General features: G+C 48.5%; 1 protein-coding gene across 1 annotated transcript; it reads right to left on the reverse strand.

Annotated features, from left to right (window-relative positions):
* Positions 1–5954: 5954 nt before the first annotated feature.
* RARRES2 (retinoic acid receptor responder 2) lies at positions 5955–43185 on the reverse strand. Its single transcript, XM_069209230.1, has 5 exons — positions 42758–43185; positions 18062–18166; positions 14409–14507; positions 8482–8604; positions 5955–6205 (listed from the first exon to the last, which is right to left on the reverse strand). Exons 1-4 carry the CDS (start codon positions 42947–42949, stop codon positions 8500–8502), a joined length of 501 nt encoding a protein of 166 aa, XP_069065331.1. The 5' UTR covers positions 42950–43185; the 3' UTR covers positions 5955–6205; positions 8482–8499.
* Positions 43186–72089: the final 28904 nt, after the last annotated feature.

The following is a 72089-nucleotide window of genomic DNA, read 5'->3' on the forward strand; positions in this document are numbered from 1 at the left end:
ATAGTTTGTGGCCAATATGTGTTGTCAGTATGCTTGACTGTGTCACTGGAGTTCTGCTAACCTGAACTCTAGTGCTTATGCTCTCTGTTTACCAAATGTGTCACTATAGGTTAGTGACTCCATATTCCATTTCAGATTGGCACACTGGACCCCCTCTTATAAGTCCTTAGTATATGGTAACTAGGTACCCAGGGCATTGGGGTTCCAGGAGATCCTTATGGGCTGCAACATTTCTTTTGACACCCATAAGGAGCTCATATTAACACTCCTTCAGGGGTGCCACCGCAGCCTGAGTGAAATAGTGCACACACTATTTCACAGCCATTTTCACTGCTCCAGGTAACTTATAAGTCACCTATATGTCTAACCTTCAGTTACTGAAGGCTAGGTGCAAAGTTACTGTGTGTGAGGCCACCCTTGCACTAGCAAAGGTGCCCCCACATTTTCCAGGACCAAATTCCCGGGCTTTGTGAGTGCAGGGACACCTTTATAAGTGTGCACTACATACATGTCAATACATATATATAGGTTCACGATGGTAACTCCGAATATGGCCATGTGAGGTGTCTAAAATTGTGAAATTGAACCCCCAATCCAAATCTGGTATTGGGGAGCCAATTCTATGCACCCTGGGGGCTCCACCATGGACCCCCAGTACTGCCAAACCAGCTCTCTGAGGTTTTCACTGCAGCCCCAGCTGCTGCCACTTCGCAGACAGGTTTCTGCTCTCCTGGGGATTGAGCAGCTCAATCCCAGGAAGGCAGAACAATGCATTTCCTTTAGGAGAGGGGTGTTACACCCTCCCCCATTGGAAATAGGTGTTACAGACATGGGGGGGGTATCTTTCCAGAGCCTCTGGAAATGCTTTGAAGGGCACAGACAGTCCCTGCTCTGGTGTGAAAATGGACAAAGGAAAGGAGAGTGACCACTCCCCTGTCCATCACCACCCCAGGGGTGGTGCCCAGAGCTCCTCCAGAGTGTCCCTGGCATTAGCCATCTTGGGTTCCAAGGTGTGGGGACCCTTTGGAAGCATCTGAGTGTCCTGTGCCAGCGGGTGACGTCAGAGACACCTCCTGATAGGTGCATGCCTGGGTAGGTAGCCAATCCCCCTCTCAGGGCTATTTAGGGTCTTCTCCTCTGAGGGCTTCCTCGGATTCGGTTTGCAAGACTCCACTTGGACTCCTCTGCATCCTCCGCTTCAGCTTCTGAGTGTCGGATCAACAGCAGACTGCTCCAGGAAGTACTGTAATTGCAACAAAGTATCCAGGAAGGCTACTGTGACCTGCAACCCCAGCTCCAGCCAGCAACTGCAACAGTTTCCTGGTTGTGCACGCTCGGAGGACTGCCTGTCTTCACCCTGCACCAGAAGAACTGAAGGAATCCCCTGTGGAGTGATGGAGTTACTTTCCTGCTTCAGCAGGCACCTCTTTGCAACGACGACCGGTACTCTGGGATTCCTCTCCTGTCGACGAGTGTGATCCCTAGAAACACAGGTGGTGGACCAAAGTGATCCTGACTGTCCAAAGGTCCAGCTGTCCAAAATTGGTGGAAATAAGGGCTTGCCTCCTGTGCCAGACAGGACCACTGTGCATCGCGTCTTCTGCAGCTCCTTGGGCTTCTGTGCACTTCTTCCAAAAGTTCTTTGTGTACAATGTAGCCCAGGTCCCCAGCACTCTATTCTGCGACGCTCAGTTCACTGAGTTATTCTCCGGCAGTGTGGGATCCCTTTGTGTAGTGGTGCGACAACCGCACTTTGGAACTCCTTTGTCCCCATGTCCTGGGACTCCCGTAGGTGCTGCCTGGTCTTCTGAGGGCTCTCTGAAGTGCTCAGAGCCTCCTCTGGCTCCTCAGTCTGAGTTGAGACTCCCAGGTCCCTCCTGGATCCAGGCAGCTCCTCTTTGGCGCAAAATGCATTCTTGTGTGAACCAAGGATTGTTGGCGGAATCCAGCAGCGCAAATAGTCTGCAGCCAACGACTCGATGTGGGACATCTCTTGCACGAAGCAGTAACCTGCAGCTATCTTCTTTTGTGCATTTCTGTACTTTTCTTCCAACCGGGAAATCCACATTTGCACCTTCTTCCAGGTTGGCAGGGACTCCTGTTTTTCCAGGACTCTTCATCGACATCTAGACTTGGGGGGTTATTACAACTTGGGAGGAGGTGTTAATCCATCCCAAAAGTGACGGTAAAGTGACGGATATACCACCAGCCGTATTACGAGTTCCATAGGATATAATGGACTCGGAATATGGCTGGTGGTATATCCGTCACTTTACTGTCACTTTTGGGACGGATTAACACCTCCTCCAAAGTTGTAATAACCCCCTTAGTCTCCCCTCTTCACAGGTCTTCAAGTCCAGGAATCCATGGTTGGTTTCTTGCAGTCTTACTTGGTTCTTGCATAATCGTTCACCACGGCTTCTAGTGTGTTCTGAGGAAACTTGCTGTACTTTACTCATGTTTTTCTGGCCTCTGGGGTGGAGTACTTTACTTACCTGTGGTGTTTTCTTACACTCCATTTGCCCCTCTACACACTACACTTGCCTAGGGGGGAATCCGATTTTCGCATTCCACTATTTTAGTATATGGTTTGTGTTGCCCCTAGGCCCATTGCAATCTATTGTGTTTTTCACTGTTTGCATTATTCTATGACTGTTTATGTACCTGATTTTGGTTACTAGTGTATATATTGTGCATAATACTTACCTCCAGAAGGAGTATTGCCTCGAAGATATTTTTGGCTTGTGTCACTAAAATAAAGTACCTTTATTTTTGGTAATACTGAGTATTGTCTTTTGTTGTGTATAAGTACTGTGTGACTATAGTGGTATTGAAAGAGCTTTCCATGTCTCCTAGTTCTGCCTTGGCTGCTCTGCTACAGCTACCCCTAGACAGCCTAAGCTGCTAGACACTGCCTACATTTCAGTAAGGTGGATCACTGGACCTGGTATAAGGTGTAAGTACCTCTGGTACCCACCACAAACCAGGCCAGCTTTTCTAAACTACCAGCCACTGAGTGCAGAAGAGAGGGGTCGAGGCAGCACATCAACCAAGGAGGGTAGGTTGGGGGGGGGGCAGCACAACAGACCACGGAGAGCAGGAGGAAAGAGCAGAAGCAGCACATGGATTACAGGGGGCATGGGCTGCACAACAACAGAGTGCCTGTGGGAGGAGCAGGGGCGGGAGAAAGGACCCATGGTGCAGGAGGGAGGGGCAGGAGTGGTGCAACACATCATGATGGCAGAGGAAGGGAGGTGCAGCACACAGGCAACAGAGAGCAGATGAGGTGGGCAGGGGCAGCACACCGGTCCACAGAGAACAAGAGGGAGAGGCAGGGGCAATAAGCTGACCATGGTGTACAGTCTGCAATGGGCTATGGCAGCAAGCTGACCGCAGAGAGCTGCCTAGAATGAGCAGGCAGTAAGCCAAGTGAGGAGGGCAGGAGGGAGGATGCAGGGGCATTCACAAAGATAAAGAGATTTATTTGAAGAGGGGATGGAGCAGTGTTAGAAACATAACCATGAAGGGCAGGCTGAAGTGGGCAGTCTCTGCAAGCGAACCACAGAGGGCAGGCGGGGAGGGGGGGCAGGAGCATTCACAGTAAGAACAGAAGGCAAGCAGGAGGGGGCAGGGGCAGCATGCTGACCACAGAGGGCAGGCCAGATGAGCAGGGGCAGTAAGCTGACCAAGGAGGTCAGGAGGGATGGGGCAGGGACACACATATCGAATAGAGGGCAGGCAGGAAGGGTACAGGTGAAAGGGAAGGAAGCTGACCACAGTTGGTGGCCTGGAATGGGCAAAGGCAGCAAGGTGATCATGGAGGGCAAGAGGGATAGGGCAGGGGCATAGAAACAGTGAATGGAAGGAAGGTAGGAAGGTAACACGGGCATGGGCAGCAAGCTTACTATGAAAGGCAAGTTGCACAGGGAAGGTTTCAGCACCCGTAAGGGTGGGCCTGCCCCAACACCCTGCTACCCATGTTTGATGCTGTGCACAGTGAGGGTGTTGGCAGACTATGATCAAATAACCTTAACAATATTGTTAGGTGTAGAAATATGTTCTAACCTCTCATTAACAAAGAGAAATTCACTGAACAGAGCAAAGTTTAAAGTGACATTATAGTTAGCTATTGTAATTTAGCCTTCCGTTATGTGAAAAAAAACAGGAAACTTACTGAAAATCAAAGGTTAAAGTGACATTACAGCTAGTTATAGTCATACGTTCTTTGGTTATGTTACAAAAACAAGATATTCATTGAAAACAAAACGGTAAAAAGACGTTATAGTTAGATATAGTAATATGATCTTTGGTTATGTTAAAAAAAAAAAAACTTCAATGAAAACCAAAGGTTAAAGTATTGATATGAGTTAAAAGCCAATGTTTGAAAACCAAAAAAACATTGATAAACCAACATTTGAGGAGCAGTAGCATGGATCACGTCATCTGTGATGTCATTAATGATGACATTTGACATATCATCAATGATGTCATAAGAGATGTAATATGTGATGTCATAAGTGAATGGGAACACAGCTCGCTAGTGAATTTCAGTGTTTTTTTATTTTTAATATATTTTTAATTCATTTCAACATGTAACTGTAATGTCACCTTAAACTTTATTTTTTTCAAAACACACACTCAACACATACTCTAAAATGTCTTCTTATTGGCATATGGTCAGGACTTTTGTCTGTCACGCCGTGAATAGGCTAGTACATATTTTGACAGTCCCACTCATTCCTTATGCAATTCAACATAATTATGGAGAAAAGAGGGAGCATTAACGATCCGTGGATTGTGAACAAGTGAATGGATGAAGATGTCAATGTACAATGTGTTAAATTGAAAGGACAAGCACTGAGAAAATGGGGGACTGATAATGGTAAATTGACTTGGCATTTAGGTTCGAAATGCACACTGTCTGCATTCCAATGGCTGTTCCTAAAAAATGAGGATGGAGTGGAGAAACATGGAAAGAGGCAGTTCTCACTCAGGAGAATGTCTAAATGCTACAAAATGCCTTTGCGGGGTTCGATGGACTGTGGTAGACTATCTTCTTTCAACTCATGATCAGTGGCAAACAGTCTTCCAAAAAGTAATTATAAATATATACCTGTAAGAAAAGAGAAAAGGGTTTTGTTAAGGGCAGCGGATATTGAATTTATAAATGAAAAAAGAGGAAGCTAATCAAGGGGTGGGTTTGAGGGTATCTGTGACCCACACAAGTTGACTACATCACTCGCAGTCATTTTTTAACAAATACACATATGTGCAAAATTAGGCTTTCACAAACATACAAACTGCCATAGTGGAACAGCACTTTCATAGTTTTAATCTTTTATTAAAAACTATACCCCTCAAGCTAAAGTAGGAACATTTGCCCTAATCAATGCCATAGATCAGTCCTTAATTCAATTCAATTTTATTTGCTTATTCTAGGCAAAGTCTAATGCACCAAAATCTAACCTACGTCTACAGTTAAGTCCGTAAAACTTATTTCTTTCATGTACAGCCTGGATTAGCGCTGCTTATCCTCGATACCATCACAATTGGCTATCACATTTTCACAGATGGCACCAAGTTTTTTCTCAAGTTAGAAGAAAATATCATAATGGCACACATACTCTTTCATTTTACAGAGGTATGACTTTGTGTGATTTCCGAACATTCCCAGTTGCTACTCCACTGCCCCCCCCTATCAAATCACCCAATACGTCATCCCTATTCCCAAACATAACCACGGGGTTTCCCCTGTCACAAGTGGCATTTATGGATGGACATTTTTCAATCTCAGTTCCTATGAGTGAAGCTTAAGGAATACGACTCATAAACGTCACTTTTTAGGACTGTAGAACTGCTCTTAAAAATGTTTTGTGAATCTGGACCTCAAATGCTCATTGCAGGTCAGTTCTCCCGTTATGGTTCCTTCACACATTGTCACATCTGAATGAACACACACTGACTCACAAATAGGGTGATTCTTAGGGTTTATTCAAGAGAAAAAATTAGGAAAGCTTTGATGAGCACTGGGCAGGAGGCTCATTTCTTAAGTTATACATCTAACAGTAGGAGAGTTATGGAAGCAGGAAGACATGCTTGAGACAAGGACAACATGAGATGTTCCAAGACTTTGCTGCTCTTAGTGGGATATCAGCAGACATGCTTCATGGGGATGGTTCCCACTTTCCTGAGCTGTTGGAATGGCCTAGAGGAAAGAAAATACATAAATAGTATTTATAGAATTGACCATTTATAAAGTACCTATTCCAGTGCCCAGTTTACTAGCAAGAGAAGGTTGAAATCTTTGATCACTCAGGCTTAGATTATAATGTGTACTCTGTGGGGTTCATACTGATAACTGGAGCCAGTGCAAGACTCCACTGAGCTATCTTTTTCCGATTGAAACCTGTAGACTGAATGGTACACATTGATCTGCGCAATCTGAACTATCTCACTGGCTCAATTGACCCACAGGAACAACGAGGCAAAGTCATGTTTAATTTTTACTCCCACACAGGAGATGGCACCAGGTCAAAACAGAGCTATAAGTGTGAATACTTCATACCATTGTGAAATTCGGAACTGGTAAAAGAATATTCATTAACTCAGTCTCACATTGTACATGAGAAGGGCCAGGGAACTGTGGGATCTATTCAGTAGTTTTATTTACAATACATACATTTGTGTTATTTCCTTTCTGATCAGACCAAAATCTGTGACTTATCAAAATGCCATTCTGCAACTCCTTCCTCTTACATTCACCCAGTCCCGTTATCTCTATAATCAAATCTACTAAGTCTCATTCTTTCTCGGGAATCTTGTTCCTTCTTGCTCCTACTCTTCGTTCTGTTCTTGGTATATTCTCCCTCCTTGTTCAACATGCAATCTCTCAATTTCCTCCCTCTCCTGCAACACTCTTCTTCTCCTTAAAATCTCGTATCTATCTCCTCCCATAATTTCTCTTCCTCATCCTTCTTCTATGATCTCCACTCTAGCTGTTCTCTTATAGTGTAGTTTTCCTCATGTAACGTGTTCTCTTCTACCTCTATTATAGCTACTTTTTCTACATTATGCTTTTGAACTCCTCCTGTATATTCACCTCCGTACCAATTCTCTTTGTGCCCAGATGATCTGTCCTCTTTCTTTTTTATATTTTCCTGTACTTTCTTCCATACATTTCACTTTCTCAGCCTTAATCCCCCCCACTTTCTCATTCAATTATCACTTCGCCTTCCCTTGTTATCCACTCTGCCTTCACCTTCACCTTATCCTATATTATCTTCTCTACTTCCTGTTGTACCTTCAATGCGTGCCCATTGCACAATAGGTCATCTGGCTTTCAGACTAGTCCTATGAGATTTTCAGTAATTGCCCTCTTATCTCTGATATCTTCTTTTTTTCTTCCTGTTTTCTTTTTATTTCCCCCTGTACAATGATTGGTCATTTCCTATAACCTCTGATGTTTCTCCTTCAATCACCACTCCCTGTTTTCATTTTGAAAGCTGTCTCTCCTTCAGCTCTGCTTCCCTTTTCTGCAACTGTTCTATTTCCTGCCCAAATAACTCATTCTTTCTTCTGTTACTTGTTTCCTCATTAGAGTAAAATGTCACAAATAAACCTTTTTTTGTAATTTTCCCTTGAAATATTTTTTATATGAATTCTTACCTTCCTTCACACATCCTAGAATAAATATGCCACGGGGATCAGCCCTCTTTTAACCTCAAATTTAGAACCTAGGAGACACCCAGGGCAGAGCCAGTTGACTCCCTCCCATGGTATCTAAATATCCACAACCTCTCAATTTGCAAATACCAGCCAGCATGCTCTGGTTTTAAATTTTTACTTGACATGATTTGTAACGTTCATAATTTTGCTGGACATTTGTTATATATTGCGAATAAAATAATTTTTTGCAAGAAGTGTTTTTTGTTTCCAATTTTGCTCTCTTGTCTTGTAACATCTCACCCCATTTTTGTATTGTCTGCTCCTATGATTTCACTGCAGCCACTTCAATCAATTATTCCCTCATGACTTTCCCGCTGCCTTCTTCCTCACCCTATTTTATATACAAATTCTGGTTCATCTTTTAATTTCTATCCTACTTTCAGTAATCTCTACAAACACTTAGCCCATATTCTCTATTTCTTTTTTCAGTTATATCTGAAGTGATTTAATTTCTCTCTCCACCCATTTCAGTAATGAATACCATTCTTCATATTCCTTTATCTTTGGACTTTCAGGGCAACCTCTCAAAAGTATCTGTTGTGGTGTGGGCTCCAAACATTCCCTATTTCTGCCTTTATTCTCAGGAAAGGTTTCTTCATGGATGCATTTAATCTGCACATGATCATGATCTCCTAGATAGTCTGTCTTTTGCCAGCACATTTTATTTCTGATTTAACTTTCACCTTGCTCTACCCTACAATGCATTCCTTTTTTTCTGTGATCATTCTACTTCTCCACATGCTGTTTGCAGTGTACCTGTGTTGCAGAAGAGGCTCAAACGTTGGATTTTGAGAAGCTGAAGACTCCTGGGAAACCCAGTCCACTCTCGTCTTTCTGCTCTATCTGTTTGCAGGCCTTTGCTCTCATGCCTTTTCTCTCCTGTCAACAAAAACACATAGTCCAATAAATGACAAACCATAGGAAACTTGGACCCGATTTATGGTTTGGCGGACGGGGCACAGTTCCTCAGGGTGGGGACACATTAATTTCACCAACTGGATGGACTACCGTCTACTATATTTAGCGATTTGACTGCCAGCCTAGCTGCCATCTCTGTACATTGAAAGGAACAGCTGTCTAAGCAGTTCCTTTCTACTGTGAAAAATGTTTGATAGACGCCTCCCATCGGTCTTGACTGCTGTCCACCAAACTTTTCAAACGTTTTTGTTTTTCTGAAATGAAGTTCCAAAACTGGAGTTTATTTTTGAGAAACAAAACATTAATGCCCCCGTCTGGGAGTTTTCTCCTAGGATGTAAGGTTAATTATTTTTTTCTCTCCCTCTCCATCATCTTCCTCCTTTCAGTGAGAGATGGGAAAAATATATTACACCATCCACGCAGAATAGGGCAGGGGGTGTAATGTCCCTTTTCTGACTGCACTTACTTCAGAGGAATTTTTCTGTTGATGGAGGCAATGACGTAAGTTTGTCTGTCTCAAAATGAGGATAATGGACTGACGGCTTGGTGGACAGGGTATCCGTCGTCTGTGAGAAAGATTAGCCTGCGGCCGATTTCCACAGTTAGCCCTTTGTCGTTGTGTTTATAAATTGAATCATACTGGCATTGGTAGAGTTTAAGCCATGAAGAATACAGTGAGCAACACGATAATTAAAGACCCCTTATTAATAATGGTCTCAATTCTGAAAATAACAAAATAGAACAGGAACCTCATCCAATTTGTCTAAGATATAATGTTGATGCATTTGATTTTGTTTTCAAATAAATATTACTGTATCCCGGAGAACAGCAATAAGGAGGCTTCCTAAGACCAGAGGTGGGAGAGCAAGTTTGAGTTATGGGCCAACTACAAAATATTTAGGGGGTCATTCTGACCCTGGCGGTCCATGACCGCCATGGCGGAGGGCGGCGGAAGCACCGCCAACAGGCTGGCGGTGCTTCCTGGGCTATTCTGACCGCGGAGGTAAAGCCGCGGTCAGAAAAGGGGAACCGGCGGTTTCCCGCCGGTTTTCCCCTGGCCCAGGGAATCCACCATGGCGGCGCTGCTTGCAGCACCGCCATGGGGATTCCGACCCCCTTCCCGCCAGCCTGTTTCTGGCGGTGTCCACCGCCAGAACCAGGATGGCGGGAACGGGTGTCGTGGGGCCCCTGGGGGCCCCTGCACTGCCCATGCCACTGGCATGGGCAGTGCAGGGGCCCCCTAACAGGGCCCCACAAAGATTTTCACTGTCTGCTTTGCAGACAGTGAAAATTGCGACGGGTGCCACTGCACCCGTCGCACCCCTGCAACTCCGCCGGCTCCATTCGGAGCCGGCTTCCTCGTTGCAGGGGCTTTTGGCGGTCGCCCGCCGGCCCAGTGGGAAAGTTGGAATGACCGCCGCGGTCTTTTGACCGCAGTGCGGTCATTCGGCGGTAACCGCGCCGCCTTAGTTTCTATATATTCAGTGTGTTATTAGAACTCGAACTGCTGCAACTGTTGGTAACAGATGTGCCATACAGTACATCTGTCAGAGAGTGGATAAATGTCAAACTGAGCAAGATTTAGAAAATAATATATTTTACAGAAAATTACAAAGGATGTTTTACAGAACAGTTTTGGGGTACTTTATGCAGTATATATTATTTTTTATTTGAAAATGTTATTTATTAATTTTAGAACATAACAGGAACAAAGCAAATCTTTAAATAAATAGAAAAAAGGAACAATATGATTCGATATGGAACATAGATCACTTGTCACTCAAGGAGGGAAGATGTGTTAATGTAAACAATGTATATATCGTTGCATACAAAGCATGAGAGTGGGTAAGTTGTTGAGTTTAACACATAAAGGAATGCAGCAAAAATAAAAAAGAGAAGATACAAGGAGAAATTGAAAAGTTCAATCACGTTGTTTGAATAATCTATATCGTTCATAATAAACGACCATCAGTTTACGGTGGTTTGTTAAAAGCGAAGTAGTTATCTACGGTTTTCCACATAGAACTATGGCCCTCATTATTTCCCTGGTGGTCTTCTGACTGCCAGGGATAATGTAGCAGTATGACCGCTAACAGGCTGGCGGTACATACAGCCACATTATGAGATTGGCGGTATGAGCCGCTGGGCCGGAGATATCTATCTCTAGCCCGGCGACCGGCATAGTACTGCCCATGGCATTATGAACCAGCCTACTACCATGCTTTTCGTAGCGTTAGTGAAAACCATGGCGGTAGGCCCTACTGGTGACAGGAAATTCTTTCCCTGTCACCATTAGGCGGCTCCCCCACCCTCCTCCAATACTCACTTGATACCCCTACCCGCCTCCATCCAAACCCACCCCCCACGCACCCTATACACATACTAACCTTCACCTTCCTCCGATCCACTCACTCACCCCCATACATTCACACACCACACAAATGACCCCACCTCCCTCAGCCACATGCACACATCACCCCCTCCCCCACTACAGTCATAGCACCCCTAACCCCACACCCCCTCCCTCCATACACGCACACAGACACCCACATGCACCAGGCATACACCCATTCACTTTCACTAAACATACATGTATTAATTCACACACTGACATACACGCATTCATTCATGCATACTTCCAGACATGCTCACACACATTCTTACACACAATCACACTGACATGCAGACACGCACTCACTTCACCATTCTTACAGGCATTCACTCACACGCATACACCCTTGCAAACAACACACACTGACACATTCACACGCACACACTCAGACATTCATGCACACAATCAGACACACACACACACAACACCCCTCACCCTCCCACCCCCTCCCCTGTCGGAAGCCTGACTTACCTTGATCGAGGAGGTCTTCCGGCAGGGAACGGGAAGCGGCGCTGCTACTACCAGCAGTGCCCCACCAGCAGAACACCGCCAGGCCCTATTACTGGTCATAATATGGCTGGCGGTGTTCTACTGGCGTGGCGATGCTGGTGGTAGCAGCGCCAGCTTACCACCGTCCACCACCATGAACACTGCTGGATTTCCACTCTTATTGTGGTGGAAGTCAGGCAGTGCTCATTATATGGCAGACGGATGGTAGCCGCGGTGGCGGTATGTTGGCGGCCGTCACTGCGGCGGTAGGCGGTATATACCACTGATGTTAAAATAAGGGTCTATGTTGTGGTTTCCAGGGGGAACGTTATAGAGCAACATTATCAGCACCTCTAATGTGAGATTCTCAATTTACCCAGGTACGGAATGAAGCCTTATGAGTGGTCTTCCAGTTACAGGTGATTGTCTTAACTGCAGATCGAAAGTGTCTAGTTATAAACTGAACAGGGACAAGTCAGAAGTTAAATCATTCAATTTCTATGGCATGTGGGACATATTACGTGACTCAGGCCTATCTTTGCAACCCCATTATATCATATACTTAGGCATCAAATTTGGATCTGACCTGATAGACACTATAAAACACAATGAAAAACTCACCCTTCAAAAAACATCAAACCTACTAGAAAACTGCTCACAACAAATTCATCACCTGGTGGGGTTGAATTGAAACTATAAAAATTATGATCACTTAACTACTTAATCAGTATGCTACCTCTTTTACTCTCAGACGACTTCCACCGTGAATTAGATAAGTGAATCACAAATTTTATCTGGCAAGGTAAAAAAGCTAGAATAGCACTGAATATCTTTGCCTGCCCAATACACTGGGAGACGATAATCTCACCAATTTTAGAGACTATCACACAGCCTTTTTAGCCAAACAAGGATCATACTGGTTTCATACTACTGACCACTGCATTCCTTCTTGGCTGGAAGTTGAGAGAGCCATTTAAGCAACTTAGACCCTGCAACTCTACTCAGCATCAAAGGCAAACACCTCACCACTTCCATGTACATACTCAATAACACTAGAAACGCCCTATTAGTCATAGACAAAAAATTACCTTCATGAATGAAACTCTCCAACCTAGCCTCTATCTGGCATAACCCGAACATCACATACGGAGGCCGTACTCTGTATTGAGAACCATGTATCACCAAAGACATCTTCTTCCCACAACAACTAGGCTCCAGAAAATCTCTTTTGTCCCTTCTCTAACTTACAAACACAATATCAGTTAGCAGATCAGGAATTATACAACGTCCTTAAAATTAAGGCTACCATTACCAAATCTAAACACCACTACAGAAAACCGGTCCTTCCATCACTCATCTACAAATTTAACATGCTAGGCTACCAGGTTTCTAAATACTATCACTTACTACAACCTAAAACATCGAAAGCAAACAACAAAAAGATAACTGGGACACTCACTCCTCTAACCCCCACACCTGAGGCAGAAGATTGGAAAGCTATTTAGAAATCACTCACTTCATGTAAAATTTCACATGTACTTTTCCAAGCCAAATTTTGGCTAATACACAGAGCCTACTGGACCCCCTCATGTCTACACACCTTGAAAATCCTAGGAAGCCTCTCATGTTAGAATTACAATAAAGAAATCGGAGACCTGCTCATCTAATTTTCCACTGTAAATCAGTTGCAGGTTCTGGGACACTGATTTTGCCTTCGTCTCAAAACTTTTTAACATATACCCCAGGAAAGAATTTTCATTTCTAATCAAAGGCTTTCTTGCCCCTAATATCAAGTGTCCTGCTGATCGTCTACTACTCAATTCTCCTTATATATTCTAATATGCTTCCTAAGTCAAACCAGATGTAACAAATACTTAGGACATGATTCATACTTTTGCTGTATTTAGTCTGTCCGTCATGGTGGTGGAGGACATTACCCTGTTAGATAGAAATATTTACAAATTTCCACTGGTCCATCTGTGATCTCTGTATCTTCAGCGAACTGCCACCATAAACGTTTGATGAATGGTCGCTGTCGATTTTGACAGTCGTCTGCCAAACTTGGGAGCTTGTCTTTGAAAAACGAATAATTAATGACCCCACACCCAGGAGGTTTTGTCCATGGGTGTGGTCATTTTTTGACTATCACGACTACCTAGAAAATAAATATGTGCTTGCTGGGATTCAATACATTTATGTGTTTTACAGATATTGTAATCTCTGGTGTGGAAATCCTAAATAATGCAAAGCCATAATAAAGAGACGACTTCTCAAATTTACTTCAATTGCTGGAGAATAGTGAAACAGCTATTTCACTGTGTGACTTTGCCTTTCAGAGAACAGTTGTCATAACTCCCTCAAAACATTTTGTTGGTAAGGAGACAGAGCAATAGTGGACCGACCTTACACTGCGTACCAGGTGACAGCAAGATGGCAACCATGGCATCAGTCATCAGTATGTTTATGCATGTTGTTGCCGCAGACATCATATGATACTGTGTCTCAGTGCAGTGCCTGACGACCTGATATTGAAAAACCTATCACTCACAGAATTTCAGAAACAAAAATATTGAAAAGACAGAACACTGTCAAAAATATTGACAACCAAAATGTTGAAAAGGTAAGTGCAAGTAGATAAATATAGATTTACTATTCTTAACTCAACATATATATATATCATCAAGGAATATATATCACAATGAACATATATGCAGAGTTATTTATAGTAAAACGTTGCTTACCTATAGAAGCTTACCATCAGGATATCTTTGTCTTCGATATTCTTGACACAATATTTTGCTCCACGATGTTTGTGTTCTCAATATTCTATCTAAATAACTCTTAGTATACATAGTCTATGCCACATCAGCAGTTGCATGCATACCTTCTTTAGATGATGTACCGGCAAACAGTCCACAAATGGGGGTAAGACCATTTCATCATATGTTTCAAACTTAAAGCAGGCGGTGCAGTTTATTTCCCTCTGAGAAAGGAAGACAAACATATTGAGTGAACAATGAAACTAACTTCAAGAACCACAGGGGAAATGGGGATAGCAGCATTTTCGATATGGTTTTGAAAGACTATAAAAGTTGGGGGTACTGGGGTAGAAGAAGAGAGAGAGCCAGATGGAGAATGTGAGAGAAGGAGCAGCTTGCAGGAGGCATTTCTAAAAACAATTTGGAACAAGTTTAGAAGGATTAAAAGAGACAAGTTAGTCACTGCAGCCACATTAACAGACAGATGTTAATTCTGCAATACATGTGTGGCAGGGATGGGGTGAGAAGCACATGGGGAGCGGTAGAAGATAATTTGAAAACAGAGGAAGGAAAATAGCCGGAGAAGCTGGACACAGATTTGAAAGCAGATTTGAAAGCGTGGAAAAGACCCATTTCCAGTGAAGTATAGAAGTGGATCACAGTTGCATATTTTGGGAAAGAGAGAGGCTAGTAGTAAAACCCACAAAGTATCCTGCATGTTTTTTGTAGTATACATCTGTTTGGTTTATTACTTCCAGATGATTACTGAGTCAGGTTGTTTGCGATCTATACCATGGAGTGTTGTTCTGAGTTTGTTTTACAGCTCCTTGCCACACGTGGACACTGCTGGGGTTTTTGACATGTTGGAGTGTTCAAGGGTAATAGGGAGGTTGTATTTTTTCCACTTTAGAGTGCTCATGGCTATTGTTGTTGTGTATTTAAGACCTAGTCATGTTTTTAATATCACAGTTTAAATTTGGCAGGGACATAGTCTTGAACTGGAGGTGAAAAGGCTGGATCCGCGGTTATGACACATTAGAAGTTAACAACCCTGCTGGCTGTTATAGAACTTGCAAGAGAATAGGGACATTTTACACTCTTTGACAACCATTGCGTCAGGTGTGCTTCTTCTAATATGGTGTACCCCCAGCAATACCATGTAGTAAATCAAGCAATCCCATGAGACCTTCAGGCTACCCAAATGGTCTATACAAAAAGGGGCTGCTACCAAGCATCACTGGTGTACAGTTGTTGTTCATCTGGGAAGCATGGACCACTAGGCCACCAGAGAAGATTCAAACAAGAGTAGGTGAAGGACCAGGGAATCAAGGAGCAGGCGCACTATGAGTCAGAGTTGTGGTCCACACTTCAATGAAATAGTCACGTCGGGAAGGCAGAAAGGACAGAACGTAAGAGAGACAACGAAAAGGTAGCAGGGAGGTCAGAGAATGGGCACTCTGCAGGCATAGTGAATCCCGACCCTGAAAAGAAATACAGTATGGTGGGCAAGAGAGCAAAACATAAAACAAAGGACTAGCTATGAAGAGCAAAGGATAGCAAACAAAAAAAAGAAATGTACTGCTGCCGAGATTACAACTGGGGACAAATCTGGTGTAGTATTGCAATTTTCCTTTCAAGCAGTAGCTGAGTCTGTGCTGTTTGGGCTTTGATGACATGATCGGGATACTGTGGAGCATCCAAGCATTTATTTCAGTAGCAGAAGAAGATGCTAAGGTTGTGTCACACTCTGTGATGTGAATTGTGATATGGGCAGCATAGAACTCTTTCCTTTAAGATGCTTACAGTCTCTAGCACAGCATCAGACATGTTGCTGTGTGAAAGTTCATAAAGGTTGAAAGATGGCGTTCCAAGTGCTACGTATTTTAAGTCTGGCCAATTGATAACACTTTTGGAGAAGGAGAGGGCAAACCCCAAGGTAAGTCTAACGCTGGTCCATGATTGGCTATTGCGAATGTTTGGCACCAAATTAAAAGCTCATTGTGGGCACAGAGAGTGAAGGATTGATAAGGCAAGTTTTCGTGGGATGCATGTCAGTGCACAAACACTTTGGTTGCCTGGATTACCGAGATCCAGAATTAATATATTATTTCGATTGTGTGTACCTAATGCAATACTTACGTTTTGAAACTAGCACAGTTAAGACGCCTGCAGCGATCTAGGAAGTCTGAAGCAGGTTAAATTAGCTTACCCAGAAGCAAAGCTGCTTATTTCAGAACGTTGTTTGATTGAACCAGATCAAAGGAAAGTCTGAAGAAGGTTCTACGTCGATAACAAAGCTTCTCTACTAAACATCAGTGTGTAGAAATTATGAAATCTAGATCAACTGGTTGTCTTTAGATGCCCCAAGGGATTATTTTCTAGTTCTTTAACCCATGGAATTTTAGGCGTGGAAGGTTTTGCTGCTTGTGAGTTTCCATGACTGGCACTAGCAAAGGTAGAGTATGTGTATGATTGTGTAGTTTACTGACTCTATAAAAAGTATGGCGTGTTGTAATTATTCCGCCATCCATTTGTCAAGAGAGGAGGAAATAGGGCTTGTCATGTAGTCATGACAATTCCAGGAGTTTAGGTAAGATGTGTGGCATGGGTGTTCATTTGCTAGTAGGATTCTAGAACTAGTTGCTATCCTTAGCATTGAGCCAACCACTATAAAGGATGATGACTGAGCAGTCCAGGTTTTGGTTGATCAGCTTGTCAGCTGGTAACACAATGATTATTTCGGGGGGTACAGGCCGACAGTGGATGAGTGAAGGACACCCACTGCGCACATTTTCCCAGGGCAAGGTATTATCAGTAAAATAAGGCATATAATAGCAATTCCACCGATAATGTGGGATAATAGCAGGGCCCCAAGAATTATGCCGCAATAGAGGAGAAAAACGTGTCAGTTGTATGAATCGTACAATAAGAAAGAGCTAATTATGTGGCATAATGCAGCACTTCTGTGGTAAAAGTATTTTGCTATTTAGTAATTTCAATACATGCTATGTTGTGTTGGGGTTCATCCATGGTTATGTTCTATCTTACATTTTTGTACTTATTAATGTAGGTTGCTTATTTCTGTGGTGGTGATTTCTGCCTTTACGTTCCAGCCCCTTCTGGTGAAATGTAGTGCAGAAGCTCTGCTGCGATGGAATAGGGGGCAGTAGGAGGCGACCCAGTGCTTAACTTGTAAATAAAAAGGTGCCGGTGCCCAAAGCCCTCCTCTTAAACATGTGGCTGCTGCAATTAAATGTGCGAACACGAAATACTGAGGTAGCGGCCACTCCATGCCTCTTCATCTCACTCTTGCAGCTTTCTGCATTCTCCCTTAGTGATGCTTTTCTCTTCCTCCGTCTTTCCCATGTGTGTTTTTTGGTTGCAGCAAATGCTTGAGGCAGAAGAATAAGCCCCGGCTCAGCACCGGAAACAACAAGCACAAATTAAGCACTGAGGCGATCACGGTACTGGACTCAGCCACCTGCACGAGCTCCGGTCACTGGGAAGGCAGAGGCCTGGACAGCAACACTTTCGGGCATCCAGCACACTCGTTATGTGAGAAACCATAAACTTCGGGGACTAAAGGTGTTTCTGGTTGTTGACAAGAGTGGAAAGGTGTTTAGACATGCACAAGAGACAGGTGAGGGAGAGGGCCAAGATTGCGACAGATTCTTGTGATGTGGTAGAAACAGCCAAAGCTAGACCTCGACACACCACAACGACACCAGCCGAAATTCTCAATATAACAGAGCGCAGAACAGAAACAGAAGGTACACACCCCATTTCGGAGCACTTTGCAGTCTGCCCTCGCTCTGTTGCTTTTGCTGCAACCGGTTTGCTTCAGATTTAATTGGAGACTAACAAACGTCCCAGCGGAAAATTCCTGAAAAGTAAAGATTTAGGATGAACTCTCATCAATGTTACATTATCAATTAAATCAAAGAAACAGCCAATCAGGTGAATCCGCTCACGGACTTACCACATCATGGGCTACAGAAGTGAAAACATGCCTCAAAATAATATAGAGAGGTTAAGGACCTAGAAAGTTATCCATTTGTAGTTGACATCAGTGTTATAATGATTGATTGTAAAGCGTTGCAGGATTTGTAGTACAAATACTTGTGTAGTACCAATACAAGTTGAGGCCGTGTCTACGAAATGTTATTGTTTGGAGATTATGGGTCATATCCCTTTTTTATTTAAACAAAATACTGGACGTGTTTCAGCCCTATTAGCTTGGACCTTTTCAAGGCTGTAAAAAGAGTTACATATAGGGAAAATCCAATGTACATGTAAGTTAATCACATTTGTTGGTGGGCATGCAGGAATAGGAGCAGCAAACATGCAACACACTTCAAGCGAAAAAGTGGAGTGTTTGGGGGTCCTGGGCATTGTTGTGTTAGAGGAAAGTGGGAAAATCAGAGACACAGATCAGATCTTGTGGGAGGTATTCAATATATATAATAGGAGGCAATTTCTCCCTCATAGGTAGGCACATGTTCTAATTCTGTACAACTGTCCTAGCGAAATGAAAAAAAAGTGCAACTATAATTTGGCAGCCAATATTAGAATTCCGCTAAAGTTTTGTTAAAAATAAATATGCAGTTTTACCTGTACATGGAAATGGAAACACATTCTCTGAAACAGGGCAAGGAAACACACACTGACTCAAGGACAGTGATGTATATTAAATGACACAAAAGTTGGATCTGGGAAAGAGAGGGACTGACATTAAATGTGGGTGGCACTGAAACTGGGGCAGTGAGGCACTATTCACTAAAACAGAGACATACTAGCAACATTACTGTGGAAATAGGCACCCTCTAGCTCCGGCTTACCATCAGCAAATGAACTCCAGCAGAGCCATTGGTCCAGTCAAAACGCAGCTGTTGTGCTGTTTTAAAACAGCTTAACGTAATTTAGTTACACAAACCACACTTTACGCTGTCATACCACACAGCGCCACCTCTTCATATCATAGCTCTCACTTTCACAACAGAGGGAACCAACGCCACTTCCAAACCCCTCATAGCACCTACCTTCACATAACACACATCGCATCACCCTAGCCCCAAGTTCACCACATCACACAATACAACAGCCCATCATTTCATTGACGACTATGGCATATCACACATTACCCATTTCAGATAAATTGAGCTACCTACACAGCTTACATAATTCCTTCACACACTATACTAATTATATAAAACCACAAAATGTAATCCTAATCAAACCTTACCACATGTTGCCACAGCACACCACATCGATCATCACCGTTATGTCACACCCATGCACAACTATTGTCACCACAGTTCATCGCACCATACTTCACCGCATCACACTTCCACTGATCACTCAACATCATATTCACTGTATTGCACCCAATACCACTCCACAGCATATTCGTGATCATGTCCAGTGGCGTAGTGTGGGTTGTCAGCACCCGGGGCAAGGCAAGTAATTTGCGCCCCCTAACCCGTGGATTTTAGCACTCGCGAGTGCGAGCATGCCCCCCCCCCCCAGATGTTGCGCCCGGTGCGGCCGGCCCCCCCTGCACCCCCCACGCTACGCCACTGATCATGTCACAACACTCTTCATTATACTCCAGCGGCAAAATATTGAACTTAGTACCTGTCAGACCATATCACACATGCCATACTATTTCTCACTTCCCAAGACCTACCTCACCCCATAACACGATGCACTCTTCAACAATGTACAATATCATAGCAAATTACCAAAACTCAAGCCAAAATCACATCACACCCTAATACATACAACCTTTTTCTTCCCCTCCTGCCCCAGCTCATCACTCCTAGTGCATCCACTTAAGACGCATCAGATCACCTTACACCATACTCAGCAGACCATGCACAACATGCATAAAACACCATGCATCTAATTTGAGCCTTTTCAGCTCACTATAAAATGATTTGCAGCACAGAACCTCTGAAGTAATATATAGAGGTGCTGTGTGTCAGGGCACAGTTCTGCACACACAAAACACCAGTAATTTGTATAGAGTGTCATGAAAATGTAACCCATAATCTGGAGTACTAATAAAGGATACAAAGAATCCATTCATTCTTTTCACTACACACCACACCATGCCACTATTTAAAGCACCTTATCACAATACCTAACACAGGGCCACCCAGTTGCAAACTGTATCACACCATATTACACATTTGCAAAATGTACCACCGCCCCACACACACCATCAAATGCATCAACATACCTTTTCTACCAAACAGCACACAACCCTACACATCACAGTAGAACTCCAAATCACACTATCCAACATTGCATCACATCACAACATAACCACAACATAACACACTTTACAAAAGACACCCACCATACTAGTTGAATGGTTCATTCACGTTACATTGTCGTAGTTTGACTCTTGCTCTAGGCAAGACTGCTGCTTTAAGGATGACAGTACTTATGTTTGTAGGCGACTGTGCCAGTCCTACAACAAGTCGTAGCTGTCATCCCAACTCTCCAGGCTCACAAGCAGCACCTCACCAAAAACCCAAACAGTAAAAGGTGATTTGTGGCAGCCCTTACACATGGACTCAAGAGTGTGAAATCTCAGTGAGTGTCGTGGTTGAGCAGAGATTACCCCTTTCTTACACAAACAACGTCTCAATCAAACACAGGAAATGAAGAAGATGCAGGAAGGTTTCAATAGGTTTTATTTAACAAACTTGCAGTCTACGATAAGTTGCATGGACTGCAATGATTAGGATAATGAATAATGCAAGAAACAGAATGGTACAGACAAGAGTGGCTTGTAGTGAGTACCAAGGGGTACTTGCACCTTGCACCAGGCCCAGTTATCCCTTATTAGTGTATAGGGTGTCTAGCAGCTTAGGCTGATAGATAATGGTAGCTTAGCAGAGCAGCTTAGGCTGAACTAGGAGACGTGTGAAGCTACTACAGTACCACTTAGTGTCATATGCACAATATCATAAGAAAACACAATACACAGTTATACTAAAAATAAAGGTACTTTATTTTTATGACAATATGCCAAAGTATCTTAGAGTGTACCCTCAGTGAGAGGATAGGAAATATACACAAGATATATATACACAATAGCAAAAATATGCAGTATAGTCTTAGAAAACAGTGCAAACAATGTATAGTTACAATAGGATGCAATGGGGAAACATAGGGATAGGGGCAACACAAACCATATACTCCAGAAGTGGAATGCGAACCACGAATGGACCCCAAACCTATGTGACCTTGTTGAGGGTCGCTGGGACTATTAGAAAATAGTGAGAGTTAGCAAAATAACCCTCCCCAAGACCCTGAAAAGTGAGTGCAAAGTGCACCAAAGTTCCCCTAAGGACAAAATAGTCGTGTTAGAGGGAAAATGCAAGGAAAACACAAATCAGCAATGCAACAACGATGGATTCCTGACTGAGGGTACCTGTGGAACAAGGGGACCAAGTCCAAAAGTCACAAGCAGCTCGGAGATGGGCAGATGCCCAAGAAATGCCAGCGGTTGGTGCAAAGAAGCTCTTACTAGGCTGAAGAACTGTGAATACTGCAGGAACGACATAGGCTAGAGACTTCCCCTTTGGAGGATGGATCCCCCACGCCTTGGAGAGTCGTGCAGAAGTGTTTTCCCGCCGGATGGACGCCAACAAGCCTTGCTACACGCAAATCGTGCATTTGGCGTTTTTGGACGCTGCTGGGGCCCAGGAGGGACCAGGAGGTCGCAAATTGGACCTGCAGAGAGAGGGGACGTCGAGCAAGACAAAGAGCCCTCACTGAAGCAGGTAGCACCCGGAGAAGTGCCAGAAACAGGCACTACAAGGATGCGTGAAACGGTGCTCGCCGAAGTTGCACAAAGGAGTCCCACGTCGCCGGAGACCAACTTAGAAAGTCGTGCAATGCAGGTTAGAGTGCCGTGGACCCAGGCTTGGCTGTGCACGAAGGATTTCCGCCGGAAGTGCACAGGGGCCGGAGAAGCTTGCAAAGTCGCGGTTCCCAGCAATGCAGCCCAGCGAGGCGAGGCAAGGACTTACCTCCACCAAACTTGGGCTGAAGAGTCACTGGACTGTGGCGGTCACTTGGACGTTGTTGCTGGATTCGAGGGACCTCGCTCGTCGTGCTGAGAGGAGACCCAAGGGACCGGTAATGCAGCTTTTTGGTGCCTGCGGTTGCAGGGGGACGATTCCGTCGACCCACGGGAGATTTCTTCTGAGCATCTGGTGCAGAGAGGAGGCAGACTACCCCCACAGCATGCACAAGCAGGAAAACAGTCGAGAAGGCGGCAGGATCAGCATTACAGAGTTGCAGTAGTCGTCTTTGCTACTATGTTGCAGGTTTGCAGGCTTCCAGCGCGGTCAGCGGTCGTTTCCTTATCAGAAGGTGAAGAGAGAGATGCAGAGGAACTCGGCTGAGCTCATGCATTCGTTATCTAAAGTTTCCCCAGAGACAGAGACCCTAAATAGCCAGAAAAGAGGGTTTGGCTACCTAGGAGAGAGGAAAGGCTACTAACACCTGAAGGAGCCTATCAGCAGGAGTCTCTGACGTCACCTGGTGGCACTGGCCACTCAGAGCAGTCCAGTGTGCCAGCAGCACCTCTGTTTCCAAGATGGCAGAGGTCTGGAGCACACTGGAGGAGCTCTGGACACCTCCCAGGGGAGGTGCAGGTCAGGGGAGTGGTCACTCCCCTTTCCTTTGTCCAGTTTCGCGCCAGAGCAGGGGCTAAGGGGTCCCTGAACCGGTGTAGACTGGCTTATGCAGAATTGGGCACATCTGTGCCCAACAAAGCATTTCCAGAGGCTGGGGGAGGCTACTCCTCCCCTGCCTTCACACCATTTTCCAAAGGGAGAGGGTGTCACACCCTCTCTCAGAGGAAGTTCTTTGTTCTGCCATCCTGGGCCAGGCCTGGCTGGACCCCAGGAGGGCAGCTGCCTGTCTGAGGGGTTGGCAGCAGCAGCAGCTGCAGTGAAACCCCAGGAAGGGCAGTTTGGCAGTACCGGGGTCTGTGCTACAGACCACTGGGATCATGGGATTGTGCCAACTATGCCAGGATGGTATAGAGGGGGCAATTCCATGATCATAGACATGTTACATGGCCATATTCGGAGTTACCATGGTGAAGCTACATATAGGTAGTGACCTATATGTAGTGCACGCGTGTAATGGTGTCCCCGCACTCACAAAGTTCAGTGAATTGGCTCTGAACAATGTGGGGGCACCTTGGGTAGTGCCAGGGTGCCCTCACACTAAGTAACTTTGCACCTAATCTTTACCAGGTAAAGGTTAGACATATAGGTGACTTATAAGTTACTTAAGTGCAGTGTAAAATGGCTGTGAAATAACGTGGACGTTATTTCACTCAGACTGCAGTGGCAGGCCTGTGTAAGAATTGTCAGAGCTCCCTATGGGTGGCAAAAGAAATGCTGCAGCCCATAGGGATCTCCTGGAACCCCAATACCCTGGGTACCTCAGTACCATATACTAGGGAATTATAAGGGTGTTCCAGTAAGCCAATGTAAATTGGTAAAAATGGTCACTAGCCTGTTAGTGACAATTTTGAAGTAATGAGAGAGCATAACCACTGAGGTTCTGGTTAGCAGAGCCTCAGTGAGACAGTTAGGCACCACACAGGGAACATATACATGCACACCTATGAGCACTGGGGCCCTGTATGACAGGGTCCCAGTGACACATACATATAGGCCACAAACCTATGAGCACTGGGGTCCTGACCAGCAGGATCCCAGTGACACATAACAAACATACTGAAAACATAGTGTTTTCACTATGAGCACTGAGGCCTAGCTATCAGGATCCCAGTGAGACAGTGAAAACAGTGACAAACACCCTGACATACACTCACAAACAGGCCAAAAGTGGGGGTAACAAGGCTAGAAAGAGGCTACCTTCTCACACAACCCCCCCCCAAACGAAGGACAACAAGGCTAACCTTGGCCAGTTGAGACTTTATTGTCTAAGTGGTGATAAGTAGAGAGTAGCTCTGCAATAGACTGGTTACTCCCTTTATCATCCACTATATGGTTACTTCCCTGTGGGGATGTAAACCACCCTGTTTGAAGTTTTTTAGCTAACCAACAATGTGAAGATGTATTTTCAGAGTTTCTATCAGTAAGTTTTAGTTTAGAGCAGTGGGAATTGTCCACTGAACCTATTTGTAGTGATGGAAATGCCAGACAGGGATGCTGTCTCAGAAAAGCCATAGCTGGGCAAAAACTTTGTCCATCTGGCTGGAAGAGAGAACAGGGATGCTGTTTCTCTTGAGTTGGAGCAGGGCAGGGATGCTGTCCTATGAGCTCCACACTAGGGCAGGGATGCTGTCCTAAGTGTTGTGAGGTAGTGCAGGGTTTCTGCACTAAAGTTTCTCTGGGAGGGTTGGAGGGATGCTCCATGTTAACTAAAATGGTGCTGTTTTTCTCACCAATGTTAGTTATCCCACAGAGAGGTACTTCCACCTCAGGGAGTCCAGCTTTGCCAGCTGATGATTCCCTTGGAACAGGTGCCACCCCAGGAGAGGTTTCTCCCACCACAGGAATAGTATCCTGAATGGTAGGGTGGTTAGGGGATACTGTGATACCCTTTTTACCTGTTGATGGAGAGGGATCCTGAGTTTTCAGGCCTTCTCTCCTTTGCTTTTTCATTTCACTTGAAATGAGAGGGAAGAATTCCTCAGGGATGCCCAGCATGGTTGCATGGGCATAAAACTCTACATCAGCCCAACCTGAGGCCTCTAGGTCATTACCTAAGAGACAGTCTACAGGTAAGCTAGGTGATACCACCACCTGCTTAGGGCCAGTAACTCCACCCCAACTAAACTGAATTATAGCTAAGGGAAGAAACTTAGTGGAGTTATGGACATCAATAATCTTATACTGTTGTCCAATGATGTGTTGTTCAGGAGGCACTAGGTTTTCAGTCACCAAAGTGAAACTGGCACCTGTGTCCCTGTAGGCCAAGGCCTCAACATCATTTATTGAAACTGTCTGCCTGTACTTATCCATTGTAAGGGGACAAGCAGCCAGTGTGGCAAGGCCAATGCCACTAGGTGTGACAGAAACTGTCTTGGGACTGATTACATCAGTTTCCACTATGGACCCATAAGTGAACCCAACTAAACCCTTTGCTTGACTGTTGCCGGCAGTCCCACCACTAGTACCACTACTGCTAGGGGCACTAGAGCTTGATGTATTAGTGGTGGTAGGCTCAGGGGGTTTACCTGGACAGGACTTATCCCCTGGCCTATGGCCTCTATTTTTACACACAAAGCACCAAGGCTTTTTAATGTGTGCAGGTTGGGAAGAAGAGGAAGAATTTGTTTTATCCCCACCCTCTGAAGAGTGTTTAAGATTTGAAGTGGGATCTTTGGTTTTACCCTTATCCCCATGCTTATCTTGAGATTTTTCACCATCTTTCTTCTTATTGCCATCTTTGTCACCCCCTGTATGAACTTTTCTGTTCACCCTTGTTCTGACCCATTTGTCTGCCTTCTTTCCCAATTCTTGGGGAGAGGTCAGATCAGAGTCTACCAGGTACTGGTGCAACAAATCAGACACACAATTATTAAGTATATGCTCTCTCAGGATTGTGTTATACAGGCTTTCATAATCAGTAACTTTACTGCCATGTAACCACCCCTCCAAGGCCTTCACTGCCTGGTCAATGAAATCAACCCAGTCTTGTGAAGACTCCTTTTTGGTATCTCTGAACTTTATCCTGTACTGTTCAGTGGTTAAGCCATAACCATCCAGGAGTGCATTCTTAAGAACTTGGAAATTGTTAGCATCATTTTCTTTTACAGTAAGGAGCCTATCCCTACCTTTTCCAGTAAATGATAGCCATAGGATAGCAGCCCACTGCTTTTGAGGGACATCCTGTACAGCACAGGCCCTCTCAAGTGCAGCAAACCACTTGTTAATGTCATCCCCCTCCTTATAAGGGGGAACTATCTTGTGCAGATTCCTGGAATCATGCTCTTTTGCAGGATGACTATGGGGAATACTGCTGCTGCCACCATGGGTATCTAAACCCAACTTCTGTCTTTCCCTCTCTATTTCTAAAGACTGTCTATCCAAATCCAGCTGTTGCTTCTTGAGCTTCAGTCTGGTTTGTTCCACTCTCAATCTATTGAGCTCCCTTTCTAACAATCTGTCATCAGGGTGGGTGGGAGGGACATTTCTAGATACAGAGGTATGATGGGAATGAACAGAAGGAGACCTGTCCCTTACAGAGGGCACCCTAACAGCTTGGCTACCAGTATAATGTGAGAGCACACCATTAGTATGGTGTGATTCAACCTCTGTACCAACTATGCTAGACTGTCTAGTAATGGGCAGGCTGAGAAGTTTCTTTCCTGAACCTTTTCCTGGGGGAGTCCCTGGATCAGATTGAGAACCATTAGCTACTTTTTCTACAGATTGGGCACTTATGGCCTTATCCTGTACTCTAAGCATATTAATTAACAGTTCTAAGGAAGGATTCTTCCCTACACTCAAACCTCTCTCTATGCAGAGACTCCTTGCTCCTTTCCAGCTAAGGTGATCATATGCAAGTTTGGACAGTTCAACATTTTTTCCTGTGCCAGACATTTTTTAGAGAGAGTTAAAGTGATAGAAAAAGAGAAAAAAAAGTTTTCAGAACTTTTTGGAAAGACAGAAAAAACTTTTTAAACTTTTAAGAACTTTTTGAAAGTTTAGAAGTACTTTTCAGCACTTAGAAAAGAGTGAAAAGAGGAAATGCAAAACTTTTTGGCTATGTGTATATACACTGACCTTGTTTTGTATATTTTTCTCTTATGAAAAGTACAATGACAAGAGTGGTAAGTAGTCTCAAGCACTTATCCCACCACTGCACAACCAATGTAGGAGGCTGGGCTGGCTTGTAGTGAGTACCAAGGGGTACTTGCACCTTGCACCAGGCCCAGTTATCCCTTATTAGTGTATAGGGTGTCTAGCAGCTTAGGCTGATAGATAATGGTAGCTTAGCAGAGCAGCTTAGGCTGAACTAGGAGACGTGTGAAGCTACTACAGTACCACTTAGTGTCATATGCACAATATCATAAGAAAACACAATACACAGTTATACTAAAAATAAAGGTACTTTATTTTTATGACAATATGCCAAAGTATCTTAGAGTGTACCCTCAGTGAGAGGATAGGAAATATACACAAGATATATATACACAATAGCAAAAATATGCAGTATAGTCTTAGAAAACAGTGCAAACAATGTATAGTTACAATAGGATGCAATGGGGAAACATAGGGATAGGGGCAACACAAACCATATACTCCAGAAGTGGAATGCGAACCACGAATGGACCCCAAACCTATGTGACCTTGTAGAGGGTCGCTGGGACTATTAGAAAATAGTGAGAGTTAGAAAAATAACCCTCCCCAAGACCCTGAAAAGTGAGTGCAAAGTGCACCAAAGTTCCCCTAAGGACAAAATAGTCGTGTTAGAGGGAAAATGCAAGGAAAACACAAATCAGCAATGCAACAACGATGGATTCCTGACTGAGGGTACCTGTGGAACAAGGGGACCAAGTCCAAAAGTCACAAGCAGCTCGGAGATGGGCAGATGCCCAAGAAATGCCAGCGGTTGGTGCAAAGAAGCTCTTACTAGGCTGAAGAACTGTGAATACTGCAGGAACGACATAGGCTAGAGACTTTCCCTTTGGAGGATGGATCCCCCACGCCTTGGAGAGTCGTGCAGAAGTGTTTTCCCGCCGGATGGACGCCAACAAGCCTTGCTACACGCAAATCGTGCGTTTGGCGTTTTTGGACGCTGCTGGGGCCCAGGAGGGACCAGGAGGTCGCAAATTGGACCTGCAGAGAGAGGGGACGTCGAGCAAGACAAAGAGCCCTCACTGAAGCAGGTAGCACCCGGAGAAGTGCCAGAAACAGGCACTACGAGGATGCATGAAACGGTGCTCGCCGAAGTTGCACAAAGGAGTCCCATGTCGCCGGAGACCAACTTAGAAAGTCGTGCAATGCAGGTTAGAGTGCCGTGGACCCAGGCTTGGCTGTGCACGAAGGATTTCCACCGGAAGTGCACAGGAGCCGGAGAAGCTTGCAAAGTCGCGGTTCCCAGCAATGCAGACCAGCGAGGCGAGGCAAGGACTTACCTCCACCAAACTTGGGCTGAAGAGTCACTGGACTGTGGCGGTCACTTGGACGGTGTCGCTGGATTCGAGGGACCTCGCTCGTCGTGCTGAGAGGAGACCCAAGGGACCGGTAATGCAGCTTTTTGGTGCCTGCGGTTGCAGGGGGACGATTCCGTCGACCCACGGGAGATTTCTTCGGAGCTTCTGGTGCAGAGAGGAGGCAGACTACCCCCACAGCATGCACAAGCAGGAAAACAGTCGAGAAGGCGGCAGGATCAGCATTACAGAGTTGCAGTAGTCGTCTTTGCTACTATGTTGCAGGTTTGCAGGCTTCCAGCGCGGTCAGCGGTCGTTTCCTTATCAGAAGGTGAAGAGAGAGATGCAGAGGAACTCGGCTGAGCTCATGCATTCGTTATCTAAAGTTTCCCCAGAGACAGAGACCCTAAATAGCCAGAAAAGAGGGTTTGGCTACCTAGGAGAGAGGAAAGGCTACTAACACCTGAAGGAGCCTATCAGCAGGAGTCTCTGACGTCACCTGGTGGCACTGGCCACTCAGAGCAGTCCAGTGTGCCAGCAGCACCTCTGTTTCCAAGATGGCAGAGGTCTGGAGCACACTGGAGGAGCTCTGGACACCTCCGAGGGGAGGTGCAGGTCAGGGGAGTGGTCACTCCCCTTTCCTTTGTCCAGTTTCGCGCCAGAGCAGGGGCTAAGGGGTCCCTGAACCGGTGTAGACTGGCTTATGCAGAATTGGGCACATCTGTGCCCAACAAAGCATTTCCAGAGGCTGGGGGAGGCTACTCCTCCCCTGCCTTCACACCATTTTCCAAAGGGAGAGGGTGTCACACCCTCTCTCAGAGGAAGTTCTTTGTTCTGCCATCCTGGGCCAGGCCTGGCTGGACCCCAGGAGGGCAGCTGCCTGTCTGAGGGGTTGGCAGCAGCAGCAGCTGCAGTGAAACCCCAGGAAGGGCAGTTTGGCAGTACCGGGGTCTGTGCTACAGACCACTGGGATCATGGGATTGTGCCAACTATGCCAGGATGGTATAGAGGGGGCAATTCCATGATCATAGACATGTTACATGGCCATATTCGGAGTTACCATGGTGAAGCTACATATAGGTAGTGACCTATATGTAGTGCACGCGTGTAATGGTGTCCCGCACTCACAAAGTTCAGTGAATTGGCTCTGAACAATGTGGGGGCACCTTGGCTAGTGCCAGGGTGCCCTCACACTAAGTAACTTTGCACCTAACCTTTACCAGGTAAAGGTTAGACATATAGGTGACTTATAAGTTACTTAAGTGCAGTGTAAAATGGCTGTGAAATAACGTGGACGTTATTTCACTCAGACTGCAGTGGCAGGCCTGTGTAAGAATTGTCAGAGCTCCCTATGGGTGGCAAAAGAAATGCTGCAGCCCATAGGGATCTCCTGGATCCCCAATACCCTGGGTACCTCAGTACCATATACTAGGGAATTATAAGGGTGTTCCAGTAAGCCAATGTAAATTGGTAAAAATGGTCACTAGCCTGTTAGTGACAATTTTGAAGTAATGAGAGAGCATAACCACTGAGGTTCTGGTTAGCAGAGCCTCAGTGAGACAGTTAGGCACCACACAGGGAACATATACATGCACACCTATGAGCACTGGGGCCCTGTATGACAGGGTCCCAGTGACACATACATATAGGCCACAAACCTATGAGCACTGGGGTCCTGACCAGCAGGATCCCAGTGACACATAACAAACATACTGAAAACATAGTGTTTTCACTATGAGCACTGAGGCCTAGCTATCAGGATCCCAGTGAGACAGTGAAAACAGTGACAAACACCCTGACATACACTCACAAACAGGCCAAAAGTGGGGGTAACAAGGCTAGAAAGAGGCTACCTTCTCACACAAGAGTCATTAATAGAAAGACCCCCAACATCTTGCAATGACAAATAATGACGTGAGGTGTGAAATGTGTCCTACTACCCTAGCATGATGAACCTAATCTGTAACCTAAAAGACAGCTAGGTGTGTTAAAACTAATCTGCCAATGCCATGTCCATGAGAAGAGTCCCCCAACCCTCGTCACCTTGGACTGAGGACTCTAGCTCGGACTCCGTAGGGACACGAAGACTGGGTCAGCGTCAAGGTGATGTGCAGCATGGATAGCGGTGATAGCAGCGACGGCATCAGGTCGGAATCCCTCTAACTATCTATATAAGTGTGGTGCATTTATACAGATCTCCTCGGACCCCTGACATAGGTCTGTTCCCAAACAATAGATAACAAGACATGCTTGGGATGGCAATTTATGTAAATAATTCTCTTGAAGGCGTGAAGAGGGAAAGTACCTAATGCGAATACCTACAGTTTATTTTTGTCTCTTGATATTGACGCTTTAACGCTGTGGCACTGGTAACGTGAAACTAAAACATTGGCCTAACTAAAAACAATGCAGCCATCTTGGAAACATAAAATGTAATAATTGCGCTTAAACAGAGTAAGTTAAGTAGGGTAAAAGTCACTAGGTGACGGAGGCACAGGTCCACAAGCCAGAAGGCTAAGATAACTCCTGTTTCCCATTAAAACAAGATAGGATTCCCCACATCACTCCTTACGACAACAGATAGAAATATGTCACTCACCACCAGATCACTGCATCTCACCCTACAACACATCATACCACTGCACATCACAACACAATAAACCATAGCACCATGCAACATGCCAAACTCATACCCCATGGCATCACACCACAATACGTCTTAACAGATCCCACTAAATGACCAACCATGCCAAACACATACCCTGCCACAAAAACCCACATCATACCCCATCACATCATCCTACCTGACATTATGCCATGCCACATAAACAAAACTTCATCATAACACCCAGTTCCATAAACAATCATTACGAACCACTGCACCAAATAACATCAGAAATCCCTTGCTTGACATTTCACATCTCATACCACATCACAGGGCATCAGAGCTCAACCAGACATATACTACTCCTGCTGTGCTGGTACAATTCCACATCATTAAACTACACTACCACAACTCAATCAATTATAACACACATAATACCATACACCACCAATCCACACAACATACAATTTTCCCTATAAACAATTCAACACCAGTGAAACCTCACTGGCTAGAGCCTCACCAACCCAACTTACACACCTGCCCTTTCATAACTGAATCTGATGCATTACACCTGACAACATATTACAGAATGCCACCTCATTCTAAAACGCTACATGTCATCAACACAACTACTTGCTCCACAACAACAGATTTGAAGATACACTTGCCAAACCACACCATAACATAACTCCCTCGTCATATTACACAACAATACACCACACCACATTACAAACACACTGTTCTACTCTGGCCTACCAGACTAGTGTTTGCAGGGGAATATTTTTAACTATTAACTGTTGACAGCATGTGTCCTGAAATATATGTTTCTCTACTTCTTTCACAGCGCTCATGCTAATACCACTCTGCCTCTGTAGCCCTAAGATTTTTTACTACAGTAAGAAGTTGTGGTTGTCTCTCTCATGAATTCACAGAGTTTTAGAGGGCAAGCACCCAGGACAAAATTAAGCAGAAAGACAGCCATTTGAATGTCCTAGAAGTCTAAAACATTGCAGGAGAGGACATAGAGGCGCAGGGACAAGGAACATATGGACTAGAAGGCTGCCATCTATAAACATTAGGGGCCTGATTTAGATATTGCTAGAGGGGTTACTCCACCCCATTTGACATAATTGAATTAAAAATTCGGCAGACTGGATATCCGTCACCGCTGTGACAGAGTAGCCCCTCCACCAATATCTGAAACAGGCCCTAGGTCAGCAGGAAGGTCGGAAAAGGAGATATTGAGAATAGGAACACAGGGGAAAGAGGAAGAATACACAGAATACGCAGAATGGTAGGTGGATGAAACTATCAGGCACACAAACAATGGCATATTGAACTACAGCTTATTAGTACAAGCACAGAAGCATGAGTTAAACCTTTTGGGTTTCTCATTCCTTTTTTATGGTAGATGGCTGCCATGGATGTGAGAACATCGGCAGTGTCCTTTATCAAGCAGGATTTTTAAAAATAAAACACTTTGAACAATGGCTGCAAAGGATGCACACACATCCATAGTAGGCACCCTTGGAAGCATTTATTTGTACAAATGGCTGCTACAAATATGCATGCATCCACTGTAGCTGTAAGGTCGTGAAGGGGTGTTTGAAGTTCAAACATGAGTCTGCAACTCCCTTTTGGTTTTGCCTGTGGCCAGGTGCTTGCTGGCATAAATAAATGGCCGGGAGCTGAGCGTAGGCAGTCCCGCATCAGATCATCACTAGAGTGTTGTGCGGTTCACTATTTATGTTGTGTGTAGCCTATGTAGCATGCTCTGGGCCCTGTCCAGAAGCTAGGCCCAGAATACAACAGCTGGCGAAGGGATCTCCCACTCTCGAAAATAGCCCTCGGACTCATCTGGTGGGCTACGTTCACCAGCAGCTCCGATGGCAACAGACAATGCAACTCTGCCCACCAGCCACTGCTGATTAAAGTAAGACACATCGAGAGCTGCCCGCATATACCGCCTACAGCTCACACCACCTTCTACTTATTCAGGATAACATGCTCAATTAGCATAATCTTTGGGCCAATTAAGGACTCAGAGAGCAGCCCAGGCATACACCACCGCCCAATCTTTGTCCATCACGCAGCAACCACTAACCACAAGGGAATGGTGGCTGCTAAAGCAAAGAAAGCAAAAAAAATAAAGAAGGACACCACCTGCACCTGCAACCCTAGCACCACCAGGCCAGAAATCCACAAGTGCATGCCACATGGCCAGCAGAATTCACTCATGCACTGTGGTACACTGGCCCACACCCCACCAGACTTCACTTCACAAATCCCATGTCTCCGCCACTGACAAAGCATCAGGAAGCACCACCTTTATCTCCTGCCCTGGGAAAACAGCTTAAGGGACCACTACCCAGCCTTTGTCACCACCTAGTGCAACCAAGTGAGACAGAAGCGACTGGTTAAGAAACTATATCACCACCACTGCCTGCATCGCTCTCTCTCACCATCTCTGCCACAGATGCCACTAGGACAGACACCGAACACCTGCACACTTGGCATCCAAACTCACCATTGAACCTTTCATTGTCTATAGTGCGCCAGCCTCCCAAGCCGCCTAGTGGGAAACGTGGGTGGGCCATCTTGAAACATACTTTGCAGCAGTCGCATTTGAGGCGGACAGGTGGCAACCCATGCTCATTCATCTCAGGGGCCACTATTGACAAACTAACCAAGTAAGTACGTGCGACAGGCTCTTCGCACACCTCCGCTAAACTCAAGGCGGCTCTCATCGCTGATTTTGCACCTTTAGCTAATTCTGACTGCAAGCAATTCCTGCTCAGACAAGCCCAGCAGATGCCAGAAGAGTCAGTAGATGAATTCTATGCCAGGCTTTATTAGCTGGCGACCTCCTGCACCCTCCACGACGAGCAGGATGAAATTCTTGCTCAATTCATCCGGGGATATGTGTCAGCAAAACTGTGTGAACAAGTCTTACAGGTGCCCCAAATGGTGATGGGCAACATTCTTACCATGGGCAGGTCGATGGAGCTGTCGAAACTGCAAGTCGTCCATATGGAGGCCACTCTCCAGTGAGCCATCAAGGCCAAACCTGTCAACCAAGTAGATGCCACCTCTTCTTCTCAAAGCAAAAAATGCTGCCCCAAAACGCCGCAAGCTGCCAAGCCAGGGAGGTGGTTTGGAGGCCCCACCACACACAAGGGAGACTGCCCAGTGAAAGGGCGAAAATGCTCAGTGTGCAAAAAATGTAATCATGATGCTAAGGTCTATCTGTTCACACCTGCAACAAAAGGGCCCAGGAAGATGATAGCCAACTGAGTGGACACAGAGTTTGTAGCAGTGGAGGACGATAACATGGTTAACGACAAATCAGAAAATACCATCCATGTCATTCGCAGCGTGGAACCATACCCAGGTTGTATCTGCCATGCCTACCAGTGCCATGCCATGGTTGATGGACAATCAATAATAGCGCATATCAACATGGAGGCCTCCATCAAATTCCTGCCCCTGTCACTGCACGAAAAGATGGCCTCACCACCGGCACTGCGCCCAACAACCACCAGGGTATATGCCAAATGGCAGTTCTACATGCCTCCCACTAGCAACATCTTAACTACCACCATCAGCCACCAAGGACAAGCCACCAAAGTAAACATCTACGTCACAGTGGGAGGACATATATGTTGCTCAGCTGTAACACAGTGGAACTACTACAGCTGGTCCAGTTCGCATTTGAAGGTTTATGTCATTGACCTTGACTCGCTTATGGATGAGTTTGAACAGCTCTTTCTAGGCAATGGGTGCCTCAAAGGCAGAATGGTCCATCCCCACATTGATGTAGGAGGCTAACAAAGGTATTACACCTTATACCAGGTCCAGTTATCCCTTATTAGTGAAACATAGTCAGTGTCTAGAAGCCAGGCTGTATAGAGGTAGCTGTAGGCAGAGCAGCCAAGGCTGAACTAGGAGACATGCAAAGCTCTTGCAATACCACTGTAGTCACACAGTACTCACACACATGAAAGACAACACTCAGTGTTACAAAAATAAAGGTACTTTAATTTAGTGACACAATGCCAAAGATACTTTGGAGAACATAGTCCCTTAGGAGGTACGTAAATGACACAATATATGCACTAGTAACCAAAAACAGGTAAGTAAATAGTCAGAAAACAGTGCAAACAGTGAAAATTACAATAGGTTGCAATGGGAGTGGGGGAACACAAACTATATACTAAAATAGTGGTATGCGAAAGTTGGTTTCCCACCCAGGCAAGTGTAGTGTGTAGAAGGGCCCTGGGAGTGTAAGAAAACACCAAAGGTAAGTAATAGACCCCACCCCAGAGCCCAGGAAAGCAGGAGTAAAACACAACAAGTTTCCTAAAACACACAAGAAGTCGTGATAGAAGATTATGCAAGAACGAGAAGAGACTGCAAGACACCAACAATGGATTCCTGGACCTGAAGACCTGTGGAAGAAGGGGACCAAGCCACAAAGGATTCCCACGCCGCTGGAGAACCACTCAGGAAGCTGTGCGTCACAGGATGGAGTGCTGGGGGCCTAAGGTGTGCTGTGCACAAATAACTTCTTGGAAGGTTGCACACAAGCCTTGGCAACTGCAAGTCACGTGGTGCATGGAGGTACTGTTTTGCATGGGGAGGCAAGCTCCTACCTCCACCAATGTTGGACAGCTGGACATTGGGACTGTCGGAGTCAATTTAGTCTACCATCCGTGTTGCTGGATCCACACCTGTCGTCTGGAGAGGGGACCCAAGCCACCGGTTGTCACTGCAGAAAGGTGCCTACTGAAGCAGGGAAGTGACTCTGTCACTCCAATGGAGATTCCTTTGGTTCTTCTGGTGCAGGCTGAAGACAGTCAGTCCGCAGAGAATGCATGACCTAGAAAATGTTGCAGTTGCTGGCAAGAGCTGAAGATACACTGTAGCAGAAGTCGTCTTAGCTTCTTTTTTGCAGTTTTGTAGAGTTCCTGGAGCGGTCAGCGGCTGTTCCGTCAGTAGAAGATGAAGTAAAGGATGTAGAGGATTCCTGCTGGAGTCTTGTAATCCGAATCTGAAGAAACACCGAGAGGACAGACCCTAAATAGCCCTGAGAGGGGGATTGGTTGCCTAATGAGGTAAGCTCTTATCAGGAGGGGTCTCTGACGTCACCTGCTGACACTGGCACTCAGATGCTCCCGGAGTGCCCCACCACCTTGGAATCAAAGATGGCAAAACCCAGGGACACCCTGGAGGAGCAGCTCTGGGAACCACCCCTGGAGTGGTGATGGACAGGGGAGTGGTCACTCCCCTTTCCTTTGTCCAGTTTCGCGCCAGAGCAGGGACTGGGGGTCCCTGAACATGTGTAGACTGGATTATGCAAGGAGGGCACTATCTGTGCCCTTCAAAACATTTCCAGAGGCTCCGGGAAGCTACCCCTCCAAATGCCTGTAAGACCTATTTCCATAGGGAGAGGGTGTAACACCCCTCTCCCAAAGGAAATACTTTGTTCTGCCTTCCTGGGCTTGAGCTGCTCAAGACCCAGGAGGGCAGGAGCCTGTCTCTGGGGTGGCAGCAGCTGGGGCTGCCTGGAAAACCTCAGAAGGCTGGTATGGCAGTACTGGGGGTCCACTGTGGAGCCCCCAGAGTGCATGGGATTGTGAAACCAATACTGGAATCAGTATCGGGGTACAACTCCCCATTGTTAGACACCCTACATTGCAATAGTCGGGGTTACCATTGTGAAGCTGGACCTAGGTATTGACCTATGTCTTGTGCACACTTAAAATGGCGTCCCGCACTCAAGAATTCTTGGAAAATGGGCCTGGATGACATGGGGCACCTCTGCTAGTGCAGGGGTGCCCTCAGACACAGGTACTTTGCACCCAGCCTTCAGCTGATATATAGGTGACTTATAAGTGACCTGGTGCAGTGAAAATCGTGGTGAAATAGTGCATGCACTATTTTACACAGGCTGCAATTGCAGTCTTGTAGAAGCCTTTGTGTGTGTTCCCTATGGGTGGCAAAAGAAATGCTGCAGCCCTTATGGATCCCCTGGAACCTCAATGCCCTGGGTACCTAGGTACCATATACTAGGGTCTTATAAGGGGGGACCAGTAGGCCAATTTGGAGTGAAATACTGAGTTACCAGTATGTAGTGACAAATTTGGAAACAGAGGGAGAATGAGCACTAGGGTCCTAATTAGCAGGACTCCAGTGACAATTTAGAAAACAGTGAAACACACTGACAAGCAGGCCATAAGCCATAAGCATTGGAGTCCTGACCAGCAGGACCCCAGTGACACAGTCAAAAACACACTGACGTAAGGCAGAAATTGGTGGTAACATGCCAAAAAGTGGGTACTTTCCTACAATTGACCAATTGGTGCAACTGGTTCATTGCAACATTGGCGTGTAGCTTTTCATCTTCGCACTAAAATGGAAGGTGAACTGCTGCCATTGGAAGAAGCAGACATCATCTGGAAGGTAGAAGGACCAGCCATGAGTGTTGCCCATTGTTAATGCCACAAGCCAAAACAACTGGGGAGATGCGGTCATGCATCAACATGAGGAATCCTGAACATCCCCATAAAAAGAGAGTGCCACATAACATCTCCTGTGGATGACATTGTGGAGGAGTTGTTGGGCTCCTGGTTGTTCTAAAAAATGGATCTACGATCGGTATACCACCGGATCCTCCTAGCACCTGATTCCTGGAATTTGACCACATTCTGCACTCCCCTTGGATCGCAACAAAGTAAATGCCACAACTTTGGCATCTCCAGTGTAGCGGAGGTATTTCAGGACATTGTCAGAGGAGTGCTGGCGGGCCTCACAGCGTCCCTAATGTCAACAATGACATCCGGGTCCATTTCCCCACCCTGAAAGAACATCTTCACTAACCGATATCAGTGTTCTATTGACTGCAAACATGTGGCCACACTCTGCACATGGAAAAGTGTGATTTTCTGAAACAGGAGATATCCTTTCCTTTTTTGGATACCATTTTTCTGCAAAGAGAATCATCCTTGATCCTGCCAAACTTTATGACATCTAGAACACATCAATGCCCTCCACCATCACAGGAGTGAGAAGCTTCCAAGGCATGGTCACATACTGAGGCCATTTCATGCAGAACTTGACCTAACTCACAGGGCCGCTACGTGACCTCACAAAGTTGTCAACCCTCTAGCAGTGGGGTCCCAAACAATAACAATCATTCCAGGACACCAAACAAGCCTTGTCTGCTGATTCCACATTGGCATTCTTTGACCCCGGTAAGGACACTGAGCTGTCAGTGAGGTCGAATGCTTCATGACAACATCACGAAAACTGTCTTTCTGCATTGTCTAGGCCAAGCAGCAGTGTGTAATAAGTGCCATGCACACCTTTTTAAAGGACTACTGACTGACTCCACACTCGGCCACCAAGTAGCACCAAGCACATTTTGTTTTGGGCAAAAGGTCACGGATGTCATCCCCCACTACTCTGCCTGGGAACAAGCCCCCACACCACCCAACCGCACCCAATTTCACTGTGAAGAACAGAACCGCAAAGCATCTCGTTGCAGATGAGCGAAAGCCCCAAAGCTCTTCGTAGGGCAATGGGTGCTCATAAATGACTGCCACCCTAGGAGCAAGTTCTGGCTTCCGTTTGAGTTGAAAACATGAAAAATCTCCACGATCTGAAGGACAGTGATAACTGTCTCCAGAGGTTGAGAGACAGTGACACGAAACATATCACACTTCAAGCTGTTTCAGGGAAACCCTGGAGATCCACTGGAGTTTTCAGATCGACTTAGATAAGTCATTGGATGACTCATCCATGCCTGATCCATCACCGATCCCTCCAGAGAGTATGCCCTCTCCACTGCCTTCCCAGACAGAATCTGATCCCACTGGACTATCCACCACAGACAAAGAGGTCAAGACTGAAAGACCCAGTGCCCCATTACCTGGACAGACTGAATGACCCAGTGTTGAACTGTTTGGACCCAATCAGGATCTCCAGAAGTAAATCTCCGGAAAAACTCAACTACGCTCCCACAGTTCCAGGATTATGTCATGTACTAGTCGAAGAGGTGCAGCCAGTAGCTGTGATCTGAGAAATTAACCACCAGTATCCTTTTACCAACAATATGTTGTGTTGTTTTAAAATGTAGTGAATGGTTCCTTAAGGGGGATGTTTGTATGACTCCATGTAAGTTGTGGTTTTAGAATGTTTAGTGGGTTCAGCTGTTCTTTTATTTTCTTATTATAATAAAGGAGGAATGTAATGTGGCAGGTCATGATGGGGTGTTTGAAGTTCACTCCCCAGCCTGCAACTCCTGATTTGTTTCACCCGCAGTCACATGTCCACGGGCATATATACACAGGCAGCCCAGCCAGAGCGCTCCCAAGCAGACTGGGAGCCTGTGCCTGAGGGGAGTGCACAGTGAACTTCCTTCATCCCCGTTATCCGACATTGCCCCGTCCCATTCTCAACGAAAGGATAATAAACATAGGGGTATATTTATGAAAAGTGGTGCTGCACCTAGTGCGGTGCCACTTTTCTTGCGCCCCTTAGCGCCCCCCCTAACGGCACCATGTGTGCGCCATATTTACAATACGGCACACAATAGCGGTAGTTAGGGGGAATAGCATCAACATTTTTTAAGCTAGTCCGGTGGTTTGCAGGACTAGTGTCAAAAATGTTGACGCTAATCCTACAAAGCACCCAGAGGCCCATTGAATGTAATGGGAGCTTCTTTTCAACGCCTGCAAAGAGCAGGCATTAAAAATGCCGATAAAAATGGCGCATAGGAATCTCATAGATTCCTTTGCACCATTTTAAGGCCCCCTTAGCACCAGAATGTCCTCATCCATACATTATGCCTGGCACAGGCATAATGTGGGGCAAGGGGTTACAAAGTGATGCAATGCATGCATTGCGCCACTTTGTAAATATGGTGCTGCGTTATTGCCACCCTAACGCCACATTAGCATAAAACAAATGACGCTAATGTAGCACAAGGTGGTGCTAGGGTCTTCATAAATATGACTACTAGTATATTATCCTTTCGCTGTTAAAGGTTTGCAGCTTCTGGTGCCCATGGGAAGGCAACTCTCCACCGCCATAGCAAGGAGCTCCGCTGCATGTTCTGCAACTCCGAGAGCGGTGGTCACGACTCAAATAAAAGAAGACAGATAACACCACTCTAGTTTATTCGGATTACAGTAGAGCCCGATCTCACTCTAAGTTATCCACTAAAGACAACTAGTCATGTAAAATGCATCCATCTGGAGAGGCGGCCAGATTATTTTCTACAGCCCAAAGATTGCCCAGTGATAATATTCCACACAACCCTTTACATACATAAGCGAAAATAAATTAAAGTTTCTATACTTTTCTGCCTGGAGCAGGCAACCTAAATCCATTTTACTAAGCACTGACATTTCTCATTGAGTGCTTTTACCGAGTCTCCCCATTTTTGTGTTCTTTAACCTTCCAGCTGTACACAAGTTCTATGCATTTCATTAGGTAGGTTTTTATACAGTGTTGGGGTTTGTGTGTAATGCACACGCTTCCCAGAAACAGTCGATTCAGTGGCGACGTCTGTGCTATAAAAATCATATAACATAACAACACTACATAACCCAGAAACAAGATATATGAAAAACAGCAGTGACTGGCAGATTCTGGTTTTGAACTGTACATCATTAGTTCTGAAGCCACTTCTTCATTTATTAATAAAACAGATGCAGGCTGTATCGATTGTGACGTTTTGCTGCAGCTCAGGGGAGTGGCAACACATTTTCCAAAAATATTACAAAACTATTACAGATGATACAAAGCAGACCGACAACATTTAAGATTTAACATAGTCAGATTAGAAAGTATGCTAATATCAGTGCTTAATTCGTCATATATATAATTTTTATATTTATATATATAAAATGTGTTTGTTTTTTCTTCAAGGGCCCACGATCTTCTTAGAAATACGTCCTGCTGAACGATGACTACTAACGCTGCATAATCTTAATTCCACCTCATGCTTCTTTCTGCCACGCTCTACACTTCGTCTCTATCTCTCCCTTGCCGTTTATTTGTTCATCCCTTCTTTGTCCATTTGTCAATGTTTTCCTATGTTTATCTGTTCCCCTTTTCTGTCGTTCTATCTCTTGCTGTGAGTTAAAGTCTGATGATGAAATACACGTGAAGGTTTCCAAGAACGAGTGCCGGTGTCCGCCACCTGCAACCTCCGGCCGTGCAGGTAGTTTACAGCGCCTAGAAGTATTGGAAATTCATAGCTCGTCTTAAAAGGGAGACCTACATCCAATACTTTTCTTGGAGCAGGATCGGCGGCAGATGTCTTATAAAGGCCCTTGTCTCAGAAAGGCTGGAACGGAGGACTGCACACACCAGGTCAGTTTATCTCTCATAGGACCATTCTGGTTCTGACAATTACCGAATAATTTGAGAAGCCTTGGACAAAATCTTGCCTAGTTAGATTCTCGTTTGACAGACTACTTTTTGTCTTGTAAAACCTTTACCTGGACATTTTCCTTTTCTCATCTCCAGCACCTCAGTAAATAAAAATATATATGTATTTCTTACATATTCTAGACAATGGGGGTCATTCCTACCCCGGGACCGCCGGGGCCGGGGTTGGCGGGAGCACCGCCAACAGGCTGGCGGTGCCCCGCAGGGCATTCTGACCGTGGCGGTTTGGCCGCGGTCAGAACAGGGAAACCGGCGGTGTCCCGCCGGTTTTCCGATGCCCTGAGGAATCCCCCATGGCGGCGCAGCTTGCTGCGCCGCCATGGAGGATTCCGACCCCCTCACCGCCATCCTGTTCCTGGCGGTTTCGACCGCCAGGAACAGGATGGCGGTGAGGGGTGTCGTTAGGCCCCTGGGGGCCCCTGCAGTGCCCATGCCAATGGCATGGGCACTGCAGGGGCCCCCGTAAGCGAGCCCCACATAGAATTTCAGTGTCTGCATTGCAGACACTGAAATTCGCGACGGGTGCAACTGCACCCGTCGCACCCTTCCCACTACGCCGGCTCCATTCGGAGCCGGCGTCCTCGTGGGAAGGGGTTTCCCGCTGGGCTGGCGGGCGGCCTTCTGGCGGTCGCCCGCCAGCCCAGCGGGAAACACAGAATGGCCGCCGCGGTCTTTTGACCGCGGTGCGGTCATTCGGCGGTTCCCGCCAGGCGGGCGGCGGGACCCCCAATATGTCTTATAGTAGGCAGAACCTGAAATATGTGTGTGTATACATACATACATATCTACCTATCATAGTTTACAAATGTTCGATAATTAATGTAACATAAATGAAAATACCTTTGCAGGCTCCTTTGAACCGAAAATCGAACAACGAATGCCCCATTCTAATGGCATGTCCCCCAGACTTGCAGAGTTTCCCACCGATACTTGTGTGTCTGTGGCAGGTCAGAATGCAGAAGCCATCTTGAAGACTGATTTAATTTCTGTACTGAGCAATATTGTATGCTGATCAAATCCATGTGAAAGCAAAACAACAGGGAGCTTAGTAGAGTCTGTTGTGTTGCATCCACAGGAAATGGGCAGAACAGATGGGACTACGTTTTTCATTTGTCATCGAAATTTATATACATTTGTTAATACAATAATATCTAAAAATCTCTTTGCCACTTCCTTCCATGGCAAAAACATATTCCCACAACTACTCCACATTAACCACCACACGATTCCATCCGTTAATTTCTTACCGTCTCTGTTGCCTCCTGCAACGAAACTACCTTGAATCCCTTGATTATATCCTTGGATTCATGGAATTTCTCCAACGTGAGATCAAGGGCTTTCTGCTGCAGCTCCGAGAGCTCCTCCAGTCGCACCTGACCAGTGGTGGTGGCAATGATGGCGATGGCGCTCAGCCAGAGGATTACCAGTGGCCTCCCCATTGGCTTATCTTTTCAATGTGAGATGTTGGCTTCTCTTGCTGGCGCTGCCCTAAAAAGGGAATTTGTAAAGGGAAATGTTCTTCTCCGGGCTAAATTGAAGGCTTTGGTATTGATTGACACTTGCAGTCTTTTAACAGCAGAATATGGGCAAGTCCTGCAAGCAGACTATACCTTTGGAAGGACTACTGTGTCACTGCACAAAGTGGCCCACGTGCTGGCAGATAGTGAGTAGAGACTCTTCCTTCTGTCCATTTCAAGCACGGCTTCACTCTGACTCCAGCCTGATATTGATTGTGGTGAACCATTAACTTATTTAGTCGCTTCTTTGGTAACTATCTGTTACAAGCCCTCATGTAACCTTCAGGAATGTGCCACTTGATATTTCGAGGACGATTGATAATTTGTTGGGCTGCCTAGAATGGATGGCGAAGGATAAATAATGTTAGGTTCAGCGACAACTTAAATACAATTTACACATTGATGACATTTGATCACCTACATTGCTGCTAAATGTCACATACATCCATATGCCACTACACTACACACCATCCCACTCTACGATATTCCAGTATATGCCACTCCAGTATAAACCACTACACTGAAAGCCACTCTATAGTACGCCACTCCACTATACGCTATTCCACTCTATGCCACCCCACTCTACACCTCTCCACTGTATGAGACTCCACTCTATTCCACTTCACCTTACACACTGTTACTCTGTATGCCACTCCACTGTAGACCCTCTATACACACCTCTTCTTTACTCCACTCCTCTCCAGTCCACACCTCTCCACTGTTCTCCACTTTGTTGGATGCTACTCCACCGTATGCTATTCCACTCTACGTCATGCCACTCTATAGCACTTCACTCTACATTATTCCACTGTATGCCACTTTGCTGTACGCTACTCCACTCTATGCCATTCCAGTGAGCAGAACTCCACTCTACGTCACTTCATTCTGTGCTATTTCAATGGACACAACTCCTTTGTATGCTATTACACTCTACTCCACGCCACTGTAGGTTACTCCACTATACACTATTACACTCTATGTCACTCCACTCTACGCTATTACAGTGTACACTAATGCACCCTACGCTAGTCCACTCTACGTTATTATAGTGTAGGCAACTACACTCTGTCAGTTCAGTGTATGTCACTCCACTATATGCCACTCCTCAGTATGCTACTCTACTATATGCTGTTCCACTCTATGCCATTCCACTGTACGCCACTCCACTCTATGCTGTTCTACTTTATGCCACTCCACTGTATGCCACTACAGTGCATGCTACCCCACTGTACTCCACTCTAGTTTATGCCACTCCACTCTACGAAACTCCATTCTATGCTATTCCATTGGACACCACTCCACCATACGCTAACACACTCTACCCCACTCCACTGTGCGCTAGTCTATTGTACGCTACTTCACTACACTGTACACCACTCATTCTACTCTATTCCATTGGACCCAACTCTACTGTACACCACTCCACTGTATACTATTGCTTCCTACCCCACTCGATTGTACGGCACTGAAATCTACAATACTCCTTTGTACACCACTCCATTCTACGCTATTCCACTGTATGCCACTCCACTATACGCCACTCTATTAAGTGCCACTACCCTATGCTATTCCACTCTACCCCACTCCATTGTATGCACTCCTGTCTCCGTCACTCCACTGTACGCCACTTCACTGTATGCTGTTTTACTCTATGCTACTCCACTGTATTCCTCTCTATGCTATTGCACTCTACACCACTCCACTCTACGCCTCACACTGTGCGCAACTTCAGTCTTCACCACTGTATTGTATGGTATTCCACTCTACACTACTCCATTGTACACCACTCCATTCTTTGCTATTCCGTTGGACGTCAATTCACTGTATGCCACTCCACTGTACTCCATTACACTCTACCCCACTCCACTTTGAGCCACTCCAACATACACCACTCCAATGTACATCACTCCAGTGTATGCTGCTCCTCTATGCTACTCCTATACGCTAGTCCACTGTACGCCACTTCACTCTATGCTATCACTGTATGCCACTTCACAACACTCCAGTGTACGCTATTTAACTGTATGCCACTCCACTTTACACTACTCCACTCTATGCCATTGCAGTGTACTCTTCTCCACTCTATATAACTCCACTCTACAAAATTCTCCTACATTCTATGCCACTCTACTTGACTATACTCTACTTTATCCCCATACACTCCAGTGTCCAAACGTACGTAACTCTATGCCAGTACACGCTAGTGTACAACACCCTATTCCACTCTATAACAGTTTCCAATAATGTACTGTACGGAACACCAGTCCAAGTTATAACAATTTACTCAACTGTACTCTATGCCACTGTACTCCACTCTATGCTAATCCTCTATATCCTACTCCAGTCTATGCCACTGTACTGTACTCAACTCTACGCCTTTCAACTCTATGCCACTCCACTCTTCTACACTCCACTGTACGGTATTCCACTGTACGCTATTATAATGTATGCTACTCCACTGTTTGGTAATCCACTCTACACCACTACAGTGTATGCCACTCCACTTTATGGCCCCCACTGTAGACACTCTCCTAAACTCTATGTAACTCAACTCTATAAATGCCTAATACACATCATGCCACTTTGACACTGTACTCCACTTTTCTATACTTTATGACATAACCTCCACTGTATTAAATGAAACCCCACTCCAATTTATAACAGTTTATTAAACTCTACACTATGCAACTACACTTCCCTGTAAGCCACTCTATGGCACACCAATAAACTCTATTATACTTTACTCCACACTATGTTACACCACTCCACACAATTCTACTCCACTGTACAATACTTTACCTCACTCTAAGCTACTGTACAACAATCCACTCTAAGCAGCTCCACTGTTTGACACACTGTTGTACTCTATGCAACTCAACTTTGCAACTCTCTATTACACTGTATGCCACTCTCCAACACTTTACTCCAGTCTGTACCCCCACACTCCACTGTACAACAATGTACAATACTGTATGCCACTGTAAACACTCCGCTCTATGCTGCTCTATGATACTGTAATCCACTCTACAACACTGTACACAACTCTTGTATGACATTACCCACCATTTTACTCCACTCTACTCTATGGCATAGTCCTCCACTCTACTCCACTATATGCCACTCCACTCTGTGCCATTCCACTCAATGCCAGTTCACTTTACCACACTCTGCATCACTATACTGTACACCATTCCACTCTACAAAACTGTACTAGGCTGTATGCCACTCTACTGTAGTCTACATTTTCAATACTGTACGACCCACCACTACACTCTACTGTACAACATGGTACTCCAATTTATGACACTTTAGTCAACTGTGTGATACACCACCCCACTCTACTGCACTCCACGCCACTACAGTCTACGACACACCACTCCACTCTGACACTTTACTCTACTCTACACCAATGTACTCCACTCCACTATTCTCCACTCGATTACACTTTGGCGGTCATTATGAACATGGCGGGCCAAACCTCCACATAATGAAGTGGTTGACGGCTCCCCAACGCCATGCTCCCGCCGCCAGGCAGCCTGGCGGCAGGATGAAACACCGTTCGCCAGGGTAGCTGTGCTACCCTGCGGATAATGTTTCATATGCTGCCAGCCTTTTCCTAGCGGGATATCCCGGCAGGAAAATGCTGGCGAAGAGGGTGCCCCGGGGCACCCCTGGAGGCCCCTGCACTGCCCATGCACTTTGCATGGGCAGTGCAGGGCCCCTGTGCAGGCCCCCGTCGCACATGTCACTGCCTGATTTACGAGAAGTGACATGCGCGAAGGGTGCTGCTGCACCCGCCGAACACCAACATTGGCGGCGGCTCCTCATGGAGCCGCCCTCAATGTTGCACCTGTGTTCCCCGTCGGCCTGGCGGGGAAAACATTATACGGCGTCAGGTTTTCCAGGAGGCTGGCGGTCGATGAAAAGACCGCCAGCCTGACCACGGCGGGAAATCCCGCCGTGTTCAAAATGAGGGCCTTTATCCTACTTTCCGCCACTGTACTATACTCTGCTCTACTGTCTGATACTCTACGGCACTGTATGCATCTTCACTCTACATCGCTGTACTACACTTTGTGCCACTCAATGGCATTCTACTCCACTTTGTGCTCATTCAGTGTACACCCCTATACTACACTGTATGACACTCAATGAAATGTCACTACACAAGCCAATCATGTTCCTCAGCAATCCTTCCGCTGCGCCCCAATACCAATAGGTCTGCATAGGAGACAATCTGGTCTCCATGAGTGGCACTTCCTGTTCAGGACTCACTCATTTCCACTTCAATGTTGTCTTTGGGGCAGTTCACAACCAGCCGGTGGCATTCTGTCTCTGGTTGTAGATTGCTCGTGGCATAACAGTATCCACTCTCTGCTGAACGTCCCTCACTCTGCTGCAACCTCCAAGTGCGGCCGCCTCCATCCACCATGCCCCTCTGTGGTCAACTTATGTCATCACTGTTTCCCCATCGCTGGAGGAGCAAGTTTGGGCCGCACAAGCCTCCATCTTGGGTGTCGCATGCAGCCAGTCAAAGGGATGTTCTCCAGGGCTTAGCATCAGAAATTCTTGTTCCAGGGGGACCAGCCCTTGTACACAAGTCTGCCCTGCTCCTTTATAGTGGTGGAAATGGGTTTTGGTGGCAGGATGATTGCAGGAAAATTGTGATGGGGAAGGTAGCACTCTTTTCATGTGCCACCATCTTGCTCAGCTTGAACCTGCCCCCACAAGTCTTATAACTGTTAGGCCTGATTGCCATCTTTATCCTGATGGTGCTGCATGCTAGATGGTGAACAAGAGCACTTCAGTGGTGCCTCTTGATTCAGGGTCTGCAGTCACACAGGAGCTTCTTGACTTAGATGCAGGTACACATTGCTGTCTTCATGGACTTGCACAAGTGGATTGCACTCCAACTTTTATTCCTCTGCAGTCATAAGCCACCACAGTCATGGATGCCAACTGGTTGGAGCAGCACTAATTTGGGTGACATCACAGTGCCTGTGGTCTATGACAGAGCAGTGAACACACCTGGGTTGGAGCTGCAGGCAGTCCTTCTTGCTCTATAGGCCTTTGTCTCTCTTTCATATCAGGTAGTGTCACTCATGTTCTATAGGTCAACACACCCACTGTCAGCATAGCAAAATGCAGGATGTTGTGGGATGATGGGCACTCTTTTGCAAGGCAACATTGTTGTGTGCTTGGCTCTACAACAAGGCATCTCACTGTTTGCTATCATATCAAGAGAGCCCACAAGGTAAATGACAGACACTCTAAGCTGTCCTTCTCTGGAGACTAGGAGTGGGTGCTTTACTCGGGAATGATGAAAATTATTCTCTCCATCCATGCATATCCATCATCCTCCATTGTTTCCATATACCTCCCTCAGAATAGTTCCCCGGTTAGGTCTTATATTCAACTGCGCTGCGCATTGGCCTGTAGGGTCCTTGAATTATGGGTCCATTTGGTCCCACCAGAATGTTCTACTCAGATACATTGCTTGTTCACACTTGCCATGATTTTCTTCAGGAAGTTATGCCTCCCTTTCATTTCAGCAAGACCATCACTCTTCCATTCTTTTTTTCTCCTCACCCCACCAAGGAGAAGGAGACATTGAATAGGCTGGATCCCAAAGCATGTGATATTTTACAACATCAACCTCACACTACAAGATACTGTAGATTATTAGATCTTTGTGGGTTTTACTGGCGGCAAGAAGGGCAAAGTGGTAATGAAGCACAACATATGTCACTGAATTAGCCTCTGCCTAAAGATTTGTTATGCCTTGACTAAGAGAGACCCTCTAGCAGGCATCTGTGTGCACTCCACATGGCTGCTTCCACTGCTTTCCCCAGAGGCGTCGCTTTGGCTGACATTTGCACTGCGGACAGTCAAAGCCTGATGTATAATTAGGTGGGCAACCTGACATTCTGCCATGAGGATGGAGTAAATTACCTCACAGTGGAGAGGCTACCCACCGCAAAGCAGGCAGTCATTTATAAAGGCATTGGCAGAAACAGGCATGACAGTGGTTCCTGACAATGCATGTTAATGTTTGCTACAGGGCTGCATCAGAAGGAAGCAGCCCTGTAGAAAACAATATCTTTTTATCTCTTCAAAAAGAAAAACCTGAAACTGGATTTTCTTTTTTAAAAGAAAAAAAGTAATACTTCCCTCCTTATGGAAGGCTTCTGCCATGACGCGAGGAGCATTAGAATTGTTTTACTGTTCCTTACCGCCAGGCTTTACCTGGCAGTAGAAACAGTAATACATTAATTCATGTTCACTTATCTAAATTGGGTGGGTGGGCATTTAATCATTTCTCCAATGACCCTTACTCCCCAGGGCCATTAGAGAAGATGGCCACAGCAGAGACAAAATAGTCTCCACTGTGGCCAAACGTAAGGTCTGCCTGCATTTACATTTGGTGGGAGGACCACTGTATTGGCAAGGAGGGAATGTGATTGCCATTGTGATGGGGTAACTCTTCACCAATATATAAATCAGGCAATTGGTCTCAACTGTACACTTTTGTAAAAGCTTATGTCCTCACTGCTTAGGTTGGTGTGGTGCTTTCCACATACAATTACTACACAAAGAGGGTCATTCTGACCCTGGCGGCCGGTGGCTGCCAGGGCCACCGACCACGGGAGCACCGCCAACAGGCTGGCGGTGCTCCAATGAGCATTCTGACCGCGGCGGTTCAGCCGCGGTCAGAAGCGGAAAGTCAGCGGTCTCCCGCTGACTTTCCGCTGCTCTTTGGAATCCTCCATGGCTGCGGAGCGCGCTCCGCAGCCATGAGGATTCTGACCCCCCCTACCGCCATCCAGTTCATGGCGGGAAAGCTGCCATGAACAGGATGGCGGTAGGGGGGGTCGCGGGGCCCCTGGGGGCCCCTGCCGTGCCCATGCCAATGGCATGGGCACGGCAGGGGCCCCCGTAAGAGGGCCCCAAAAAGTATTTCAGTGTCTGCCTTGCAGACACTGAAATACGCGACGGGTGCCACTGCACCCGTCGCACCTTCCCACTCCGCCGGCTCGATTACGAGCCGGCATCCTCGTGGGAAGGTCGTTTTCCCCTGGGCTGGCGGGCGGTTTTACTGGAACCGCCCGCCAGCCCAGGGGAAAACTCGTAATACCCGCCGCGGTCTTTTGACCGCGGCGCGGTAATTTGGAGGGCGGGATCCTGGCGGGCGGCCTCCGCCGCCCGCCAGGGTCATAATGAGGCCCAAAGTCTTGTACCAAAGTAAGACGTTATTCTCCTCAACCATCCTCCAGCGGCAGGTCAACTGACTCTCTTAGAACCCCCACAGTGTTCTTCAGCTCAACATAGAACACTTAGGGGGTCATTCTGACCTCGGCGGTAAAAGGCCCGTACCGCCGGTCAGAAGTCCGCCATCCTACCGCCGCGGCCGCGGTAAACCGCCACGGTCATTCTGACCACCAACTGTGAAACCGCCAACAATCCGACATCCAAGGAAGTCCGCCTCATCAGCGGGCCGCGGAAAACTGGAGATGACCAAACCTCCACCGTCACGCCAACACAAACACGCCCATGCCCTTCTGACCCACGAATCCACGCGGCGGTCTTTCAACCGCGGTATTCCATTGGCGGTACACACCGCTGCGCTCAAAATACACACACAGCTCCAAAACACAGCCACATTGGACAATTTGAAATACACACACCTGACACACATACAAACAACACTCCCACACATCCAATCAACTATAAAACACACACCCACATCACCCACAAACCCCCACTAGTTGGAAATTGGAGAGAAGGCGAGAGAGATAGAGATAGAGAGAGCGAGCACAGCAATAGAAAACCCCAACACACACAGGAACCCAACTTCATCACCCACACCACATCTACGCACACATCACCACATATCACCACGCACATCACCACAAACACCACCCCACACCTCATCCACACCACCCCATGGCACCCCAAAGACACCCCAGGTTCTCGGACCAAGAACTCAGGGTCATGGTGGAGGAAATTATAAGGGTTGAGCCCCAGCTCTTCGGCACACAGGTGCAGCACACCACTATAGCAAGGAAGGCTGAGCTATGGCAACGGATCGTAGACAGGGTCAACGCTGTGGGACAGCATCCCAGAAATCGGGAAGATATCAGAAAGCAATGGAACGACCTACGGGGGAAGGTGCGCTCGATGGTGTCGCGACACAACATCGCTGTGCAGAAGACTGGCGGCGGACCCCCACCCACTCCACCCCAATTCACAGCATGGGAGCAAGAGGTGGTAAACATCCTGCATCCTGATGGCCTCGCTGGAGTACACGGAGGAATGGACTCTGGTAAGTCGAATCTCAACTACTTCACCCCCCCCAACCACCAGCATGCCAACCCACCCCCTCACCCCCAATCTCAACCCCCCGCACACAACCTCCCTGCCAATGTCTCACCAGCACAACCCACCCTAAACAACACCAACCCCTGAATGCCAACACAAACCATAGACAGCCACCACCAAAGCATGACCATTGCACATACCCATACACCCCCCCCCCACCACCCTCACAACACCTCCCACAAGGGAATGCCAGCACTGGGGGCCAAGGGCACTCAAAATGCATGCCATGGCACACACCGAAACAATAACCATACTCCTTTACCCCTGCAGGGCCCGAACGCCAACACACCGCCACGGAGGGTCCAGATTTGTCCATCCCACCCCCAGAACAGGCCCCCAGCGAGGACAGCAGCTCTGTCGACCTAGAACCTGATGACCAGCCCGGACCATCGGGGACCTCTGGACAGTCGGTTCCCCACACACAGACACAGGCAACAGCAGACCCAACCCCCTCTGGGAACACAAGCACAGCTCCCACCCAGCGGGCCCATGCCTCTGTCTCGCGGACGCGTCAATCAGCGGTGTGTCCGCCACTACAGGGCACCCAGGCTGACCCAACACCCCAACAACAACAGGGACCTGGGGGCAGTGGTAGTGGGCACACCGTCCAGGGGACAGAGGCCCGGGGAAACAGGGCAACTGGGAGGGCTGCTGTGCGACAGGGGGGGAGGACAGGCCCAGGGAACCGACTCTCCAAGAGGTCCTCACCACCATCATGGGAGGATACCATCACTCCCAGGAGACGATGGCGACGGTACTGGCCAGGTTCACCGAGATCCAGGCACAGCAGGAGGAACGGTACATGGGGTTCAGCAATGAACTCAGGAACATCGCTACTGCTATGGGGACCATAGCCCAGGCCCTCAACCGTATAGAAACCACATTGCGGGACCATGTGGCACCACAAAGGGCCCCTGTCACTAGCCAGGAACAGCCTACCACCTCCGCCGGCGCTAGTGGTCAGGAGGCCCCCACAGAACGACGGGCCACCAGAACCCCACCTCCTGCTGAAGAACAACCACCCCGCAAGAGGAACCTGAGATCTCAAAGGAAGACAGAGTAGGATGCCAAGACCCCCGCCAGCCTAATATCCCCCCGGATGTCATTCCACTGTCCCACAGTGTCACCCTGTCCAACCTTGAACTGCCCCTGCTCCATCCTTCCACAGGCATATGGACAATGCACCTGTGCGACCGAGAACTGGACTCTGCTATGGACATAACTCCACCCTCACCCATCACCGTTTTGATATCATGTACCAATATCTAGCACTAAAAATAAATCACTCATTGCACTGAAATCATTCTGGAGTCAGCCTGTATTATTTACAAATGTATAACACATTACTGATCAATAATGTTCTGTTATTTATGTGATGATAACATACCAATGTCAATAAGCATTAGTCCATGGGCTAACCAAGCAGAAGTCACGCAGTGGGTCATACAGCACTGAAAAGGGAAGGGAAAATCAAACATCAGTTTAAAAGAACTGGGGGGAAATACACAAAGTAAAGATGCAGGGGGCTTTCAGTAAATGTTAAATGGCGTGGGTGATTCCTACCTGTGTGCTACTGAAAATACTGTTGGATAACTCTGTCCCTGTTGTCTGGGTCGTCCTCTTCGTCTTCCTCCTCTTCACTCTCCGCAGGCTCCACAGCTGCTTCAACACCACCATCTGGACCATCCTCCTGCAGGAAAGGCACCTGACGTCGCAATGCCAGATTGTGAAGCATACAGCAGGCCACGATGATCTGGCACACCTTCTTTGGTGAGTACATCAGGGATCCCCCTGTCATATGCAGGCACCTAAACCTGGCCTTCAAAGGTTCTTACACTGATCCTCCTAGTTCGCCCTTTTGCCTCATTGTACCGTTCCTCTGCCCTGGTCCGGGGATTCCTCACTGGGGTCAATAGCCAAGGCAGGTTGGGGTAACCAGAGTCACCAATTAGCCACACACGTTGTCTCTGTAGCTGTTCCATCACATAAGGGATGCTGCTATTTCGCATCACATACGCGTCATGCACTGACCCAGGGAACTTGGCATTCACATGGGAGATGTACTGGTCAGCCAAACAGACCACCTGGACGTTCATAGAATGGTAACTTTTCCTGTTTCTGTACACCTGCTCATCGTCTTTTGGGGGTACTAAAGCCACATGGGTCCCATCAATGGCACCAATTATGTTGGGGATATGTCCAAGGGCATAAAAATCACCCTTCACAGTGGCCAAATCAACCTCCTCAGGGAATACAATGTAGCGCCGCATGTGTTTCGTCAGGGCAGACAACACTCTAGACAAGATTTTTGAAAACATAGGCTGAGACATTCCAGATGACATGGCCACTGTTGTATGGAATGAGCCACTTGCCAAAAAATGGAGGACTGACAGAACCTGCACTAGAGGGGGAATTCCTGTGGGTTGGCGGATGGGGGACATCAGGGCTGGCTCCAGCTGGGCACACAGTTCATGTATAGTGGCTCGGTCAAGTCGGTATCGTAGTATGATATGGCGTTCTTCCATTGTCGACAGGTCCACCAGCGGTCGGTACACGCGAGGATTCATCCTTCTCCTCGCAAGTCCCAGCGGACGGTGCCTAGGAAGGACAACATGGAGCAAAGAGTCAAGCAAATCACAGGTACGTTCACCACTGCATGCATAGCACACGATTATCTATGTATTGAAAGGCGTGTATGTGTGGCAATGCAAGGCCTAGGCCTGTGTGACGCAGTACAAATTAAGCCATGTGGGCCCTTGAAATGGCGGCTGCCTGACCTGTGAAGTGGGACAATGGGATGTGAGGTCAATGCGCTGGCGTGGCACACCGTGGTGGTAGGCGGTCGAAGACCGCTATACGAAGCCGCATTGGTTAACATTGAAGCCTATGGGTTTCAGGAGCCAATGACGAGGTGCGCCGGCGGTCCGGTACGCACCGCCGCGGGCGTGACCGCCATTTTCTATCTGCTTAATCACTCGAGACCTGATCTTCCACAGGAGAGGACCTATACTGCAAGTGCTGCTGTGACCTCGGTCTGGAAGTGACAATGGCTGCTGCGACTGGGGAAAGGGCCCCTGCCTTCACGTCTGAGGAGTTGGAGAAACTTGTGGATGGGGTCCTCCCCCAGTATGCGTTACTCTACGGTCCTCCAGACCAACAGGTAAGTACACTGGGTGCACATTGAATGGGCTATGCCTGTGTGGAGTGGGGTGGATGTAAGTTGGTGGGGTGGGGGCGAATGAGGAGTGCAACGCACGACAGATGAGAGCATGTGCCATATGGCAAGGTTGGGGCGGCGGGGCCAATCGCATCTAACATGCAGAAAATTGATGATTTTTCCTTCCCACCCTGTACATGTCAAATAGGTCAGCGCCCATCAGAAAGTGGACATTTGGCGTGCCATCGCCAAGGAAGTCCGGGCCCTGGGGGTCCGCGTCAGACGGGGCACCCACTGCCGCAAGAGGTGGGAGGACATCCGCCGCGGGACCAGGAAGACCGCCGAGTCACTGCTGGGGATGGCCTCCCAACCTAGGAGGGGTGCCAGTCGTACCCTGACCCCCCTGATGTCCCGGATCCTGGCGGTGGCCTACCCTGATTTGGATGGGCGCATGAGGACATCACAGCAGACACAAGGGGGTGAGTATTAGCACATTCTGCTATCTCTCTGCGCAGTGGAGGCGTCTGGGTGGGGGAGGAGAGTTGTGGGTGACATTAGGCCAGGGCACTTTCTGTAGTGTAGTCCTCTCCTTTAGGCATGGCCCTGTGCTCCCGGCCCCCACCTCTGTAGGGTGACAAATACAGCTATCGATGGTCCAGCATCACACATGTGCGCCTTTGTCGTCTCTAGACCTGTTGTCCTAGTCAGAAGTACTGAGTAGTGTACCCCGAATGCGCGGCTTAGTGCATGAGGCTCCTGTGTCTGTCCTCTCCGCCCACGGTGTTGACATTGCATGCACTCAACCTGGTCTTCGTTTTTCTCCCCCCACCCTTCTTCTTCATCTTCTTGTGCATGTGTGCATTAGCATCATCAGGCGGAGGAGAATTGGCATCGGAGCACGAGGGAGCTGCAAGTCACAAGGCCCCGGTGGGACCAGGAACAGACACCGAGGGCACCAGTGATCCGGAGGGCAAGGGGAGCACCAAAACGGGGACCGGTGGTGACACCAGCGACAGCGACACGTCCTCGGATGGGAGCTCCCTAGCGGTGGCGGCAACATCCGGGCCCCCCGCCTCTACAGGTACAGCCGCCACCCAGCGCACCAGCCCCGCCCTCCCAGCAGCCCCTCAGCCTACGCTCCGTGCCCGCTCGCCCAGGAAGGCGGGCGTCTCCTTCGCCCCAGGCACCTCAGCCTCTGCCCCTGTTACCCCTGCTGCCCTCAGTGAGGAGGTCATTGACCTCCTGAGGACCATCATTGTTGGGCAGACTACCCTTTTGAATGCCATCCAGGGGGTAGAAAGGGAGGTGCATCGGAGCAATGCCTACCTGGAGGGCATTCATTCGGGTCAGGCTGCCCATCAACAATCGTTCAATGCTCTGGCCTCAGCACTGACGGCAGCCATTGTCCCTGTTTCCAGCCTCCCTCTTCTGACTGCCTCCAGCCTGTCTCTGTCTCCTGTTCCTCAGCCTATCCCATCCACACCATCAGACCAGCCTGCACACACCTCAACACCCAAGGGCAGCTCATCCAGACACAAGCACCACAGAACCCACAAGCATTCACACAAGCAACACCCAGATGCAGACATTCCATCAGTCACTACCACCTCTGTGTCCCCCTCCTCCTCGTCTCCCTCCTCCCTCCCTGTGACGTCTACACTCACACCTGCATGCACACCACCATCAGCCAGTGCTTCCATCACCAGCACACCCTCCAGTCCAGTCCGCACACGTGCAGTCACCACCCCACTACCATTTACACGTCCCCTGTGTCCTCTCCCACTGTGTCTGTCACCCCCTCTTCCAAGACACACAAACGCAGGCAGACACCCACCCAACAGCCATCCACCTCACGACAGCCTCCAGCACAAGCACCTGCACCCAAAGACAGCACACCTGACTCTCCTACAACCACATCCTCTTCCTCCACTCCCATCACCACTTCTCCTACCTATTACCTTGGTCCTAAGAAAGTTTTCCTCGCTAATCTTGACCTCTTTCCCAACACTGACCCACCCCCTCCATCTGCAAAGAGTCCCAAGAGCACCTCAGCCACCCCCAGCCCAGCTTCGAGTGTCACTGTGGTGCATGGATTCTGGAGTCCACCCTTTGCCAGCAGTGACACTTCAATCAGCAGCAAGGGGACAGCCAGCCCCCCCCCAGGCAAGAGGACCCGGAAACTAAAGGGCCGCCGTGAGAGGACTGACACGGCTGCCCCCAAGGAGCCAAGTTCGCCCACTTCACCAGCCACAACAGCTAGGGGAGGCAAGGGCCCGAGAGCCCCATCTAAGGAGCGAAAGGGCAGCAGGGCGGAGAAGTCAGCCAGCAGGAGCGCAGAGCAGGAGTGGCCCACAAGCCCCATCCCGGGTGTTAGGGAGAACACCAAAGGGCCCAGGACTCCGTCACCGAAGGGTCCAGCAACAGCACGGTCGGAGGGCGACTGAGCAGGGAGTCCAGGCCAGGTCTGGCTCCCTTGACTTACTGGACGAGCACCGCTGAACAGGGCCCCGCCGTGCAGAAGAGCACCGCTGAAGAGGACCGCTGAACAGGGCCCTGCCGTGCAGAAGGGCACCGCTAAAGAGGGCCCCGCCGTGCAGAAGAGCACCGCTGAAGAGGGCCCGCCGTGCAGAAGAGCACCGCTGAAGAGGGCCCCGCCGTGCAGAAGAGCACCGCTGAACAGGGCCCGCCGTGCAGAAGAGCACCGCTGAACAGGGCCCCGCCGTGCAGAAGAGCACCGCTGAAGAGGGCCCCGCCGTGCAGAAGAGCACCGCTGAAGAGGGCCCCGCCGTGCAGAAGAGCACCGCTGAACAGGGCCCCGCCGTGCAGAAGAGCACCGCTGAAGAGGGCCCCGCCGTGCAGAAGAGCACCGCTGAACAGGGCCCCGCCGTGCAGAAGAGCACCGCTGAACAGGGCCCCGCCGCGCAGAAGAGCACCGCTGAAGAGGGCCCCGCCGTGCAGAAGAGCACCGCTGAACAGGGCCCCGCCGTGCAGAAGAGCACCGCTGAAGAGGGCCCCGCCGTGCAGAAGAGCACCGCTGAACAGGGCCCCGCCGTGCAGAAGAGCACCGCTGAAGAGGGCCCCGCCGTGCAGAGTAGCACCGCTGAACAGGGCCCCGCCGGGCAGAAGAGCACCGCTGAACAGGGCCCCGCCGTCTCAAGCACCGCTCCGCTGGGCCCCGCCGTCTCAAGCACCGCTTCGCTGGGCCCTTTCTGTCAAGCACCGCTCCGCTGGGCCCCGCCGTCTCAAGCACCGCTCCGCTGGGCCCTTCCTGTCAAGCACCACTCCGCTGGGCCCCGCCGTCTCAAGCACCGCTCCGCTGGGCCCTTCCTGTCAAGCACCGCTCCGCTGGGCCCCGCCGTCTCAAGCACCGCTCCGCTGGGCCCTTCCTGTCAAGCACCGCTCCGCTGGGCCCCGCCGTCTCAAGCACCGCTCCGCTGGGCCCTTCCTGTCAAGCACCGCTCCGCTGGGCCCCGCCGTCTCAAGCACCGCTCCGCTGGGCCCCGCCGTCTCAAGCACCGCTCCGCTGGGCCCTTCCTGTCAAGCACCGCTCCGCTGGACCCCGCCGTCTCAAGCACCGCTCCGCTGGGCCCTTCCTGTCAAGCACTGCTCCGCTGGGCCCCGCCGTCTCAAGCACCGCTCCGCTGGGCCCTTCCTGTCAAGCACCGCTCCGCTGGGCCCTTCCTGTCAAGCACCGCTCCGCTGGGCTCCGCCGTCTCAAGCACCGCTCCGCTGGGCCCTTCCTGTCAAGCACCGCTCCGCTGGGCCCCGCCGTCTCAAGCACCGCTCCGCTGGGCCCTTCCTGTCAAGCACCGCTCCGCTGGGCCCCGCCGTCTCAAGCACCGCTCCGCTGGGCCCTTCCTGTCAAGCACCGCTCCGCTGGGCCCCGCCGTCTCAAGCACCGCTCCGCTGGGCCCTTCCTGTCAAGCACCGCTCCGCTGGGCCCCGCCGTCTCAAGCACCGCTTCGCTGGGCCCTTCCTGTCAAGCACCGCTCCGCTGGACCCCGCCGTCTCAAGCACCGCTCCGCTGGGCCCTTTCTGTCAAGCACCGCTCCGCTGGGCCCCGCCGTCTCAAGCACCGCTCCGCTGGGCCCTTCCTGTCAAGCACCGCTCCGCTGGGCCCCGCCATCTCAAGCACCGCTTCGCTGGGCCCTTCCTGTCAAGCACCGCTCCGCTGGGCCCCGCCGTCTCAAGCACCGCTCCGCTGGGCCCTTCCTGTCAAGCACCGCTCCGCTGGGCCCTTCCTGTCAAGCACCGCTCCGCTGGGCCCTTCCTGTCAAGCACCGCTCCGCTGGGCCCCGCCGTCTCAAGCACCGCTTCGCTGGGCCCTTCCTGTCAAGCACCGCTCCGCTGGGCCCGCCGTCTTAAGCACCGCTCCGCTGGGCCCCGCCGTCTCAAGCACCGCTCCGCTGGGCCCTTCCTGTCAAGCACCGCTCCGCTGGGCCCTTCCTGTCAAGCACCGCTTCGCTGGGCCCTTCCTGTCAAGCACCGCTCCGCTGGGCCCTTCCTGTCAAGCACCGCTCCGCTGGGCCCCGCCGTCTCAAGCACCGCTCCGCTGGGCCCTTCCTGTCAAGCACTGCTCCTCTGGGCCCGCCGTCTCAAGCACCGCTCCGCTGGGCCCTTCCTGTCAAGCACCGCTTCGCTGGGCCCTTCCTGTCAAGCACCACTCCGCTGGGCCCCGCCGTCTCAAGCACCGCTCCGCTGGGCCCTTCCTGTCAAGCACCGCTCCGCTGGGCCCCGCCGTCTCAAGCACCGCTCCGCTGGGCCCTTCCTGTCAAGCACCGCTCCGCTGGGCCCCGCCGTCTCAAGCACCGCTCCGCTGGGCCCTTCCTGTCAAGCACCGCTCCGCTGGGCCCCGCCGTCTCAAGCACCGCTCCGCTGGGCCCCGCCGTCTCAAGCACCGCTCCGCTGGGCCCTTCCTGTCAAGCACCGCTCCGCTGGACCCCGCCGTCTCAAGCACCGCTCCGCTGGGCCCTTCCTGTCAAGCACTGCTCCGCTGGGCCCCGCCGTCTCAAGCACCGCTCCGCTGGGCCCTTCCTGTCAAGCACCGCTCCGCTGGGCCCTTCCTGTCAAGCACCGCTCCGCTGGGCCCCGCCGTCTCAAGCACCGCTCCGCTGGGCCCTTCCTGTCAAGCACCGCTCCGCTGGGCCCCGCCGTCTCAAGCACCGCTCCGCTGGGCCCTTCCTGTCAAGCACCGCTCCGCTGGGCCCCGCCGTCTCAAGCACCGCTCCGCTGGGCCCTTCCTGTCAAGCACCGCTCCGCTGGGCCCCGCCGTCTCAAGCACCGCTCCGCTGGGCCCTTCCTGTCAAGCACCGCTCCGCTGGGCCCCGCCGTCTCAAGCACCGCTTCGCTGGGCCCTTCCTGTCAAGCACCGCTCCGCTGGACCCCGCCGTCTCAAGCACCGCTCCGCTGGGCCCTTTCTGTCAAGCACCGCTCCGCTGGGCCCCGCCGTCTCAAGCACCGCTCCGCTGGGCCCTTCCTGTCAAGCACCGCTCCGCTGGGCCCCGCCATCTCAAGCACCGCTTCGCTGGGCCCTTCCTGTCAAGCACCGCTCCGCTGGGCCCCGCCGTCTCAAGCACCGCTCCGCTGGGCCCTTCCTGTCAAGCACCGCTCCGCTGGGCCCTTCCTGTCAAGCACCGCTCCGCTGGGCCCCGCCGTCTCAAGCACCGCTTCGCTGGGCCCTTCCTGTCAAGCACCGCTCCGCTGGGCCCGCCGTCTTAAGCACCGCTCCGCTGGGCCCCGCCGTCTCAAGCACCGCTCCGCTGGGCCCTTCCTGTCAAGCACCGCTCCGCTGGGCCCTTCCTGTCAAGCACCGCTTCGCTGGGCCCTTCCTGTCAAGCACCGCTCCGCTGGGCCCTTCCTGTCAAGCACCGCTCCGCTGGGCCCCGCCGTCTCAAGCACCGCTCCGCTGGGCCCTTCCTGTCAAGCACTGCTCCTCTGGGCCCGCCGTCTCAAGCACCGCTCCGCTGGGCCCTTCCTGTCAAGCACCGCTTCGCTGGGCCCTTCCTGTCAAGCACCGCTCCGCTGGGCCCCACCGTCTCAAGCACCGCTCCGCTGGGCCCTTCCTGCATGCACTGTTAACGGTTCACTGTGCCCACCATGCCTCCTCCTTGACCAGTGGAGACTGTACTCCACTTGAGAGACTGTGGCTTTGCACTCCCCAGGATGGCACAGTGGGCAACCCACCCACTTGTGAGACTTGAGAGACTGTGGCTTTGCACTCCCCAGGATGGCACAGTGGGCAACCCACCCACTGTATAGACTTGAGAGACTGTGGCTTTGCACTCCCCAGGATGGAACAGTGGGCAACCCACCTACTGTAGAGACTTGAGAGACTGTGGCTTTGCACTCCCCAGGATGGCACAGTAAGCATGGTGGCCCCTTCGTGGTTCTGGCGTCGTGGACTCATGTTGCTGTGGTGCCCCCCCCTTCCCTTCCCCCTGAGGTGCCTGTAGTTTTTTCTTCAGATGCCCCTGCAGTGTTCTCTCCAGAGGACTCAGGTCTCATGTGTGGGCTTTGCCCTTGTGTTGTTACACTTTGGCCCACGGACACTTCGATTTTCTTTTGATGTGCAGGACTAATTGCCTCGGTTATCCATTGCACTGTATATAGACTTATTTTGATATTGATTTTTTGGCTAGTTGACCATAACGTTTCAGAGCCTATTTTGTACATACATTTTTATTCACAATTTAATTATGTCTTTGCATTTATCAGGGGGGTTTGGGTGGTGTCACTGTTACTTGTTGCTCTGCATTGGTGTGTACATAGTTTGGGGGGGGTGGGGGTCGCATATGTGTGTGCCCGTAAGCTTTCCTCCTCCCCCCTCCTGTGTGTCGTAGGTGCAGTACTCACCGTTGTCGTCTGCGCCGGCGTTCGTACTCGTGGTAGATGAGCAGGTAGACGAGAGCAGGTAGGATGTTTAATTCGGGTTCCATGCTGTCCTCCTTCCTCGTGGAGTGCGTAGAGGTGAGCGTTTTCCCGTTCATAGTCTGTTTCCGCCGTGTTTTTATCGGCGGGGCTCCCGCCCTGGAAAAGGTGGCGGATTGGTGAGTTATGATACTGTGGGCGGTACATTGTCTGCCGCCTGCCTGTTGGCGGTGACCGCCGCGCTGTTTGTCTGTACCGCCGCGGCGGGCGGAGTGTTAATGTGGCGGGCTGTGTTGGCGGTTCCCGCCAGGGTCAGAATTCCATTTTTTGGACCGCCAGCCTGTTGGCGGGTTGGCCGCCGCTTTATCACCGACCGCCAGGGTTAGAATCACCCCCTTAGATCCTAAAGTTCTTTACAGAACTTAACTGTGTCAACACATAGTTCTCCTCCTTTAACAAATAACTTATAAGTTAATCCCACAACTGTACTTTGCTATATTAAAACATAGAATTACACATTTACATGGTATCTCTATCATTCCACATTTTATCAAGATTATAACTATTGAACATTTATGATGCATTACATCATAGCAACATCACAAAACAAAATAAAATGATGGACGGACTGTTGAAACTTTTCAAACACTCACCCCCAGTCACAGATCTGGGTTTAATCCATCGTTATTTTGCTCACCACGTCACCCCAGTTTGGACCCAGCCATATGCAGATCAGTCTTGTCCCTGTTACCCATGGGAACAGACCAGCCCGAACTGCTAGGCCAGGTCCTCCCTGGACAGGAAACAAGCATCCTGGGACTGGTTTCAGGGTATCACCCTTCATCAGAGAGGCTAGCTTGAATCCAGTGGCGCAGCGAGCAAGGCATCATAGCACCAAATTACCCATGAAATATGTAATCTTTCATGTATGTTGGCATTCTAAGTGCTCTCAGACTTCTTTCTGTAATGAATGTTGGATGTGACTATGTCTTTGGGAACCCTCCTGATCAGGCCTGGGCAGAGTTCATGGAGTCCGACTCCATGGAATTCCACAGATTTGAATAAAAACTCTGTGGAATTCCGCAGAGGCGGAGTTCCGTGACCCACACAGTCCTGAATGCGCCAAATCTCTGAAGCTGTAAGCAGGGTCAGGTATGGTTAGCCAGTCCCAATCCTACTCAGAGATCGGACGCATTCAGGAGAGGGCCGTGGGCACGGGGCAGGCTGGTGCACAGGAGTCCTGAAACTGCAGCTTTCTTCCGCTGCCTATGGCCCTCGTCTGAATTAAGGCCAGGGATGTAGGCAGTGTTAGAGGCTGGCCCTCTATGTAGTGTGCAAAGCTAGGTACACTATGCAGGGGGTACAGGCAACCACACTTTGTTTTCCAGAGGTAAAATTAGACCACCTAAATGCTCCAATTTTTAAGGTAGCTGGTCGAGCAGCTAGGCTAATCCAGGGATGTGCTAAGTATTTGCTGTACTCACAAATCCAATTATGCACCACACACACTCAATGAATAACTCAAGACCAGATTTTATAAACAAACTTTAGACTTTTATATAAATTTTAAGACCAAGATCTTTAGAATACGTTAAGTACTTTTCAACTTATGGTCTTTCAAAATTTTAGCAAAGTTAGTCTTTCTGTGCGTAATTACGCACCATTGGAATTAATGCACAGTCACCTTTAAAAAAGCATTAAAAATCATACCGTAGAGTTAATAATCTCTTCTTTTGCAGGATGGTTGCAGCAGTTCGTGGGCACCCTGTGCCAGCTGGAGAGCCTTGGGTGGCTCCTGGGTTCAGGTGGGAGCAGCATTGGAGAGTCTCTTGGCACAGGCACACGGCAACCTGGAGGGGCCAGTTGGAAAAGGAGCTGGTTTGCAGATTTAAAGCTAGTTTTTTGGGGTCCCCTTGGGCTATTGAGGTCACAAGGGGTTGAGGACCCAGGGCACACAGCAGATCCAGTGATGAAGGGCTTAGGGGCGGCCAGGTGCAGGGTGAGTTGGTGATCCAGGAGCTGTGCGCAACAGAGTCCTTTGGAGCTGGAGGTGAGACTCTTTGAGGGCTGCTTACAGGACAACAGGGGCACTCTGGTCAGAGGTCCAGGGTGTTCCTGAAGTCCCTCAACTGGAGCTTCCTCCTGATCCTTTCTCAGCTCTGAGAGAGCTGATATTTTGGTTGTCCAATGTCAAAAGACCAGTACCTGGGTTATAGGCATAACTCGGCCACTGGAGGGCGCAGTGGCACTAAACTTGGCACACTTGTCGGTCACATCTGAGCTGTTGTCGGTGGGGTGTCAAGTCTGGCTGCAACTTCTGATTGCGGAAATATCGGCCAGTCAGTGAAGCGATTCTCACTGTCTTGGTTCTTGCTTGGTTTTTGAGCAGTGCCTCCACTCAGAAGGGAGATCTTGAAGCCTCGAAGTCCCCTGGGTTTCTTGGGGTTGTTCCAGTGTCCAGCTCTTCCTCAGTGATGATTTTTGGGTCCTGGGTGCAGTGTTTGGAGCCTTTTCTTGTGCAGCAGGTCCACAGTTCTCTTGCCTTGGATCTTCTTTGGTGCTGGTCTTCTTTGTCTTTTCCAATCTGATTTCTTGGTATAGGGGAGCCCACTAAATACTGAATTTAGTGGGCGTTTTAGGGGGAACCTGGTAGTGTCCAATGGGACGCTTGCCCTTAGGTGGCTACACCCACTACAGTGACCATTTCCTGTGGGAAGGGTCACTTCCCTAAACCTTATTGGATATTTCCCTGCCATCCAACATTGATGAAAACTAAATGAAGGGTCCACTTCCCCTGCAAGCCCCTAGGGGTGGTGCATGCTCATTGAGGCCACTCCTCCTACTCTTTGTGTGGTTTCCCACCTTTGCCCCTCCAAAAGTGGGGGAGGAGCAGGCCCGGGGATCTACTTTCAGGGGCAGTAGCCCATTGAAGCTCACTGCCAGAGCAGTGCACATTCCTGAGGGAAGGGGTGTTAGCTCCTCCACACTAGAAGGGCATTGTTTTCCAAACCAGAGAGACAGGGCTCTCCCCCAGGTTTGTATATTGGCTGTCTGGATGTGGCAGGCTTGCTGTAACCAGTCAGCAACCATGCCAGGATAGCTAGTTTTTGCAGGGGGCACCTCTAAGGTGACCCCTGGGTATATTTTATAATAAATACAGTACTAGTAGCAGTTTGGATTTATCATTCCGAGTTGTTTGATACCAAACAATCCAGGTTTCAGAGTAGCCATTATGTAGCTGGGAAACTCGTATTAACCAGTGTCCAGCACATATATTAAAATGGCTGCTCTGTTCACTCACTATGTCCCAGGTTTGGAAAGGACACAGTGGGGGCATATTACTCATGCAATTATGCCCTCACATATAATATGGTGCACCCTGCCTTAGGGCTGGAAAGCCTGCTAAAGAGGTGACTTACCCATAACATATGCAGTGTAGGGTGGACAGGGAACACAGGGAGTGTGCTATAACAAGTTTGTATTTTAGGTTTGCACTAGGACACTCAGCCTGCTATGGCAGTCCTGGATGCATCTGGATGCATGGCCCGTAAGGGTGGCACAATCAGTGCTGCTGCCCTTAGGGGCTTACCCTTAGTACCCTTTGCCCTGGGTACCTAAGTACCTTTTACTAGGGACTTATAATGGTAGCTAAAGGTGTATCCAATTACTTTTACAATGTTTTAGGGGAAGAACACTGGCACTGGGAACCTGGTTAGCAGGGTCCCAGTGCACTCCAGTCCATGTTGCATTCAGAAACCAGGCAAAAAGTGTGTGTGTTGGGGGGGGAATACTTCAACAAGGTGCCAGTGTTTCTCAGGCAGCGAAAGCTGCCAGGCCACTTGTGCACTGGCCTGCCCTGTGTGCAGTGCACATGAGACAGGCCGGTGCACAAGAGGCATGAAACGGCAGCTTTCGCTGCCTACGTCCCCTGGCCTGAATTCAGGCCAGGGCCATTTCAGTCCATGTTTGTGCACCAGTGTGCACAAACAATGAAAAAAGAAAGAGATGAGGTCTTACCTGGGTCTTCCAGGGAGTCCTCCTCTCCTTGTCATCCGATGCAACAAGTCCGCAGCGGCTGCCTCCCTCTGGTAACTGCTCTGGTGCGTGCTGCAATTATGGGCTCTACATCGCAAGCGCAGACTGTCTGCAGTTGTGCGGTTTGGCCCATTACTGGGCTGCAGTGTGCACCGGGTGAGCTCCAGAGTTTTTGAACTGGAGCATGGAGTTCCAAAAGCTCAGTTAGCTCCACCAGCGGAACAGAGCTCCCCACACACCCCTACTCCTGATCAGTATAGTCTTTGTGCTCATGACTGTTCCACTCAAGAACATACTCAGTTTAAGGTTTGATAACAGATGCCCGACTCTCACTCCAAATTCTACCATCCTCTGTTTTTATGGCATTTCTAAATGACTTCGCCATTTTTCTCTCCTCTGAATATTTTGACCATGGTTGACATCCCACAGGTGCTTTTGTCTTTACTACATCTCCCAACCATACCTAGTTGTCTGCAGTATATTGTTTCTTAGCAAAGTAGTGTTTCCTGTACTCTTGATGTCTTAATGAGAGGAGACGTGCGATAGGCCGTTATTCTATCTTGCAGGACCGCTTTCCAATTTAAGTTGTTGGCTCTTGCCAACTGTATGCTTTCATTTTAAAGTTTTGTTCACTCGTTCTACTGCACCATTTGTTTTTGGATGATAAATGTAACCTCTTTCATGGAAAATTCCCTATTCTCCTAAATATTTTTGCATCTTCTGTGAACAAAACTAGGGACCATTGTCAGACAAAATAGAATTTGGATAGTTTTCTCTTTTGAATATCTTCTCTAAGAATTTAATTACAGTTGAAGCTGAAATATTCCTAATACAAGTTACCTCAATCCATCTTGAATACAAATCTAATAGAGAAATAAGAAAAGGAGTTTGACTTTCACCATGTAAAGGCCCTACTATGTCAACAGCAACTTCATCTCATGGATAATTTGGAAGCTGTCTGTCTACCATGGGCATTTTTACATTTTTTAACACCTTATCACTCACCCTGCGTTGTATGCAATCTCTCAATATTCTTTCTACTCCGGTATCCATTCCTGGCCACCAAAATTGTAATCTTAACCTCTCTTTAGTTTTTACAATAACCATATATCCATCATGAGCAAAGCTGAGTAATTTCTCATGCACACCAACTGGTGATACCAGTTTTGTTCCACAAGTAGGTATTCCATCCACCACAGAAATTTTGTTTGTAATTATGGGCCAGAATCTACCCAATTGTTTACCTCTCACAGATAATGTCATTTAAAAACTTTAGTAATGTGTTGATCTTTGTCTATTTCATTCTTCCACTCTATTTCTTCTGTGACCTCACACATTCACTTCTTCGTCCAAAATTGTTTCCTCATCTTCCTGAATTTCATTCATGTAAATGGGATAAATCCTCTGACTAATTAATTACCATAGGAATATAGTCAACAGTGAGATCATAATCTTGTAATGAAAAGGTCCATCTTCTGATCCTTGAAGGAATTCCATCTAAACCTTTAAAAAAAAAAAAAAAACTTCTATCAAAGGCATATGATCACTGAGTACCTTAACTTTCATATCCTAAATCAAATTTCTATATTTTCCTAATGCCCAGTAAATGGCCGTACTTCTTTTTCAATTACTGAGTATATTAACTCAGAACCTTTTAGACATCTAAATTCCCAAGCAATTAAATGTTCCACCCCATTCCTTTTTTGAACTAGAACACCACCAATTATTTTTGCACTGGCATCTGTTATAATGTAGGTTTATTCACCTGGTATGAATGCTTGTAAACATAGAGCATTTCCTAAATCTTTTTTTTATCAAAGTGAACTCTGTATGACAATCAGTATCCCATTCAAAACTACCTTCCTGCATACAAAACGTATATTTGTTCTTTCACAAATTCAAGCCTGCTTTTCTCAACCTCTCCAGAACAGTATGCACTCTTGAATGATGTGACTCCTTAGAACTTCCATAAATCAATAATTCATGTTAACATCTTAGGTGGTCATTCTGACCCTGGCGGTCTTTGACCGCCAGGGCGGAGGACCGCGGGAGCACCGCCGACAGGCCGGCGGTGCTCCAATGGGGATTCCGACCGCGGCGGTAAAGCCACGGTCGGACCGGCACCACTGGCGGGGTCCCGCCAGTGTACCGCGGCCCCATTGAATCCTCCGCGGCGGCGCAGCTTGCTGCACCGCCGCGGGGATTCCGACCCCCCCCTACCGCCATCCAGATCCCGGCGGTCGGACCGCCGAGATCCGGATGGCGGTAGGGGGGGTCGCGGGGCCCCTGGGGGCCCCTGCAGTGCCCATGCCACTGGCATGGGCATTGCAGGGGCCCCCGTAAGAGGGCCCCTACATGAATTTCACTGTCTGCTGCGCAGACAGTGAAATACGCGACGGGTGCAACTGCACCCGTCGCACAGCTTCCACTCCGCCGGCTCGATTCCGAGCCGGCTTCATCGTGGAAGCCTCTTTCCCGCTGGGCTGGCTGGCGGTCTGAAGGCGACCGCCCGCCAGCCCAGCGGGAAAGTCAGAATTACCGCCGCGGTCTTTCGACCGCGGAACGGTAACCTGACGGCGGGACTTTGGCGGGCGGCCTCCGCCGCCCGCCAAGGTCAGAATGAGGGCCTTAGTTCTTTAATTCCTTTAAGTATATTCATCATAATTCTTTGAAATACAGAGGCTGCAGGGACCAAACCAAATTGCATTCTCAAAAATGTAAAAGTTCCTAGAGGTATAATAAATGATGCCAATTCCTTTGAATGTTCAACTAGCTCAATTTGATGATAAGAAGATGCTAGGTCTAAAGTTGTGAAGAATTTAGCCCCTGCTAATGTGAAAATAATGTCATTATTATTGGGTAAAGGAAACCTATCCACAACAATCTCTCTATTACGTGTTTGTACATCTATACACAAACAAATCTCACACTATTGGCTTTTTCTAGCCACAGCAATATGGGCCAACCACTCAGTTACCTCAACTGGTTCAATAATCTTCAACTTGATCAAACACTCTATTTTTTTTTGCACTACAACTTGTTCATTCAAAGGTATTCTCACTTTTGCAACCACAGGTCTCTCTCCATTCTTAATTTTTTGCGATATTTGTACCCTTTAGGACAACCTAGCTCACATTAGAATACATCTTTAAATTCCTCCTCATAAATATTTAAAGTTTCACCTATTTCTTGTACCTGTACTTGAGGTACAAGATTGGGATTTAACATGACTCCTAGTAAACGTTGAAGTGGTAACCCCAGTAAGGCATCACCTCTTCTTGCAAGATACACCTTCCCAGTCACCATTCTCCCTGCAAGTTAAATACAGGCTGCAAAATATCCAAACATTTTCATGGGTACCCCACCATAACCCACTAGGGAAATGTCACTCTTAAATTATCATTAAAATATGTGTCAAAAGTGTTCTTACCGATCATAGTGCGATGAGAACATGAATCAAACTTAGGCGGTCATTATGAACATGGCGGTAAAGACCACCGACGGCCGTGGCGGCGGTGAACAGAATCCCGCCGGCGGCAGCGAATGGAAACCCACCATATAATGAACAAAAATCCCAACCCCACCAAACATTCCCACACCACCATTCCCCGCCAGGACCCTGTCGGTGGGAATCACGGGCCACCCAACCCTGCCACAGCAAAGCACACCCACATCCCGCCCTCCAAAGAAAGATGCACAAATCACCTCGGCGGACAGTGGAGGCCGGATGACCATTTGGGCTGCGACCGCCACGGGAAGCAAGTGGGCCTAACAGCAACCTCTGCACACATTGGCTAGGCTTAGCACCCACACACCTGACACACATGCAGAACACCATAAAACACCCCCAGACACACCCCACAATCCCTTGCAAGGAAACCAGGACCAGAAGAGGGAGAGCACCAGAGCCAGACAGAGAACTCCAGCAGACAAGGCATGCATAGCGACCCACACAGGAACACCCAAATACCGTCCCCAGTCCCGACGCCATCCCCCACCCTCACCATGTCCCCCCCCAAAAATCCACGCTTCACCGAAAGGGAGCTAAGGACCATGGTGGACGAGATCCTAAAAGAGGAGCCACAAATATTTGGCTCCGAGGTGCAGCACACACCCATCGCCCGGAAAATGGAGCTGTGGCAGACCATCATCAACAGGGTGAATGCAGTGGGACACCATCCACGCTCCAGGGACGACATCCGCAAGAGATGGAACGACCTGCGGGGGAAGGCCCGGGCCATGGCATCCAGGCACCACATTGCAGTGCAGAAGACTGGGGAAGTGCCGCCACCAACACCACCCAACTACACCGACTGTGAGGAGAAGGTATTCGCCATCCTGCACCCAGAGGGACTCACTGGACTCACTGGAGGAATGGACTCAGGTAAGTCGTCTACATTTACCCCATATACACCATACCTGTAATGCATGCACCACCCCACCCCACCCCACCCACACCCACCTAGACCCACACCCCTCCCAGCCATTACCCACCACATCCACTACCCTGCATCAGCCACAACTCACTACCAGGCCCACATAACTCCCGCTGTGCACAGCCACCCACCCCTGCATGTTCCCACAATGGAATAATAACCCCCACCACAATGTCACGCCACCACTGCCACTAGATGCTATATCCTCCTCACAAAGGCACCCCTAAGGCCACTGAAAGGCACACCAGCACTAAATTGTACAGCACTGCCCACTTCAGACCCTCCTGCATATGTAACAAACACTTCTATGTCCCCAACAGGCACCACCACCCATGCAACCCTAATGGAGGGGACAGTGAGTGCCACAGCATTCCAGGGAGACAGAGGTACATCACAGGACACTGGTGAAGGATCCCTGGACACTGATGAGCAGGCAGGCCCCTCACACAGCCCTGATGCTCACCATGCAGCAGCCCCACCCAGGAAAACATTGTCACCCCTAACACCCAGTCAAGACCACCAGGCCAGGGGAGGCGTGCCCACACCAGTGGACCCAGGGCACAAACAGGTGGACCACAGCAAGAGAGGCCACAGTCTCCCACCCCAACATGCAGGAAGACGAGGGCCCCAGTACGTGTGGCACATCCAGGCCAGCGCAGGGGACACAGGCACCGGGGGCCAGGGCAAGGTCAAGTGCCCCAGTGGGTCAGGGGGTAGGGCACCGGATACATGCAGCAGCCCAGGACATCATTGCAGAGGTATTGAGGGCATACCAACATACCCAAGATAGGTTGGCACAGATTGTAACCACCCTGGAGCCAAGTCAGAGGATGCAGCTAGAACACCACCAACAGGTCATGGAACAGTGGAAAGAACACAATGCCACAATGGCCACCATTGCTGGAGCACTGCTGCAGTTGGTCAACAAACCCTCAGACACCCACACCGGACAAGAGGCGCCCACAACAGCCCTGGACAAACAGCAACAGTTGTCCCAAGCAGCTGAAACAGTACAGGAAAAACCCTCCAAGGAATCACAAGTGCCGACCATGTCACCCCAAGTAGCTTCACAGCAGGTGCCCAAACGTAGTCTCAGGCCAAGATATGGCACTGGAACCCCAGCTAAGAACAAGCCCCCTACCAATAATTGAAACTGCTGGTACTGCCAAGCAACCAACCCACCCATTCACAAACTGCACTTAGCTGAGGGCTAAATGATGTATAGAACTACAAATAGGACCCACCTATAAAATCAAACAGGCCTGCAACCAAGTTGGTTTTGAGGACAACCAACCATAACGACTTCCATCTCTGTACATAGCACATTTCACTGTATTCCACCAATAAACAGCATATCTCACCTGTAACACTGTCCCCTGTCTTTGATGTTGAACAAAGTGGAGTAATGATGCAACAGGCAGGGATACACTTTATTGTCAAATTGTGCATGCCGCTGGTACACTGTGTTTCTAAAAAGTAAAGAAGGGAATGCTTATGTTGTCTGTCTGTACCATGCTGAAGAGGTCCATGACTCTCATATCATGACAAAATCCCCCTAGTTGACATGGCACACTTACAGTATCAGTCACTAACCACATATACAGGCTGAAGTCCCAGACAGATATTGGAAGTAGAGTTGTATCAGTTGGTTTCTGGAATTTACATACTCCCCTTCCTCATCCTCACCATCACTCTCCTCACCTCTCTGAGGTAACAAATCAGGACCTATAGTACCCTCCACCTCCAAAAGGGGGATTTAATGTCTCACCGCCACGTTGTGCAGCATGCAGCAGGCCACCACTATCCTACACACCTTATCAGGCCCATAGGCCAGGGAACCCCCAGAGATATGTAGGCACCAGAATCTAGCCTTCAGGAGACCTATAGTACGCTCTATCACGCTCCTAGTACATCCAATGGCCTCATTGTATTTCCTTTCTGCATCCGTCCTGGGATTTCTCACTGGTGTCAGGAGCCAACGCAAGGTTAGATAGCCAGAATCACCTCGAGAAATGGTCAATACAGATCCGTCATTGGAATGTCCTTAGTCTGACAGGCTGTTTTTCGGCAATGTGTCATTTAGTGACAGGCACACTTACCTATGATCCACCCTCTGTCCTCTTGGAGTTGTTCCATCTTTTGTGGCACACTACTGTTCCTCAAAACAAGTGAATCATGGACTGAACCA

This window comes from Pleurodeles waltl, chromosome 10 (genome assembly GCF_031143425.1).
Source record: "Pleurodeles waltl isolate 20211129_DDA chromosome 10, aPleWal1.hap1.20221129, whole genome shotgun sequence".
Classification (NCBI taxonomy): Eukaryota; Metazoa; Chordata; class Amphibia; order Caudata; family Salamandridae; genus Pleurodeles; species Pleurodeles waltl.

Bases quoted from the DNA above. Each gene is read 5' to 3' on its own strand.
- RARRES2 (XM_069209230.1), bottom strand. From the start codon at position 42,949: ATGGGGAGGCCACTGGTAATCCTCTGGCTGAGCGCCATCGCCATCATT. The intron at 14,508-18,061 runs GTGTGTACCTTC...TTCCTTTCTCAG, and splicing joins GCAAAGTGCTCCGAAATGGG to AGGGAAATAAACTGCACCGC. The intron at 8,605-14,408 runs GTATGCATGCAA...TTTTGTTGACAG, and splicing joins CGGTACATCATCTAAAGAAG to GAGAGAAAAGGCATGAGAGC.